We start from the raw sequence: 64,073 nt of genomic DNA, 5'->3' as shown, positions 1-64,073 counted from the left end.
ATGCATTCGCACGAGCGCGGACATCGCCGGTAGACGCAGGTTCAGGGTCGCTTAAGAAGTGCATTCGCACTTAAAAAAACTTTCTTGAAAGCCGTTACACGTGTAGCCTCTCCACAGAGGCATGTCTTAGATGATAAACCAAACCAGGTGGTTTCTAAGAGAAAATCTCTTCTCACAGGTCTCACATTTGAAGGGCTTCTCACCAGAGTGCAATCGTTAAGGAATAATCACACGACTTCTCTGAGCAAAGCTTTTTTGACAAATGCTTCATATATATGGTCTCTCGCCAGTATGTACACTCACGTGGGTCCCAGTTGCGCCTTTCATGGAATATGTTGCTGCAAACGGGGCAGGCATCGGACATCTTGGTGGTGTCCACTTTTCGATGTGCGGGCTGATGGTTTCTTTGTAGTCAGCAAGGGCAGGGGTGAGGCTTTTCTCCAAAGTGCATTCCCTCGCTGTTGTCGGAAACTCTCCTAAGCGGTCAGAATAAGAAAAGATTAAAAAGTACACGAAAATATTTCACGAGACAAACTAAATGCCAACTGCTTAAGCAAACAAACCACTTTTCTGTCTAAAACCATATTTCGTTCAATAATTTGCGCACCCTTAATATTCGGCAAAGCTTATAAGATGGTATTCACTGAAAAGTTTTGCCGTCAATTCCTTCTCTTGGCAACACTGAAAATGGCCACGGACATGGCGCGGCTTCTGCCACTGCGCCCGCATGCCGCAGAAAATAAAAACCGGCGTGCGTACTCTGCTCCGTTTTGACCCGATTCTCAACAGTGGTGTCAAAAGATAGGTTATTAATCGCACTCACATTGGAGTAGAGGCATTACTTCGCATTCCGGGGGGTATAGTTTGGAACGTCCAATACACATTATGTGCTTATATAGCATGGACAAGTACCGGCATCCCGCGGAGCCCGACGTAACGAGTGACGGCGCGCTCGCAGGGTTGCCAGCATGCGTGCCTTGCCAGTGAATACAACCTAAAGAAAAACATTTGACTCATTTGTCTTTTGCTCCCGGCCTCATGCGAGATAACCCGTCAGCACAAGCACAAACAAGCAGACTTTTGACGGCAGCGCGACCGCGTCGTCAGGCCAGTGCAGCGATACGAAACTGTGTGTGCATAGTCCCTTCATTCTTTCGCCATTTCTTTCCTCCTCCGTTCTTTGAATCACTTGAGCCAGCGTGCCTCGATCAACTCAACAACCCTGCCCCTTGGTTGCGAAATGGGGAACCACACGCCAACTAAATGCTGCTGAGTGTGGCCCAGTAGTTTTGTGCTGCGGGTGATTTTAGTGTTTGTGCCAGTGTACCAGGACTGCGGGCGGCATGCTCGGTACACCACACTCACGGACACAGGCGCAACTCCACGCTATCCACGCGGATCTATGTTGCGTAGCAGTGCGCTGCTTAACTGGTTTTCGTCCATTCTGAAGCTTGGAACACTTCATGTATTGCAACACTCCTCAAGGAGCTTTGCCCCAGAAGTACGCTTTTTCGCACAATAAGCAATTTATCGATTTCTGGTTACAAAAAGATGGTGAAGTAGACAAAACACGGAGAAATGCCGACTTTCACGGTGCTGTACCATTTATCCAGACCGTGTCCCATTTAGGCTTTTGGTCTTCTGAACATGTTACTGCTGCTTTGTTCTCAAAAAAGAAAATTTAACGATTACACCAACTTACAGTTCAACTGCTCTGATTAAAATTCAGTTCAGTTTTGGAGGCTTAACTTGCTGAACCTAGCACTGGGCTGCACGTCGCGCTGTAGTGGAGGGCTTCAGGTTAATTTTGACCACCTAGGGATCTTTAGCTTGCGCCGAAATCTTTACACACAGGCACTTTTGCTTTTTGCCTCCATTTGAAAAGCAGCCACCGTGGCCAGGACCAAACCTGGATCCTTGGACTCACCAACACCACGCTTTAGCCACTGATCCACCGCAGTGGGTTGCTCTCATTCCAAAGCGGGCTTGCTATTGTCAGACAAATTAAACACCCTCCTCCTCCATCAAGCCTCTGTCTGGGGCTTGTAGACATGATATCATACCCTTCACGTTTGCTGCCGGAGAACTTTTCATTAGATTCTCGGTTATAGTTAGACATGATGGCGGGAGCAGCCGAAATGGAGACATATTCACATGTGTGCGCTAAGACTGTGCGAATAACCAAAACATTGAAATATTGAAGCGAATAAGGCAAAATTTGATTTGGCTTCGAATTCAGTAGCACCATCAGAAAATTTCGCATAAATTTTCGAAATATTTCAAAGTTCAAAAACGTGCACCGGCATTCTCCACTCGCGGCGGCGTTCTTTTCAGCCCCGCTCCCGTAGTGTGCGGCCAAACGGCCAGAACTATGTGCTTTTGAAGAGCACCCTCAGGAAACGCAATATATCCCACGCCTTCGAGACATGGGAGACAGCTTTGACCAGCTAGTTACCTGAAGATCAGCGCGAGCTGATTGAGAGGGCAAGAGAAGGAGCTGCGACATCTGGCGCCCTACTCTTCAGGTTTCACGTGACCCTTGAGCTCCCTGTCATCTGTTTACCCCGATTTCCTAAACCACAACTGTTACTTCCGGAACAAAGGTGTGTGTGTGTGTGTGTGTGTGTGTGTGTGTGTGTGTGTGTGTGTGTGTGTGTGTGTGTGTGTGTGTGTGTGTGTGTGTGTGTGTGTGTGTGTGTGTGTGTGTGTGTGTGTGTGTGTGTTGGTAAAAAGAAAAATTGTTCAACCCGGCCTAGAAAGCACAGAATAAACATTTTGAAACACTGACACTGACGCCCCCTCGCTCAAACTGACCAACACCCCGCATCCGCAACCTTTCACGCGCACATTTTAATCCACAGAACAGCAGAGAGCTTTTGTCTTTTCTGGGCCACGGCGATTCAAAACCCTGGTTGCTAATCTTTCTCTCTTCGATGACCTTTAGTGCTCGTGAAGCGTAGATCGCAAATGCAGCAAATGCGTACGAAATCACTGAGTAGGAGTCGGAACACCGCTATCCCGCCTTACATCTTAGGATACAAAAGTAGATGTGTGCCAATTTGTTTTACAAGAAAGTGTTGACACTGCGGCAGTCTGGAAGCTCCCCACCGCACTTCACAACTTGTGATCAGGCACTTGCCTTAGTTTTACCCTGAAATGTTTCAACCGCACAGCTATTGAGGGCGAGCTTTTTGAGTCGGTCGCACCAACAAGCATCGAAGCACCACGAAATAAATGTGGTTATGGAGGTTTCTGGAATCGAACCAGGGACCTTTACGCTGTGAAACCGGCAACTTTACCATTGGGCCACGCCATAGTCACCGGAGGGACGGGGTTAGCAGCGGCGGGGGACATTATCCGCTGACTAGCAGAAGCAAGAGTGTGCCATGTCATGCAAATGTCGGTTTTGTCATTATCGTAGTCCCACAAATAGGCACTACCTGTTGCCGATACCGTCCGCAATGTTAGGGCCACAAAGAAATTTTAAAACACGCTTCCCGTGGTCGCAAACAAACCTGGGTCCCTCAAGTTATGAAACCGACACCTATCTGATTGAGCTCTCATCGCATTCCGAGCGCACACCATTTCCTTTGGCGTTGTAGCGCGGGAGCTTGTTTCGGACCTGTTCGCTGGTCCTAGCACGTGCTAACGTGGTCCACTTTGGGAGAGATGGGAAAGCCTGCGGAGGAAACGATCCGGGCCTGCCAGTCATGGAGAACTTTCAGCGGAAAGTTCGGAAATAAATATGAGGTACAACAGCCACGTTTCCGATGGAGGGAGAGGAGCCGCTAGCTCTTCTGTTTTTCCAGCCCTGCACCACTAGTGGAAGCTGCACTAATTTTTGATACGTTCATATAAATATTCACATTCTCTTTCCACAAAACTCGCCGCTTGAGGAACCCTTATTTAAGATTCTTGTAGTGCGCGTGCGTGACGACATTTGTTGTTTTTTTTTTGCATTTCTTAGAGCGATAGGATGGGATATATTTAATTAGTTAAATAGTTAATTAATTAACTAGTGATATTTAAGTCCCCTTACATAAAAAGAGTTTTTTAAATGGTCAAAATTATTGCATGGCTTATTGCCACCAGACCTTGAAAAATTATACATATTAGTTATTTTCCCCCAATTTTGTAACTAAGTTTTCGCACTTCATAATGTGAATCCCAACATTTTCTTTTTACTGAAATAAGAGACCGCTACACCGCTTATATTCACAATTTCAGCTTGGCTATAACCAACAAGCCATCCATATCAGGTTTATAAGCAGACATAATCCGCTGCCTAGCAGAAGCAAGAGTGTGCCATGTCATGCAAATGTCGGTTTTGTCATCATCTTAGTCGCACAAATAGGCACTACCTGTTGCCTGTACCGTCCGCAATGTTAGGGCCACAAAAGCAACACTCAGTTATTTTCAAAGGAAGAAGCATTAACTACCAAGAGCATCAGTAATTACTGTGCGACCAAGTTAAAGTTTCGAATAAACATAATAAATCTCTGCTTGGCAAAGCCAAGACCGCATTCATTTTCAAAGCAATGGCACAAGAAGTTTGAGAAGCTGAAAAAAAGAAGCATTCCCCAAAATATAACTCTAATTATAAGCTTGTAGGGGTACGACGTCACCCACACAACACTATAAATATCGAGTTACACTGCAGCAACGGAGATTTCCAGCTTCTCTTATTGCTGACACAGATCGATTGCTATTAAGGATTCCTAAACTGTGTGAAAAGCAGATCACAGCATTTCGGAGTAGCGTAATTTATTCACGAAAGTGAAAACAATTTCAGTTCCCCAAAATATCTACAACGTTGTTTGATTTTGGTTACGTCTTTTTAAAGAATATTGTATGCGGATAAAACTTCGACTCTTTGCCAATGTTTTTCTTTTAGAAGTCAGTACTGGAATCACTCTTCAGAGCAATAGCCGTTTTTATTACTTTTTATGATTTTTTTCTTACGCCGAAGGTGTGGCGAACAGTTTCAAGGTTGCACAGATTTGAGTGGGCGACGCAATATATGGCGCTACGCTTGCGTGGAATCCTTGTCTACACCGAAGGGGGGCGGGGCGCCTTCGAAGCAGTTTGTGCAGGGCGCCGGCTGGTCCTGTAAGTAGTCACTGTAGCAGACCAACTCATGCCGACAAGTGATCACCTCTGCCAGGCATCCTGTAGACCTACGTATTATACGCAAGTTGGTGTTGCAATAACACTTGTATTTTCATTTGTACAGGCACACACCCAAATAGACTTGTTGCAATACATTGCTCACACTGAAGTGCAAGCTTCCGGGAATTTTTTTTTTTTTTAATGCAGAGCATTTCAGTAACTCACGATGTCGCCCGCATTGTCCCGTCGTAGTCCGCACCGTCCTTGTCCGCACTCCACCCCCTACACTATGTAAAAGAAAATACTATCTGGCGCCAGGTTTCGATCCCTCGACCCTGCGGGCGAAACGCAATGTGCATGGTGCTGTACCCATGTTAAGCCACCTTACCCATGTGCACGGTGCTGTACTTCAACTGCGCCACAAAGCCGACACAGATTGGGACGCTACGAACGCGCCTTATATCGTTGACTCATTCAAATTACTGCTGACGAGCGCTCTCTCGTCAGCATTTGCCACAAATGCAACAACGTTAACGTAACGCAAACTACTTAACGTCGTGCGCCCCCGGAAATGCTCTGCATTTGATCGTGCCCCTAGCGAGGGGGACGTTTCTGCGTGTTTGGAGAGGCGCGAACGAGTTAAAAGCATTTCTGCCTCTAGGCGGCCGCGTGGCGCCATCTGCATGCTTCTCCGCGAGACTCGTAAAAGCGGCCTCAGGGCGGGAGATTCAAATCAACATTTGTGTTCCAGTCCTTCGCGAGCATTTACCTCAAGGCGTCGTCGGCAGCGAGCGAGACGCTGCCACGCAATCACGCGCCGCTGTCACCACGCTGGGGCGATTCTTTTTTTGTTCTTGTTCTTGGTTTTTGCTCGAGAAAAGTTTTCGCCGCGTTCCTGTGTCCTCCTTCGCATCGCTTCGTGCGTGATTTTTCTTACTGGCCTTACAATCCTGCGTACGGCCGTGTATTCGGTCGCACGGCGCCAAGGAGGATATGCGCAAGCGTGTTTGCGCAACGCGTGTACGTAGTTGGAAATGCGCTCGACAGAAAACTCGTTACGCCATCGAACGGTAATGCCCGGCTAAATAGCAATTAGCGTCCCCGGAACAGACGCTTGCGGCGCCCTCAAACGCCGCTCCCACGATGAAACGCTCAGGTAACGCACCGTTGGATGGGACCACGGTGTAGGAAGGAGAGGTGACTCAACGCGGCGGGCGAGCGCGGCGAAACTTGGTTCGGCGCGGACGTATGCGCTCGTAGGTGGCGCTACTCGAACGAGGGCCATGCGCTGCGGGTTTTCGGTAGCCACGGGCATGGAAACGCGCCTCGTACTGCGCCGTATAGAACGCGCGCTTGGATTTCAGTGGCATGAATTTATGGTCGCTTCAAACGAAAATACCCTTTCGAAAGAACACAGGTTCTTAGGGACGTCTCGGCTTAGTATGTGAATTTTAAGGCCGAAGCGCATGCACGCTATTTGGGGCACGACAGCGACCGTGGCTTCAACACTTCTTTGCGAAGACGCAGCCACCTCTGCGAGTAATTTAAACTGCAGTATGGGCAAAAAAATGTTGCGGTGCACCAGTGCTATCCACTACGGTCACGGTGACTACGGCACACGAAGGCAATTTGAATTTCGCTGAACTCGGGCACACATGAATCAAATATCTATTTTAGTTTTGCGTTGTTACTTTTTGCAACGTGTTTTTACAAGCTTAATAAGCTTTTTCGAACATATGCATGTCTATTGCACTGTTTTACACAAAAATGCCCCAACAAGAAATATTGAGGAAATCACACACCATCAAACAGCAAACTCTATTTAGGACGCTTGTGCCCATCAAACACCAAACTCTGTTTAGGGCGCTTCCAAATTTTCCAACTATTGATTAATAAACACAATAAACCCGCCGCAGTCTTTGCTAACTATACGAATAAATCGGGACGGAAGCGTGCAGCAAGATACAATACGTGCCTTCCATAATGCATTGCTAATAATGCATAAGTACTTGCGTTATCAGAAGAAAGCAACGCACACAAACACAGAATACCTAGAAATTGCAACGTCTTCGTCATTACTTTATAAAATCACAGGTTCCTTTCCCCGTGCGGTGGCACTCATTTACGCAGCCGTTATCGCAGGGACTCCGCAAAGTGATAAAAAAATTTCTGATCTCCCTGATTTTGGAAGAAAAAACAGGGGATAAAAAGTCGTCAAAAACGAGTGAAAAACACAATGATACTGTCACTGATTTGTTACATAAGATACTGGTGATAATAAGTCACTAAAAAACAAAATAATGAACAATTATGTTGTTTAAGTGCTACAAATATCTCAGCCAATATTTAATACATAAACAATGTTTTTTTTTCTAGCAAGGCTACAAAATCATCGCCTTGCCTAAAATAACGGAGAATCGCGAACAAGAACATCTGTAATAAATAGGTACGAATTGCGCGCTTGCAACCACCCCGTATAAACAACGCGCTCCGCCTAAGCGCTTGCCGAAATTCGTCTTTGTACCGAAACACCCGTATCCCGAAAGGTCCGTGTCCCGAAACGCCCGTGTCCCGAAAAGTCCGTGCACCGAAAAGACCGTACCGAAACGACCCGTACCGAAACGTCCTGTACCGAAAAGACCGGAGCCACCCTAGCACGCACCGTCCGCGGCTCGCATGGCCCCGATACTCCCAGCGCCCTCTGGTAAAAAGAAGGCGAACCCGAACAAGTTCTCCATGGAGCTGCTCTGCTGCGCCTCCGAGGCGATCAGTCACCTCTCCTTCCTACACCGTGGATGGGACTGTAGATACTGCGAATCTTGCGAATGTTGCAGGCATAACGTTAACGACGTTAACGTGACTTTCGTGTGCGAGAACGGGACGTAACGATTGCCAACGACGTCGCGGCTCGAACCGTTCGACTGAACGCTTTCTGGCTCGTAGTATTCCGTGTTTCTTGGTGTTTCTTCACAAAAGAGTACGAAGTGACTTCAACGGGAGTGAATCGCACGATGTGGCTCTGGTGTGTGTTCACTGCTTCGCATTCGTGTTTCGTACTTCTGCGCCGCGGTTCTGCGTGACCCTACTGTGCATCGGTGTTGTTTTGTGCGTGGTTTTTATGACAGTGAGCAGGCATGTGCGAAAGTCGTGACGCCTGCGCAAGACAGCGAAGTCCAGCGAAGTGGTTCGTGCTGGTGTCCAAACGCGCCTGAGCTCGGCGTCGTGTGTTCTCGTCAAAACGCTTGAGCATCTCGTTAGCTGCTTTTTCACGGCACCCCACAGCTGTTCCTGAGCAGGTACGTCTGCCCTGTTATGTGGTGTTCGTCGTGTATTCTACCATGCTGTGTGTACAGAACCTCTGTTGACGCATCGGGCGGCTTGTGTGCGCGGCTTCGGGCAGTCTGGTGGCCTTCGTTAAGTTGACGGAGATGTGTGAATTCCTCGCGCGGCCACCCATCGGCAGCAGTTGTGTTTTTCGTGCGGTTTGTGGCTGAGGTGATGCTGTTTTTATGGCATTTCCTGTGAGACAAGCAGATCACCCGCTTTGCAGCGAGTGCTGTGTGCGTGCCTCATTCGCCCTTCCGTCCCCTTCCCCGTCCCGGCAGGGTCCTCGGAGGCGTTGCCAAATCACCCCCCCTACCCGGCTGGGTAAAATCAAGACAGACTGGTCAGTTGCAGTTGCGAAACGACACTAGCGAGGATTGCTGTACTGGATGGGAGCAGTCTGTCTTGAAGCGGTTTGGCCGGCTAGGTAAAAATCAACAGACTGCTCCCATCTAGTACAGCAATCCTCGCTGGTGTCGTTTCGCAACTGCAACTGATCAGTCTGTCTTGATTTTACCTAACCGGACAAACCGCTTCCGCTCACTGACTAGCCAGCGTCGGACATGGGTCGCCGGGTAGGGGGGTGATTTGGCAACGCCTCCGAGGACCCCTCTAGACACTGATTATTATTACACCCTTGATGGTCGACGACCAGCGACGCTGTAGCACGTCACGCGTAGTTAGAAAAGGGTACATGTATGTATATTTCCATCATTTGGTAATGTTAGTGACGATAACTTCTTCGTTACTGCGATACTACTATACACCAATTGGTTCGGATGCAACCTTGGACAGATTCTTGGTCAAAATTAACCTGTACATGATAGTTGTTTAGTTGCGTGACTTGGATTCTTGTGGCAGTCCAAACCAAGTTCTTGTAGCAGAGGACAGTTGCTTCAGTAGTGTAGAAATGAAGTCTCTACAATGTTAACAAAGGTAGTGTAATCAGGCGTACGGACCGTTCTTCGAAAGACAATGCAAAATAGGGCATTTTATAACAAAAGAATTCATCGCAAGACAGTTTGTCATGTAGGGAAGTTTGTCGTAGGGCTATTCGTCGAAACAAAAATCTCTTGTCATTGCCTCTAAAAGAGTACTGACCTAAAATATAAAAGCTGAAAAACTATGTAAAAAGCTTCTTTTGTGTATGGCGACATGTACCAGCAAGTTTAAACAGTAACCGTTCACTATCACATATTTTAAATCTATTTTAATTTTCGGGTGCATGGGAAAGCCCAGAACGGATACGCTCTCACAATTGGCATCAGTATTACGCCATCTGCTCCTCCTGGCCGTCCTGGCTCCAAGCTGCCGACGTCGGCGCTCCTGCGACGTAGCCAGCATGCGGGCCGCAGTTAGCGCACGCTGCTCCGCCATGTGTATCACGTCGTGCTTTTGGGACTGGAGACCATGGCCAGTCTGAGCACTCACACACACATTCACAAAGGCAGTGGTGCAACGAGAACGGTGGCTTCACGAGCTCCCTCTTGTCATCGTGGCCGTCTCGGTGTTTATTTTGTCTAAACCCAAGTTGACACAAATAAACGAGTCTGTAAATAATTATTTACGCTGTGATCAACCATCCAATGTGCCATTCTATGATTAGCGAGCGCGTCTGGTAGGCACCCATAGCAGCAAAAAGCACTTAACACAAAAATTTTGTGTCAGCACTCCTTTAAAGCACAATGGACTATGGCACCGAACGTGTACGTGCTAAAGATAAAAGTTTAGACGTGCTCCTAAGAAACTAATTTCGCCTCTTATTGGGAGTCTGTGTATTCACCTAGCCAATCTTATCACTCAAGGCCAAGAATTAGCGCTTCATTGAGCCTGCACCTTCCAGGACACACTTTCAGGACTAGCAATGTAAAGTTCACCAGCTAAATTCTATAAATTAAAGGAGTACTGACACAAAGTTTTCTTGTTACATTTTTTTCGCTACTATGGGTGCCTGTTAGCCCACTAATCATAGACCGGCATATTACACGATCGATGGCACCGTAAACAATCACTTACGGCGTCGTTTATTAGTGTCAGTTTAGGTTTCGACAAAACGAACACCGAGCAGCCACCATGACAGGACGGTGCATCTGACGTCACCATTCTTGTCGCACCGCTGGCGGTCTGTACGCGCGCAAGCCAGCGTGCTCGTGCGCCCAGACCGGCCGACGTCTTCACCATCCCCACACGCCTGGACAGCAAGACGTCGGCCCTAAAACCATGACGTGATTGATACACACAGCGTTGCAGCGCGTGCCAACCGCAGCCGGCACGTCGGCTACATCACAGGAGCCGCGATGTCGGCAGTTTGGGGTAAAAGGCAGCTGTGCTAGGTAGCGTTGGCTGCCCTAGCATTGTGCGCAGTTCTTCTATGGTCACAGGTCGATTCAGAACTTCCATTGTCTACCTCACGATTCTTACTGCTACGCAACGAATATGCACTATTCAAGGGCAAATAGCTCATCCTGCAAGCTTATGATCTATGTTTAATTTGTTTTCAATTTTGTCGTCCTCAGCCGATCACACCAAGTAGCCTATCCTACATCATAAGTTCAGTGCGGAAACTTGGCGGGAGTCACATGCCTATTATCTGTTGGCCTCATTATATCGCCTATTTGAGTGTAGTTTTCATTAATAGTAGTGTAAAATTATTCTAGCGAGGTTATCTTTTGAATTAACCAAGCTTTACTTTGTCTTCATGCCCCTTTAAGACTTATGCCTGCCACCAGCCAGCTTGGCAATGCAAAACATACTGCACATGCAGAGCAACATAATATGGTCCATACTCCCGCCCTTCTAGAGCACAAGGCATGAACAGCGGATGTGGCTCAGTTTCTTATACGCCTCGAGCTTCACAATCGCTGCGCCGCCTGCCGCCGCTTCTCTGCGGTGTTGACGGGATTTGCAGTGCGTGGCTGATAGGGGCTCGTGCAGTGTTTTGGTTCTGTTTTGCTTCTTTTCGCCTTTCCGCGCCCCAAAAAAACTTGTTATGGTGACGTCTATAAGCAAAGAATACGTTTAGTTCACTTAAAAAGCAGCTGCGTCTTCGTAGAGTACGCGAGCGCCTGCAAGAGCTACCCGGGGACATGGTTCTGCGCACTTCGTCGCCACTCTTCCGGATGTCGGTGACGGTAGCAGCATATCACCACTGCCACCTCCAAATACGTGAAGCACAAATAAATTCTACTGTCGCCTCGTTTAGACCTGATACTGGCGCAGTGAAAGGTTAAATTCATTTTGCAGTGTGGACTAGAGGTGTGCACGGGCTCGGGCTTACCCGAAAGCCCGGCCCGCGGGGCCGGCTCGGGCCACGCGACTTACTTTTCACCCGGGCCCGGGCCGGACTTGGGCCGAAATGCAAATGCTTCGGACGGGGCGGGCCGTCGTGACAGCCTGGGCTGGCCCGGCACAGTGATGCAATACTAAGATTTTCTATGATATCAGGAACTGCATGTTGAAGACGCGGGCTGGCCCGGCACAGTGAAGCAATATTAAGGTTTTCTATGATATCAGAAACTACATGTTGCTCGTCCCGTGTCACTGTCTTTTCTTGTGTCCCCGTCTAGTGCGCTTTTTACCATGTTGAACGCGGTAAAAGCACGGATAAGGACTTGTTATGTTTAATTGGGGTTGTTTTGCCCGTTTAATGTTGGTTTTGCCTGTTATCATTTCCCTTACGATGAATTTTACCGCCTTGAGGTAGTTTTCGCTTCCAAACGTGCCCCAATCAGGCGCGGGCCCCTCTGGTATTTGGGTTGGAAACACGCAGCCAAGCCCGCCCAGGCCCGGGCCATAAGGTTAAGGTCTCAGGCCGGCCTTTTTCGTCAGGTTGGGCCGGGCCTATATACTGCGATAAGCACCGGGCCCGGGCTGGGCTCGGGCCCAAAGTTTTGGCCCGTGCACAGCTCTAGCGTGGACAACGAATGCGACTTCGTTTCGAATATATATGTAGCAGAAAAATATGTTTCAGGCATATGATTACCCAATCCTGGACAATAACTTATGCGCTTTATAAGACTATAAACCATGCGAAAATGTTAAGTACATTCCAAGCCTGTGCGTTGTTAAATATTTTACGCCTTATAGCAAGAACCAAAGCAAGTTAATGAAACCACGGAAAAATAACTGCTGTGCAAGTGCGGAAGAAACATAATAGCTCTAACGGATATCAAAAAAAAGAAAACAGTGCAGCTTTTGACATGCTAAAGACATTCGTCGAAACTTCAGCCAGGTAGGGTTCACCAGACTGACTACCTATACGCGAAATGCACTGCTATTTCGCGAAACATAGGTGGGGGAATCCCTAGGGAAGGGGGACACTGTGCATGCGGAGCGGAATCAAGCGATGAACGTATATCTCGCGTTCACTGTCCTTTTGTTCTTCGACTTCAACGAACAACTGATCGTACGGCGGACGCATTTTTGGAAGTATACCGGGTAGGTAGTTCAACGTTGTTCAACAAGTGATGAACTGGGTCGTTGGAAGAGTGTGGCATGTGATATGGGCCTCTGATTTCCATTTCTGCTTAATTCTACAGGCTCCCTGTGCATATGACGATATTTCGAAGAAGCATTTAGTCACGGATGCGGATTATATTCTAAGCTCGTCTCCGCGCTGCTCGCAGAGGATATAGGTAGCAGATGAATGTTTGCGGGCACTCACCTCACGACAAGACGACTCTGTCGTGTGCTGATCCCCGAGTATAATGCATTGTCCATCGTAATTTTGTTGTGGAATTAACACAGACTGGCTTGTAAACGGTGGTGATCAATATCAGAGGTATAATATTGGCAAATGTAACTGGCGTGCTGTCAGGTATGAGTGCTCCGCTGAATATGTAAGCGCACAAAATTTATTCACATCATAGGGTATACCTGTAGCATGAACATCTGAGGAACCGGTGGTTACGGAGACAGTGTTAGTAAATTCAGGGCAGTGGAACTACAATCGGCTCCATCATACGCCGGTTACGCGGCGCTGGCCTGTGACCAACACGTGGCACTTATACAGACCGAACATACCACACTAAAATCGCGTCAGACACATTTACACTTGTAAACACACTCCATTTGCGAACAGAATGACTGCTCTGCATAAACATGGATTTCAAACACCCGCAAACAGTAAATATTGGTCGTGAACGTGCCGCAAAAGCAGCGGCGACAGTGGGGAGCGGGACGCGGACTCCCGCGGCTGCTTTCGAAACGGGCCGCTAGGGAGATTTCAGTGGCGCCCCTACAGGCCGCGCTCGAGGCGTATAGCAAGGAGGTTGAACAGTTGAGACGTGTACCTGGTTACAGTAAAATTGCATCAATTGACTTTTCTCTGGAGGGAGTCAAATTGGCAATCAGCATAATGCCATCTCCATGGGGTTGTGTGTGATTGTTAGAATTTTCAGTGGTGCTACTGATTTTTTTTTTGCTTTCAGAGGACAATCTAAAACACAGTCGTGGAGAATGCCAGCTTCTTTAAGGTCACCGATGCCAACGAGCTGCATCATGGCAGTGTCTACGGATGTATCCTGCAGCCAAGAGATACAGGCAACCGTCAGTGCTTGTGCTATAGGTAATGCTCCTACTCTACATTAGTACTAGCTAGCGTGTGTTTCATCCTTTCTTTAGCTTTGTCCTGTGTAATGTTCGAATGCACCATGAATTCCTTAGTCAGCCACCAACCTGCCCAACTTTCTGCGTTAACTGTTTGCATTGCTCACTGCAAACTTTCTTTGCAGGCACCCAGTGTGCCCTTGTGTCACTCACCAGCGTGGGCTGCCAAACTGATGAGGACTTCCCAGGTTAGAATTTCAGAATTTTTTTCTTGTAAGCATTTCTTGTAAGGTACATGCAGTGTTCACAAAAAAAATCTGATTGTTGCACCCATTATGAACAATTTTGTTAATGTTCTTGTTGCACTGTGCATGGCTATATTTTCAAGCCTTGACAATTTAGCCTAAGTGCGGGATAACAGTTACACCAGGTGTGCTGCTTCTGGTATGTAGAGTGGACATACTCTGAAGTAGAGGTGTACTGGCACCAAAGTTAAATGCAATAGCATTATCAGGCTCATTTTCCTATCATTTGTGGAGGCTAGCTGTCTGCGATCAGCCGTGCTCGTCAAGTATCCTTCGAAACAGCATTGCTGCCAACTGGAAATACTACTGAGGCAGCCTCATACAAGGGATGTACTTTACATAAAACAAGGCACAGGGGCAACAGGAGTGTGAAAAGAGGACAATGAATTACGGTAGATACAAAAGAAAGGATACATGATTTCTGCAGGCGCTGTGCCCGTGCAGTAAAGTTCATTCTATACCCAGTGGGTAGTCACAATTTCCGCAGACGCTGTCGCCAGCCAATGTGCTAAGTCCGGGTTTGTATAGTGCAGCACATCACTCAGGGTTGTATACTGCTTATTTCTGGTGCTAGTAACTTGTATCATCTAGGCGTCAAATCAAAGGCTACTCAAAAACTGAAAACGCCACATGTCTACTCTCCAACAGCGAAAACTTTGCCTTGCCTGTCACAACTAATGAACACCGCTACATGGCTTTGTAACACACGTGGCCTTGATCTCACAGCTAAGATACACGACAATAACTGACACACAACTATTGAGGGAGATGTCAAGGACAGCCGTCACACAGGAGAGGCGTCTTGGAGGCAGTCGGCACAGCATGTTAATTCGGAGCAGAACCCAGAACTCCAGCACCAAGAATAATGGTGTGGATGGTTATGAAAAACAGATGAGGTACGACATGGTAATGATAATGGTCGTGGGAAGCAGGTGAAGAGCAAGGTGAATCAGCCACGACCGTACAAGGCTCTTGTCTATGTCCCCTCAAAATAGGCACTAGCACAGCACACAGATTGGTGCTCACAATTTGAATAGTTTGCTCGCGTTTTTACTGGTGGAAATAGACCAGCAAGCGTTGTCGAAGGCCAACACAGCCTCCTCGTTGACAGGCGCTGCTAGTGGCCAGCTTTGTCCCTGAATGAAACTTCGGCCAGAGTTTCGTCTTTTATAAAAGCACCGAAAGACACTGGTGGGACTAAGAACAGCCTTTGCTTTAAAAAAATATTCAGGACTGCACAGTGCAGGGGCCTTTGCTTGCTCATTGCTGGATTACAAGCTATGTAATGGTTTCTTTCAAGCACCTTTAATGCATTACTTTCCATGGCATTCTGATTCTTATGCTAGTTTTGGGCGGACAGTGACCCTTGCTACCCACTCTGGAGTGGTAGCGTGTAAAACAAATTGGTAGTGTTTCGTAAATAATTCTAAATACATTCAAGCCTCACTTAATAGTTTTAAATTATATTTTAACCTCAAGTTAACGTTGCTGTGATCACGACCATATTCAGAGTTGCAAATTATGTTAATCTTTTTGCACGCTTTGCTTCGGTTGAAGAGCCACGCTGTCTTTTCTAAATCCCAATCAGTGCAGTACATACAAGGATGGAGTAAGGAGCAAACAGCATAAGCAGTAGTAGTTGGCACTTCTATCACCCTATTTTTTTTCTTGTGTAACAAGCTTTACACTGTTGTAATAAATTACCAATAAGCCTAGAAGAAAGATATCTTGGTTTCATTCCGTGCACTGTGCTGTGCTTTTCTTGTGGTGACTTATGAGGTCGTGTTTGGTGATTTTTCAGAAATATAAAACCCTTGGCGCTATTTCTAATGGGGAAGCAGAGCGTAGGTTGCTCAAAAGGTGTGCTGCTAACAGCCAGCTGTCAAAGAGGTGCTGAAGTGAATTCATCAGACTTCTGTTTTTGTTTGCATTGCATAAACTGGCTCAAACAAACACGCCCATCATTGTCTGTCCTGTTGATAAAGCAGCATTTAATTTATAATGCCTGGAAGAAGAAAAATAAAGATGCCACATTGGTGGCGGCCACAACAACTAACTGCATATTCAAGTTGCGGTGTGATTAGACCATGTCCCATATTGAAATTCAAACCAGTTTTAGTTTCGGTTCTGTGGAACATGCTTGGCGTATGACGTCATCATCGGTTGGGCATTCTCGATACAAGAATCGGCTTACTGCTCTTCTGCCATGTTTGGGCTGCAGAATGGGTTAGATAAGCCTGCCAGCACTGCTTAAAATTCTAACATTCACTAGACGAGGCATACGTTGTGCCTGTGGCTAAATGGTCTCTGCGTCATCAGAGATGCTTAACTGCGAGGCACTTCGCCTCTACCTTTGGAACTTGCCTGGCTCGTTCTTGTGTCACAAGAGGCATGTTCACACCAGGCTGGGGGGTCAGGTGATTCAGCACTGTGCCTGCCAGAAGTTGGTGCTTATGTCAACGCCATGCCAATGGAAGCTCATCAGCTTTTCAGTGTCAGTCTGCACACAATCTGCGTACGCACTCTTGGGGCAATGAAGGTTGCATGCAAATTGGTACATTCAGTAAAGAAAACATTTCCTATAAGTGCAAGAAAATCAGTGCAAAAAAACCGAAGTCCTATTGGGGATTCAAACTTTCTAAACTGCGACACACTTCACACAGTACCTCAGACCACTCTGCCACAATGCTAGCAATGTTGGGGATGTAAATATAAATTATATATCGTGTAGCCTGTTTATTTTTTTACTTATGGCATTCCCAGCTGCTTAGGTGACTACTTCTTGACTAACGCTTGTGCAGTAAGTGTCCCTTAAATTCCTATGAATATATTCTCTAGCTGCTGTATTCCTTATGTAGGAAAAGTGATTGCAAATATGTGGTCGTGCTGCTGACCGCTGTGTTAGTTTACCCAGCGCAAAAAGTGCTTTTCATACCTTGGTTTTACGCTTTGAAAGTTTTTGTTGCTTTTAATTTCGTGGCACCTATATAAACTTTGCTGACTGTTCTCCCACCTTTAATTGGTATTAGGTTTTCTACTACAGAAGCAGTGAGTGAAGCGTTGCATCTGACAAACTAAAGGGGCATTCTACCAGGCATAAATCATGTCATAGCGTAGTTTTAACTAAGTGGTCGAATTGCTATGTCCTGCTGCCAGCCAGTCAGCTGACATTCTCAGAGGGTCAGCGAGCCGTGCAGTAGCGCAGTCAAGCTAAGCCTACCTTGAGTAAGTGTCTTACGGAACGTCATAGGAAATATGCTTTCAGGATGCAATGACGAGGACAGCTCTTTTGCATTGATTTTTCTCCAAAATAAAGTTGTGTAAATGCACTGAGTGGTCCGAACATGGCCTAGGGACATGAGACTACAATTCGCACAAATGATCGCGCAATGTTTACAAATCACTTCAGTGTCCCTTTAAGAACGTTAACTTCCAGTCTTCAATGAATAGCTTCCTGTATTCTTGCTGGCATATAAGAACACCTACAGAGGCCTATCCAATAGTGTACCATCATGACGTCTTTGTGCTTTAGAGGAGCTAGGCCTTCATATTAATAAAACATTTGTGGGCTATGCCTTTTTAGAACTGTGTGATAGCTCTTCTCAAAGCCACTTCCAGTTATGTGACACCAAACTGGCTTCCAGGGTCTTCAATTATTTCACCATACTGTATGAGAGGCATTGGGGAAAACATTCCGTTAGGCTGCTTGCTGTTTAGTGTTAATGTATCTACCGAACCACCCAGAAATGTTTTTCCTATGAATAGCTCCAGTTGTAACTTTTAAAGATTTTGATATGTTTACTATCAATTACTGTTCCAAATCAGGGCGCTCTTGTTCCAAAATGAAATTCCTAAATTAATCTGGAATTCCTGCACTTACCCCAGCGGATTTCCGTCTATCCCACTATGTATTTAGGCAGTGTTCATGCCTTATGCACTTTAACACTGGACGGCGATGTGCAAACACTTGTAGTCTGTAGTGATGACCCTGGTGCCACTAAGTACTAGGGGAAGACGAACACTTACATTTGGTGTTTCGGTGCATTCCTATATTTTATCTGACGCTGCATTTGTGTAAGAGTTGATGCCTTTAGCTGCTTTGACTATTTTTTTTCAGTTTTGGAGATGGATAACCTCATACCTGGAGCCTTGAAGAGATTCCCTGAAGGGGCTGTTCCTCAAACATGCTCCTGCCACCTACATTTAAGCAACGAAGGGTGGGTAATGTGCTGGTGCTAGCGATGCTGATTCTTGTAGTACATGAACACTGGAGAATTCCCAGGCTAAAACAGATTCATTTTTCTATGCTTGAGCATAAGGTATCTGATACACAAAAACTGTTGCAAGGTGTGATCGTAGAAATCAAATGCAAGTGGTACCTAATCTTAGGATGTACCGCAGCAAATCATTTACTAGGGAACTGCTACTATGGCAAGTCGGTAGTGAGCCAGTGTAACCTTCACCTGCCGCGTGGCACGACGCCAGTCAATGAACGGTGCAGCGGTGCAGCAACTTTGACATTTTTCCTGAAGTGAACATCGAAAAAATATTGCTGCAAACCATGCATTGGGTTTGTTTATGCTTTGTGCTGACCGGCTGTGCTGGACTGGGTTATCGGTGTTATCCGTGTGCCATGTGAAAGATTGTGTTCCATTCTTTATTTTTAGCCACTCGTGTTATCTCTTTTGATAGAGATAGCGTTTTGATAGAGAGAGAACTGCGTCGTCTTTGGCTTCGTGACAATATTATATAAGAATCGGATATGACGTTTTAGGAATTTATTTCAAACAAATGCTCAGTTTGTATTCCAAGTAGGGAAAATCTCACAATGCATGCCACTAGTGTGTTCATACCATTAAGTTTGTGAAAACAGACCCTGGTTGCCCATCATTATGGGAAAAACGAGTGCTATGACAGTGTGCAGCAAATCTTCCATGTTTAGAGGGTGGTGGCTTGGCCCGTTAGTGCATATTCATGTTACCAGGCTGCAAAAAACAAGTAAAAAGGCGGTGTTGGCTAAAGGCTACGGAGATTACAGGCACTTTAAAAACGTCTTCCTTTTTTCTCATAATACACAAACGTTGCGCTAAGTGCACAGCTATTGCTAAATGATAACATATTAACTGGAAATTAAAATAGTTTTCTTGTATTGCAGCTGCAGCTTGAATTTTACAAATGAGAAATGTTTTCTAGCGATAATGGCTATGGTGCAGTTACGCAAGAGAAATGGGCATGAGTCACTAAGTAACACAACACTTAGTTTTACGGGCTGAGTTGACACCACATCTTGAGTGGCCCTCCAAATGGTGCAGGAGCTTTTGAGGTCGAAGGGAATTACTAACAATCACACCCGATGTTCTCTCACATGACACTTTGGGCTCAGGGGAGCTCTGATCACCCAATTATACTCTTACATCAACCAGAGCAAGAACAAAGTACATGGCTACACTATTACGCAATGTAGGGTTATTGCACACTGTATGCCCTTCTGGTTTTTTAAGCTTTGATGTGCTATGCCAAATTTTCAGTGTTTTGACACAACTTCAACTGTTTGTTAATAAAGTAAAGTTGTAGGTGCTCCTTAATGTTCCTTTAAGTTAAAATGCAATTTATTATGGACATTTCAGAAGTAGACTGTTCAATAATAGCTGCATTGCATTTTATAGGCTCTCATTGGAAGCAAGGGCTATATTTTACAATAGGTGCACGTTTACTATATGCAGAGTTCCCATGTCTTCACCACAAGCATGCTCTTCCCTTTAAAAAAAAGCCTTTAAAATGAGATGACTGAATTTGCACACATTGAAGGGTATGAGACAACAGGTGTCACGTGCCAGACCCACCTGGTCTGAACGAGATGGATTCTTTGAATGAACCTACTGACATCTGTGTGGTAGGAGACCGTGAAGGCTAATAGGAATGATGCTAACCACATGTCGGTGCACTGCACTTCTCAAATTGTGAGTTCGCTGTTTATAGTGGGTCTTGAAAACACAAATGCAATATACGAATTGTGTCCCCTCCCTTGCTTGCAACTTTGGCCACATTCCTGCATATGGCAGCTTCATGCAAGCCCACAATTGGTGGCTTCACTACTCCAATCACAATTTGGGCTAATAGAAACAGATTGTAACTAGCTTTTTCATTTCTGGCTGAGTACAATGTGCACCACAATCGCTTGATAAGGACCTGTTTTAATTTTGGTTCTCTGTAGCCATGTTTTGTCGAACCACCAAAATGGTGTAATACTGTGTCATTTACTGAAATCCTGATAAATTATGACAGAGCAGTTGTGCACTTTTAGTTGCATTTATCACACGTTTGTATTTTATTGTAAATAAGTGGACAGTAGCACCCAGGTTATGCTACGATTTATATTGATTGGTCATCACACGTGTGCGTGGTGGCTGCGATTGCATTGTTGTGGAGAAACCTACTGTAACTTTTGGAAGGTACTTGCAGAGACGCATTACGTGGATAGGTTGGCAAAAGTGTGAACTTAGCTGGGTGCTGCAAAAGCTTTCGCAACACACCTAACACTCAATCCCCATTGGCTGCCTAGTTCGCATTCAGCTTCATGGGCTGTCAGCTTCGATGGAGGCAATGTCACAACAGCATAGATGGAGCATCTGCTATAAGTGCATGCAGTGAGTCCAATGACAGCATTGTAAGCTTAACGTCCACATCGGCAGAAAATTTGTTGGTAAACATAGGAACTGTGCAGATCTCCAGAAACTCGATGTGCAAAGTTATTCAAACATAAAACCTTTTGCTATGTAAAAACAAGATAGCACATATCAGGTTGTGTCATTGCTGTGCATTCTAAGTAAAACACTCCCAATTTCGGCTAACCTCCCAAAACATTTACACATTTTACCAATAAAAGGTGTCCGGATTGTAAATTGATCCAGCTTTAGCAATATATTTAAGAAGCTTCAATGCATTTTAAATGGCTCTGGTAGGGTATTTTTTGGTAAAAAATGTAACAGTAGACTTGCAGTATCTTCTGTGTATGTGTGAGCAAATGCCCTCCAATGCATTAACAGTTAAGAAATTTTAGAACAAAAGGCTCAGGCAAAATCTGGAATAGTAGGAATTTTACAGATGCCTTGGGCCTTCCCTACAGAGAGGACTGCAGTAGTGTTTGGACGAATGCTAGCACTTAATACAGAGGACCGCGGGAGTGTTTGCACAAATGCTGTGCACTTATTATCTAGAACATGGGTTTGTTGCATCTTTATTTTATTTTCATGCAGTATCTCTTGTCTCATTCCGTCCACTTAGGAGTTTTGCCAGCGAGAGTGACGGAGTGCAGTCCGGGGAGAAGCTTCATTTCTGCCTCTCCTGTCAACTAAGCGACCATAAGACCACACATGTGACGGTGGCTGCCAGTAATATGCCACACACCTGCTCTGTGTCCAACAAAGCCTTCCATAAAAAAAGCAACTGGGACAATCACATGGGAGTGCACAGCAGTGAGAGACCCTACGTGTGCAGCATTTGTCAGAAGAGGTTTACTCAAAAAAGGCACCTGACTTATCATTACAGAGAGCACTCACATGAAAAGCCTTTCAAGTGCAGCACATGTGAGATGACCTTTATTAGAAAATCCACCTTGGTTTCTCATGAAAGAGTGCACTCTGGAGAGAAGCCCTACACGTGTAGAACCTGTATGAAGGGCTTTTCTCAAAAATCCACCTTGGTTGTTCATGAAAGGTTGCACTCTGGAGAGAAGCCCTATGTGTGTAGCATCTGTCAAAGAAGCTTTGCTGGAAAAAGCAACCTGATTAAGCATGGAAGAGTGCACTCTGGTGAAAAACCCTATGTTTGCAATATTTGCACCAAAAGGTTTGCTATAAGACGTGACCTGACTGAGCATAAGTGGGTGCACTCTGGTGAGAGGCCATACGTGTGCGATATATGTGAGAAAAGCTTCACTGCAAGAAGGGGACTTCTGCGTCACAGGAGACTGCACTTTGGGGATAAGCCGCATATCTGCAGCACTTGCCAGAAGGGATTTAGGTCTAAAGGAGAGCTTATTGAGCACGAAACAACACACAACAACCAAAAGCCCTACTCATGCACTCTATGTCAGAAAGGCTTCGCACGGAGAGAGTACCTTGTCAAACACGAGGCTACGCATGCTACGAACAAGCCGTATTTCTGTGTGACATGTCAGAAAGGCCTAACTCGCAAAGAGAGTTTTCTATATCATAATAGATTGCACTCTGGCGAAAAACCTTACGTCTGCAGCACCTGTCCAAAAGGTTTTGCTTTGAAAGTGCACCTTACTAGGCATGAAAGAACGCACACTCATGATATGCCCTATGCTTGTAGTGTCTGTCAAAAAGGCTTTGCACAAAAAAGATCTCTCGTCACACATGAAAGTAAGCACACTTGCAAAAAGCCCCCTGTGTAGTGTATCATAACAGCGTTGTCCAGAAAGCTATCTTGGTAAGCCAGAGGAGATTGCGTGCTGACAAGCCCAATATCTACAAACATTGCTGAACGAGCTTTGCTATGCAAGGAAATCTCATTACTCAGGTAAAATTGCATATTGGCTTTTTGGAAGTATTTTGACATCCGTCGGTAGGAAAAACTTCACTCGAAAACATACCTTGGTGAAACAGGAGGCTGTGATGTGGCAGTACCTGCTAAGAAGTCTTCATGATATCTAGCATGAGAGAATGGACTGCAGTGATAGACACTGCATCTCATCGTGACATAAAAAAGCTCTGCTACAAGACGTGCGACTAGGTGTGAATAATGACTTCTACAATAAACGTTTGCTTGGAATAATTTTTGAGCAATCATTTCAATGGGTGAAAACAAAAGCAAATAAACTGCTGTCATTATCACTGCAATGAGAAGTCAACTGCTTATATACCGTATTTACTCGAATCTAACGCGCACCTTTTTTCTAGAAATGTAGGTCCTAAAATCACATGTGTGTTACATTAGACTACGACTCAAAACAGCAGCGCCGTATCACCATCGACATTTCAAGATGGCCGCCTTACTACTGAACGCGTATCCAGCGCTTTTGTAGTCGGCGCATGTTTGTGTCTGCGTAGCCTTTTTCTAGGTCCCTCTGTTCTTTCAACCATGTAATTTCCCACGGCGAAGACACGGTGGGTTCACCACGATGCTGCGTTTAAGAAGAAAGTAATCTTGTGCGCAGAAAGCGGTGGAAACAGGGCCGCGTCGCGTGCGTTCAGTGTTCCGGACACTTGCCTGCGGGACTGGCGCAAACAGAATGAGAAAATTTTCGCTAGCAAGGTGACACGGGAAGGGTTCAGCAGACCAAAGAGGGGGTGATATCCCCAAATAGAAGACCCGCTGGCGGAGTACGTGCAGCAGCAGCGAGTGGCTCGGAGACCCATAACGACAGAGCTGCCGGGGCACCGACGGCGCTGCTCTGGAACGTCATCGTGGTGACTGTCTTGGTGGCCATAAATAGTGCATTTTTGTATTAAATAATGAGTGTAGTGCGCGGAACAATCGAGAACATGGCGCTTTTTTTTCTTCAGATCGTGAAGAGCGGGTGCGCGTTACAACGGAGGGAACGTTAGATTCGAGTAAATATGGTATTTCCACTTTAACAAAGCCACCGGCTGATAAATGGATAAATTTCGACATCGATATCCTAAGCTATTCTTTCGACCACAGTTGATTATCGCTTCGCATTTTATACACTGAACGTTCATTGAAGGCAGCTGTTTTAGCAGCAGCTCCAGTTTGGATGCAGATGTACAGCATAATTAGTTTCATCATCGAGGACTCTTGTCTACTACGCCAGAAACAAGATGACTACTTGCAACTTCGCCAACCTCATGTGCAGAATTGAAATTTTCAATGCAGTTTTCTTTTTAATCCACCAACTGTTAGCACCTGTTTCTTTTAATGGTTGGGCTCACGTGGCTCTTGCAAGTACATGGCTCCGCAACTTGTGCACCAAACTCAAAACGATAGGATCCGCACTTTGTCAGCCCCTCGCCCAATTTTTCGCATGTCGGTGGTTTATGCGGAGTTAACAGAAGATGTGTAAGTGATGCCAACATTGGCTCATAATATTAGTTCGCAGAGTGATGTCTGCTCAAACATGTTCATATAATAAATCTGTGGCTTACACTGATAATGTGTATTTCTAATGTTTCTCCTGGCTACACAATAAACATCCCCTTTTCTAATAGAACCACCGCACAAAAAATGTGCCTAAATTATACTCAACACGCAGGTTCCCTTTTTAAAAATACTCGTAGGTAGTCCAGGTACCACAGCCCCTGGTGATCCTGTTATAGTTATACCCTTGAAAACTCAAAGCCTGATCTTCAGTTTGCACGAACATACCAGCGACAGTAAAAAGTGGGCAAAGAAGCTCCACCCGTGGGCGTGCCGCAAAACCTCGCTGTTCAACTGTATGGATATTCCGAGCTTTGCAATTTGATAAAATTCTATTTCGAAAATACCCCTGTCCATCACTTCTAGTTGTTGATCAATTCGCTGTCGGGCTACGAACGACTAGCCTCCTGGTTATCTCAGTTGATATAGCGACTGCTCCGGGTAAGCTGTGGTCCCGGGTTCGAATCCTGCACCAGGTAGAATTTTTCTTGAACCTCAAAGTTTCTGAGGAAGCTGTATAGCTTTCCTCTGTAGCCATACGGCTGCTTTGAGGTGGATGTCAAACTTGTCAAACTTTCCGTCGCTAAAATAGCCCATTTATTCAAACGCAAGCAGGTTCCGCCACAGATAATTTGCGCTATGCGCCACCATACCAATGGCTTGGTGCCTGACAAACACTCAGAGAAACGCAACCTCTGCTGCGATGCCTCCGCAATAGAGAGGGAAGCTACAAAGAGGTAAAAACATGTGAACCCCCTTGGTGAACATTTTGGAAGACATAGTCTTTGCAGATTACCTCGGTGTGCATGCGAGCGTAGGGGTGTGTGGTGCACTGATAGAATGGCACATCATCTCTCGCATCAAAAGTGCAGAATCTGTTGCTGCCATTGACAAGAACAATGGAGCACCAGTACTGGCACCCGCTCAGAAGTCACGGCGGGATGGAATGTGATTATGCCGCTAATCACTTAAGTTATGATGAAGTTGAAGATGAGGCTTTCTGCTACATTCACTTTTTAGAGCAAGAGCTGCTGGCTGTCACCTTTAGCGGCAAAAGGCTGGCAGCAATAAAGGACTTGTCCAAGCATTTTAAGCGCAGCTCCCTGTTGCAGTTCGAATTAACGAGCTTTTACTGTACCATCGCCTCCTGTATTTTTACAGGAGGCGATGACTGCACAGAGCTTTTGTTCTTGATACAGAAGTCGGCATATGCCCACTTGACTTCGATTTGTTCATGTTTGACATCGAAGCTCAGGCGCATGCTAGGGAATGCTGCTATTATGAATGAAAAACTAACGCAAGCATAAAAAACACCTCAAATTGGTGTCATTTTAGGAAGAAACCGTCCCTATTCATTACTGTCCAATACTTAGAAATTGTCAAATATCCAGACTGATCGACCTCAATCTGCAGTAATGTATTATTCATCTGAACATTGGATAACAATATTGTGCATGCCTACTTTTTACTCGTGAGCTGCATGAGATGTCGCTGAGGCAAAAGCATGTGCATCACATATATATGGCACAGTTTAATTGTATTTTATTGGCGAAGTATTGCTTGGAACAGACGAAATTTGCAGAAGTGAATATCAAAGTGACGGCTAAATGGCGGAATTTTCACCTCAACTCGGAGTTCTCGCACGCAAAAATAACCTTGTTCAATTTAAACAACTAGCGGTTGGTGTAAAAACTCCAATTTTGCACAACTTGATATCAACAGTCACGCAATGGAGGGCAATAATAAAAGCAGTTACGTGTTAACTGCACATTCGCGGTAAAGAGATAAGATCAGATAAAACTCGAGGCCCCACTATAATCACAGTCGTGTTCCTTGCCGCCAATCGCGTGAACATGATAGAGACCTGGCAATAAAAAGGCTTCGCGGTCGCTGCTGCATTTTTGTTTTCTGTAATATATTGAGGTAATTTTTTGACATTGGTGACAAAATTGGTATCACTGTTATGGGGACAAATTTGTCTTTTTAATAAACAAAATTTCTCTTTTGTCTTCACGGCCCCTATAAATATCCCTCACCGTATCTGCACTTTCTAAAAAGTTGTTTTCACTATTTTAAACCAAATACTTTTATTCTATCACTGAAGCCTCGAGTACACGAACAGCAGCCATCAGAGGGCCAAGCTGATCGGGCATTCTTTATGTGAGCTGTGTCGACTTTCTATTTTAAAGTGAAGCATTAGTGTCATGGAGGAAAGAAAAAGTTAGGAGAGGCCCTGACGTCACATTTGTGAAGCCGATTCCCGCCATTACTTGAGCCCACGGAGCCCAGCACTCTATCCCATCATCCTTTGCTGTCTCCGGTTTGATTTGACGAACATGGCGTGGCGTCGCCCTACCCTCCCGCTTCGAAGCGAAAACAGCTTCGTCGCTAATTCCTCGGGGTGATGTCATCTTCTAAGCTGTTGATTTTGGCCTTCAATTTGCCCATTCTAACCCTCACCCAATGTTTCAACCGAAAGATGGCCTTCGTTTTTGAGATAAAAGGACGATTTTTCAGCTCTTAAGCCTGGGAAAGTAGCGTTTGTCGTCGTCATAGCAACAGGCTGGAGGGATGGCGAACGCAGACGCCTCCGACGGCAGAGTTTTTAAACTGGCCTAATTTAAAAACGTTTTTCGTAGCGACTGCGCTGGTTTGCAAGCGTATCGAGGCAGCCACATACCAAACGCCTTAAAAATTTGTCCGTTCTATTCGCCCAAATTTGGCCGCCGCAGTTGTAAACAAGTAAGCAACATTGTCCATGGGCTCAAGAAAATTAACGTGACTTCCTCCACACTTTTCGCAATGTATTGGGGTGCTAGGGGTCTCTCCTGAGTATTCTTTCCTCCATGATTAGTGTTCTCTCTGATGTTATGCAAAAACGTCATGGAGGAAAGCCAACGTTCTCTGACAATGATGATGAATGATCGTGGGCGCGGTGTAGGAAGGAGAGGTGACTGATCGCCTCGGAGGCGCAGCAGAGCAGCTCCATAGAGAACTTATTCGGGTTCGCCTTCTTTCTACCAGAGGGCACTAGGAGTATCGGGGCCATGCGAGCCGCGGACGGTGCGTAAATCCAGTAAAGCTGCTAGGGGCCATTTCAGTTCGCTCCGCCACGAGGCTGTCGTCTCTGTTTTTTGTGAACTGTCCGCGATCTTTGAACGTTTTGGTTGACCTTGTGAGCTTCTACGACGTGCGTATGGCCATGTAAAAGCGATGGGGAAAAAGTGTTTCGCCCCACGCTGCAAGACAGGGTACAAGTCCTGTACCGAGAAACTTTCGCTGTTTTCTGCGCCGAAAGAAGAACAACGCCTTCGGGTGTGGAGGAATGCCATTCCGCGCAAGGATCGCATCCTACAGTCTACCGACCACCTCTGCGAACGGCACTTCGAGCCTCATTTGGTAAGCAAAACATGGGAAGCGGTGTACAACGGCAATGTTTTGTGTCGAGCACCGCGGAAAGCGTCCCTCTCCAAAGATGCAGTGCCCACTCTCTTTCCGGACTGCCCAAGCTATCTCTCAAAAGAGAAAAAACAACGCAAGGGGCCAACTGAGAGACCTGACATCAACGGGCCTTTCAAGAAGCGCCGTAAGCAAAGCCAGGAACTCGGTCACTCCCGAAAGTGGTGCTACTGCTTCGGACATGCTCTTGCTTGATTGTACCTCGGCACCCCTGGCAGCGGTGTCAACTTTTGATGAACTGTTTGGAAGCCCAGCATGCTTTCAGCTTCCGTCCACAACTTGGGGCTTTCACAGACTGCAGGTTGACGAGCTTCGCAATGTTGTGTTCTCAGAATTGCGGCGAGTTCGAGAACCGCAGTGCGCTGCTGACACAAGCCACATAGTGCCATGGAAACTTCTTGACATTGACCAAGACATGCAACTCAGCGTTGTTTTGATGGGAAAGCCGGTCTCCCACGAAGTACTGGGATTCAGCCTTGAGGTGTCAACCATCGACGACATCACAAGCGTACTGAAGAACCTTGAGAGCCTCCACCTTTGCGGTAGCGGTCCAACGGCAAAGGAATATCCCCATGCAGAACTGGAATGCGCATTTGTCGATGCTTGCGGACGGTGGAGGCACAGGAAGTGTGCGCAGGTTCTTTCTGCCAGCGGTGCCTGCCAGAGGTGTGCTGGCCTGTCGGACACTCTGCGGGTTCACCAAAGGAGGGCACTGCTCAGGAAGCAAGAAAAAGGAGCTCGCACAAATTTTCGGATGTTTAACTTCCGTAATCATGAGAAGGTAAGAGTTTTTCGGCGAGCGCAATATGCGCTAAAATGAGCCAAGGATCGCTTGACCAAGAGGGTGAAGGGGCTGCAGCAAGCGCTGAAGACAATGCAGGACCAGTTTGCTTCTATTTCTAGTGAATCCCTGCAAGAGAAGTTGGACAAACTGCATGTCCCAAACGCACAGCTGATGGTCATTCAAGAGTGCATCGCAGCTGCTAAGGCAACAGGCAAGAAAAACCGCCGATACACGGAGAGTTGGCTTCTGTTGTGCCTGCTTTTGCATATTCGGAGTCCATCTACATATGCCTTTTTAAGGAACAATGACATCCTGCCGTTGCCGTGCGTTTCCACCGTGCGAAAGTACTTGTCAGCCATCCGTGTGAAGTGTGGGTTCTACGCCAGCTTCCTTGCAGCGCTCAAAAAGAAACTGTTGTCTAAAGACGCATTCCAGCGGCACAGTGTGTTAGTCTTCGATGAGATGCAGGTGCGAAAAGAGATGCGTGTGAACTCAAAGACAATGACATACACTGGGTTTTCAGACTTCGGCGACATCCAACCGGCAGGTGAGGAACTTGCCGACCACGGACTTGTTTTTACGTTTCGTTCATTTGGAGATAAGTTCTCGCAACCAATCGCAGTTTTTGCGAGCAAAGGACCCACAACAGCAACCGTTGTTGCTCAGCTTGTCCTGAAAGCCATAACTCTTCTAGAAGAGGCGGGTGCGTATGTTGATGCTATTGTTTCCGATGGCGCAACTACGAACAGATCTGTGTGGAAACACTTTGGAGTGAGCGGTTCTCTAGAAAACCCTAGGAACTCGTTCGAGCACCCGTTGGACGAAAAAAGAAGGGTGTACGTTTTTTCGGATGCTCCACGAACCGCCTTCACGCCCAGAAGGTGTTAACCACTCCCAAGGGGAAAGTGCATTGGGCACATTATGACACCTTGTTTGTTGAAGACGAAAAAAACCCAGCTTATTTGAAGGTGTGCCCTAAACTGACGTATGCCCACGTCAACCCTACGAACACTTTGAAAATGAGAGTGAAGTTGGCTACACAGGTGTTCAGCCACAGCGTTGCTAAGGGCTTAGAGTTTTACTCAATTAGGGCTGTCCCGGGCCTACATGACGTCACAGCGACAGTGGACTTCACTCAGCGCATGAACAGCCTGTTCGATGCACTGAACAGGCACGTGCCAAAGGAAGGTCTTAAGCGTGGGTGCAAAGACTTCAGTGTCCTGGAATCGTCATTGAAATGGCTGAATGAGTGGGAGCAAATGGTTGTTGATGGCAAAATACCTAACACCAGTTTCCTGACACAGTCGACAGCTGACGGCTTTCGCGTAACGATCATGTCTGTTCTCGGTCTTTCGAACGACCTGCTAAATGAGTGCGGTTTTACATATGTGCTCACCGGAAAAATGAACCAAGATGTCCTTGAAAGATTTTTCGGCATCATTCGGCAAGCCGGAGGCCAAAATGAGCACCCCACGATGCCGACCTTTTTGCAGCTCTACAATATTCTCAGTGTGTACAGTCTGCTTAAACCACCAAAGTTCGGCAACTGTCAAACTGAGCTTGGGCAAGAGGCTCCATGCTTAACACTGGCAGAGCTCACTTCAGCCTTCAAAGATGAGTCTCCAGGGGAAAGCAAGCTCCGAGAACTTAGGAAGAGACTTGATGGGTATGTTAGTGAGGAGCTAGATCGAGTGGGAAGCTATTTATGACCACTCCTATGCCTTGGCTGAAGTTGTGGACTGCATAGCTTACTATGTTACAGGGTTTGTGTGCCGGAAGTTGCTGAACAGCACAACGTGCGAAACATGCAAACTTGGCCTTGCGAGACCTGTTGCTCACTCGCAGATACCTGAAGCAGCCCTCGTAAACTGTAAGACCCTTGGAAAGCTCATTCATCCCACAACTAACATATTTTTCTTACTTCGCGCAGCAGAAGTAGAGTTTCAGAAAAATTGTACTCAAAGGAATGCTTACGAGCTGACCATTGATCATATATTAGATAACAACTGGCTCTCATTTCCTTGCATCACCCACAGAGACGAAGTGATTGCTAAAATCCTGCATTATTATGTGGGCCTTCGGATGAGGCAATATTGTAAGCAGAGAAAAGAAAAGGAAAACAAGGCACAAGCTCAGAAAACTGTCAAAACTTGTGACTGCACAAGCGCCCTAAACAGAGTTTGGTGTTTGATGGGCACAAAAGTCCTAAACAGAGTTTGCTGTTTGATGGTGTGTGATTTCCTCAATATTTCTTGTTGGGGACATTTTTTTGTAAAACAGTGCAATAAACATGTATACGTTCGAACAAGCTTATTAGGCATGAATTACTGTAAAAACTTGTTGCAAAACGTAACAACGCAAAACTAAAGTAGATATCTGATTCATGTGTGCCGGAGTTCAGCGAAATTCAAACTGCTTTCGTATTTCGTATGCCGTAGTCACCGTGACCGTAGTGGATAGCACTGGTGCACCGCAACATTTTTTTGCCCATAGTGCTGTTTCAATTACTCGCAGAGCTGGCTGCGTCTTCGCGAATAAGTGTTGAAGCTACGGTCGCTGTCGCGTCCCAAATAGCGTGCATGCGCTTCGGCCTTAAAATTCACCTACTAACCCAAGACGTCCCTAAGAACCTCTGTTCTTTCGAAACGGTATTTTCGTTTGAAGTGACCCCAAATTCATGCCACTGAAATCCAAGCGCGCGCTCTACACGGCGCAGTACGAGGCGCGTTTCCATGCCCGTGGCTACCGAAAACCCGCAGTGCATGGTGATGATGATGATGATGATCGTTGTGGCCAGAAACCCTTTGTATCGAGCGGACACCGAAATCTCCAAGCGAGGTGAAAAAGTTAACAAAAGACATATAAAATACATGGCCCCCGTTCGACCAGCGCCACCTACGAGCGCATACGACCGCACCGAACCAAGTTTCGCCGCGCTCGCCCGCCGCGTTGAGTCACCTCTCCTTCCTACACCGTGATCGTGGGTGAACTGAAAGAAAAAAAAATGGCTGCGGCGAAGCTCAGCTTACCTTGGATATGCAAATCAAAAGTTTGGCTTAGTCTGGTTGCGTCTTGGTTTCGCTTGGTTAACCTTTCGTTTAGCTCCACGTCTCAAACCCGTTCGGTTCTGTGCAACGCTCTCAGAAGGAAGACGGGCGAACGCGGCGTTCATTCATGACGAACGCACGGTTCCTCTTCGCCGGGCGCGAGACGAGTCACGTTGCCCGAGAGAGAGGGGGAAAGGTGGTGACCGAGGGAGGAAGGCCCCCGGGTGACTTTGGCAGCCCTGGCGACGATGGCATCTTGGGGTGTCCCTATTCGCACGCCCCGTGGGAACAATTTTTAGTTTTAGTTCGCACGCCGCGTGGGAACAATTCTTCTTTTTAGTTCGCACGCCGCGTGCCAACAATTTTTATTTCTTGTTCGCACGCAACTGAAAAAGAGAGGAGGAACACACGTCCAGCACGTCCAGCCAGTTCACTGTTCGGTCAGCCGTCGAGCTGACGACTCTGTGGAAATGTGGGAGGCCTCGTGTTTGTGCTGCTACAGGTGCTGCAGAGAGGAAAAGAAGAATTATTGGTAGTTGGCCCTCAACGTGTAAGTATTAGTTAATTGTATCGGCGCCTTTGTGACTGTATTGCAACGCTACTTGTGATACATTCAAGCAGTGCTCAGAGATCTGTCTCAGTTTAGCGGGTGAATTTGTGACGACGGCGAACGGTACCGATGTTTGTTGTTCCGTGAAGGCTTGCGTCGTTTTCTCCGCGCATGTGCCAGCTTGACGCGGTGGGTAAATCGGCTGCCTACGCAAGTTATGTCAACGCCTCCTAAAAATGCGTCATTGGCATTGGAGGCAAGTGAGACAGTAAAAAAAAGGAAGTAAAGAAACAACTTAAAATGGCCACTTTCGAGCGTTTCGAGCATACTGATGTCTGGCCCAACGTTATAAACGTTGGTCTGGCCTTCATCATCCTCGTTGCACGTTCAAAAGTGCCTTTTCGACGCCAAGAAGTAACCAAGTGGTCCTGTTGCCTGGCCTGTTTCTTAACTAATGTGAAATGTGATCGCATCGTGGTTGTTGTGATCTGAAATGTTATTGTTTTTGTGTCGTGTTTTTTATCTGGCGATATGCACCATCTAGTCCAACAGCGTATATTACTGCAATGTGACATTAGTGCAAAATTTGTAAGATAATAGGAGTGGTTTTGCTGTAAGCTTTTTTTTTCATGTGTGGTGCAACCCTTTCATGTATGTTGCAGGGTGTTGCAACATATAAACTGTTCTCTGCAACACTCTGTATATTTCTCATTCGAGGGCAGTATTATAACTGTAGATCGTGGCGTGAAAACAGACTTTTTGATAGCACTGCAGGATGGGACCCTAGACAAGCGCCCTTCCCCTGTCCTCTCAAAACTGTACCTGCGGTCTGATCCGCAAATATGCGCATGAGCACAGCACTGAATGCTGTTTGTACTGATTAGCGTCCTCTATTATCACTCCTTTTAATTTTTGCTGTATCTAAAGGTACTCAGACATACCCGCAAAATTGCTCAGCGATACGGCGGATGTATTGGCAAAATTTTTAAAATTTGTGTTGGCACACTGGACTGCTCTCGACCTCTTCGATTATCAATCACTAATTGTTTGCCACCTTAGCGAGGTGATCCAGGAGCTTTAAGCCACTTGAGACACCGGCCTGGTCATGATTGTTCTAATGCCACGTGATCATCTTGTACAGTTCGATGCTTTCCATACAGTTCTGTCCAGACAGAATGCCAGCTGTCAGTAAAGTTCTGTCTAGGGGAAACGCAACTCATGTTAGGAGCATTCTTTCTTGCTTTTACTGAACTGGCCAAGCCCTTTCGGCGCACTCACAAGCCATAATCACTGCTAATTATTATTCAATACTAATAATTACAGTCGAACCTCATTATAACAAAGTAGTTTCGTGGCAGTGAATTAGTTTATTGTACCCGATAGGCGTTGTAATGGTAGAGGTAAAACTTGGCTCTAACGAATCGGTAATCTGGCTAGTGGAAAAATCCTAGCCACAAAAACGCATTATTCTAGACTTTGAACTTACTGTAAACGAGTTAATCATTAGCTGTCTCCTTGTGGCATTTCAAACTAAATGGACCCAAACATGAGAACGTGAAATTCCACAGGTCAAAGATCATTTGACAGAACAGGCCTGCATTATTATTTATTTGAAGAAGGACGTGATCTTTGTACAGTGGCTTTTCATAGCACCAACAGGATAAAGGTTTCCGCAGTGACCACGCACAAAAGGACCTTTTCTACTTCTACAGTTTTGGGCGTTGGGAGGTTTTTCTTCATTACAGCCGATATCACGTGCAGCTCTTGCAGTTCCACTTTCCGGCACTGAAATGATGCGTGACCAACCAAAGTTTGTATTTAGTTCGTTATAGCCGATAATTTGCTATATCAGTGTTCATTATAATGAGGTTCAACTGTAAAAATGATTGGACTAACTCTAGCTCAGTTCAAATGGAACTCCAAACCGCTACCCCATGCCCACTCCACAACATGCAGCAACAGCAGTTTTTCTTGATAATCACTCCAACTGCCAAAATGAATCTCCTCAATGACTAGCCAGAATCCCTGTTAATTATTAATAATTGTTATTACTGATGATTGGACTAACTCTGGCTTAATCCGGGTGGAACCCCAAGCTGCTACCCTAAGCCCATTTCACAATACAAAGCAAGAGCTGTCTGCCATGATTTTACCCAACTGGCCAAACCGCTTCCATTCACTGACTAGCCTGAGCCACTGTTATTAATAAAAACAAATGATTGGGCGTAACTCTTGCGACGGCTACGTCAACCTTAGCTTCAGTGAGCAATAGCGGTTTGGCCAGTTGTGTAAAAATCAAGACCCACTGCTCTCACTACGTGAATTGTAAAGTGGGCATTAAGTATAGCTATTACAAAACGCTATCCATGGGCATGCACACACTAAAGGAAAACTTGTGAAGATTCGAATCCATCCGAGTTCAACCTAGTGCTCCAAACTACCTTTAAAAAATTTTGCGTGCAGCTTTCCCGCTCATAGCAGTTCTTTCAACAGTGGTTACTCTGTAGTTTTGCGCAGCTAATATTGGGGGTGAAAACTTGCTTTGTGCACAGGTTCAAGTCTCGCACATTGCGCGACTAGGTTCCTAAGCCATGGAAACTATCCCATAGAAATGCATGGGGAGTAAGATTTGATAGCGAATTACACAAAAAATATTCAGAAACCTGGAAAATTATTTCACTGTTTTCATCTTCACGTTGACTTGCTTTATGCCCAATATCACTTTCTTGAAGTGGTTTTGCTAGGTTCCTGAGAGGTCGGAATTTTGAGCGAGAAAGCTGGGTATGTCTGACGTATCCTTAAGAAATTTTGCGGGCATGTCTGCTGTACCTTTAGAAAGTGTTTAATTTTCTGCCCCTCCCACCTACCGACACAAAGACATACCTGCCAGGTTTCCCGAATTTTCCGGGAGACTCCCAAATGTTCATGGTTTTGTACGATTGTACGACCGAAACAAAAATCTCCCGAAAATGCACCAATCTTCGGCTTAATCCTTTTCCCAGTATGGCCACAATGCGCCGGAGGTATACCTGACATTCCAACCCGACACCATTTGGCATCGTTATCAGTGAAGTGCTTAAAAAGCGAGTCGGCCATGCGCAGACGGTGAACCTGTTCGTCCCATTGTTAGTTTACTATATATAGAAACGCAGCGCCACCGCAACTTTCATTTACGCACGACTCACGAGCACGGCCATTCTGAAGGTTTAGCAAGTCTGCAGTGGTGTAGCTTGTTGTTAGTTTAGACGAAACAACAAAACAGTTCAGTTCCTGCTGTTTTGTATTGTGCTTGCAGTATGTACTATTTCCAGGACTTTCTGAAAAGGGCGGCGTTAGCAATGTCGAACATTTAAGTGGTGTACCTTGTTGGTAGTTTGGGCGAAGAAACAGTTCATTTCTTGCTATCTTGTAAGTAAATAAAAAAATGTGTGTAATGTTACCCATCCTGTTGTTGCATTCTGTTGTTGCCCCCCCCCCCCCTGGTAAGATCTCCCTAATGCCATCCCGGCAAATCTGGCAGGTATGCAAAGATAAACTTGCCAGAACTTTTCCACTAGTTGACCTGCTCACTTTCTTCCAATAAATACTCTTATTGTTCCCTGCATGCATGCACATTTTAGGTGAAAGATAGGTGTTTCTGACCCTGTTGCTCGGACACCTGAAGTGGTTTAGCTGAACATTTTGCGTTTGGGCGCTCGTATTTTTTTTCCCCTTTACAGAGTTTCGTTTTCTTGTGTAAGGCATATATATAAATTCATTAGACTGCTGTTCTTAGCCATGGTTGAATTTTCTTCATATGCATGGTGTGCCTGTCGATGTTTGCTTCAGCGAAGGCACGAGGGCCATCGTTGTGGCTGGTTTTTTGAAAAACAGCTAATTCGGCACCCTCAATTAATTCATTCACAAGAAGCTACTGAGTGTTTTAAAAATATCTTTGAGGTGAGATTTTTTCAGCAGAGGTGGAAATTCGTCCTTGGGGCATTCCATCCTCTCAACTTTGCATGCTGAAAAAGTGTGGTGTGCGCTATAAACAACTAGAGGGACCGCACAGCTGCTCAGAACAAGCTTCAGTTTCTCATTGCAGCATGGTGACCATCACTTTAGCTGGGACTTTAGAGATAAAGGGCAGCTATATATTTCTAGGGGGCAAAGATTAGACATACAGACGGGGTGTTGTAAACTTTTATTGAAGCAATACAGGAATGTGGTGTGGGAGAAGAAGCTATGGGCAACGAATGACCATCCTAGTTCGATTGACTGTACACTGCAGTTGCCAGAGTTCAGGGCCCTCTGGTCTTTGAGCGGGTAATAGGAGAGATTCTTTCAATTGGTGCATTTATGTTAAGCAGCTATCTGCCTCTGACTGTGGCTGAACTGACACCACATTCTCTAAAATAATGGTCGTCATTTTGAAGTGATGCGGTATTAGTGCACAAATGCATGTGTTCCTTGGTTGGGAGTCCCGCACAGAAGTGGAAGATTGTAGAAATCGCACCGTACGTCTTGCTACTGTGCACATCTACTCGACCTGAAAACGACAGGAAGAACAATGCACCCTGCTTCTCCTGCTCCTCCACAGGATTCCCTAACCAAGGAAAACGTGCACATTAATGCCACATTACTTAAAAATTACAGCCATAATTTTAGAGAATTCAGGCCCTGATGACTGGTGTTCCATTGCGGTGCCCTTTAAATGTGAAAGCACTGCTCGACTCGGTAGGCTGGAATCCAGCATCGCAACAGAGAAAGGGTGGGCGAAATGGATGACGGCCTGGTCACACAATCAATGCCCCCATGATCTTTCACAGATCTCCAAATACTATATTGTACATAGGCTCGCGCCGTCAGGCTCAATTGTTATAACCAATAATAAGAATAAGTGTAATTAATAAGCGGTTCATTTTGCCATACAACATATAGCGAAGTTGATGGTGCCGTGACTTCATTGTTATGTCCAATGATGTTATAAGTGGGTTGGACTTTATATATAATGTTTCTGTGGGTTCTTTTTATTGCTTCGAAATAATCTTTGGCTGCCACAACTCCCTTATTTTTTCTCTCCAAAACAGACTTATTGCTGCTCCCAAACCGTCCAAAATGACTGGGGCCAACCACATCCCTTCCAGTGGCTTCCAGTTGCTGTGAGGCCTCTGGACAGCTTGGAAGGTACCCCAGAGCTTGCGACGTGTGGGTAAACCTCCGAGCCAATGCACGACTCAGCTCATCCCTGCCTGCCAGCCAGTTAGCATGGCATCTGCAGGCAGCGCGGTGTGCTGGTAGGCCATCCATTCAGCAATGGGACTTGGAGCACTTTTCCCTACTTTCCACACTGCTGCCTTCAGCTGCAGTAGCCTGTGGTCCAGCTTGACATTGGTGACGTGGTACAGTGGACAAGATCCTGGAACAGCTCTACCCCCTTCACCAGCTCCACCATGGCAAGGCACTTGCAGAACTGGACCCCGTAGGCGACGTGGTGCTGTGTGGAACGCAGGGCTGGCTTCCTGAGCGGTGTAGTGTGCAGTGGTTAATAAAGTTCTCATAAACGCGAAGTCTCAGCTGCAGAAACTGACAACACGCTGTGGATGAATTCTCTGAGGCGCTGCTCTGTAACCAACATGGGCAATTGTAATGTAACCAACCACGTGCAATTTGCCCACAGTGAGGCAGCACATGTGACCTAACCCTTGTTGTAGCTATCTTGCAGCTGTCACTAGAAGCAGTTATAAGGAATAATTTTTAAAAATGTCATGAAAGTTAATCACGAGCCTCACTCGTTGCAGCCAATGCTGTGCTTCTCGGCACCAAAGGTGATTTTATGGTCAATAATCAGTTCTAGTACCAAGGGCCCTTCAGAACTTTGGAAAAAAACCTGTTTGGCAAATGTAACAAAAATGGTGTCAAACATGAGGAATGATGGTGGTGGCATTGTCTCTAGAAAAAAAAAGCAGTTTTTTGCAATACTTCGGGCAGCAACGTCTGCTTAACACCTCGAATTTGTCTCCGAGAGTGAGTTCCACTTTCTCTGTGACTGCACAATGGCTTCAGACAATGACAAGAACGACAATGATCATAATGATGCACTGGGTAATGCTTGTGATAAGTAATGCAAACTAGAGATGAGACTTCAGTGAGCGGCTCAGAACGGCTCAGTTCACTGAAGTGAACCGGTTCATGTGAACGGTTCAGCGGTTCATTTAGGTCTGTGACCTATGTTAAGCATACATACTCTAAATTATTGCTTAATTTTTATTGAGTCATTTATTTTGTAACAACATCCGGTGTATTTGTACTGAAAAGAATTGACCTCACTATAATTACAAGAGTTTTTGTGTCAGTAGTATGTATATCAGGATCACTCGGTCGATATAAAAAGAAAAAAAAGCAATTTTTGTCAACTTTATAACCTCACAAATATGATCACTACTAGTGATCTCTGACGGCAGAAAAAATGATTCTGGAAAACATGATACAAGAAACTAATTTTAGTATTGTGGTGGTGAACAACACTTTGTTCAGTTTATTCGAAGCGAGACGGGTCTGCATTTTGGCAGCGATAATAGATGACGCGAAAGTTGCACACAAGACCCAGCGGGGTTGGCCGATACGCCTCTAATAACTCTACCGGAACGTGCCGACACGACTCGTTCAGAGCCATGCTCAGCACGATTCTCTAATCGAGCGAGCAGCCACTGAACATCGGCTCTTCGGAGAGCCGCTCTGCCAAAGAACCGCCGGGAGCCGAGAATCGCCGCGGAACTGAGTGGTTGAGAATATCCGGCTCGTTCCTGACTCGGACAACAGCTGCACTCACAAATGTAACTGTGGTGAATCATATGGTTACAGGGGTTTATTTTCCTATTACTTTAAAAATACAGACGCAGTTCGTTCACTGCTGCCATTGCGGCCTCCCGATCTGTCATTCACCGCCGCCGCCGCCGCGGTTCCCAAATGGCGCCTCAGAAGATCCGCCTCGCAAAGAGCGGCTCTCGAAACGAGCGGGAGCCGTTCTTCGGTTCAGTAACTGAGCCGAAGAATGGGTCAAAACTGCATCCGGTTCTCCTGACTCGAATTGTCTGCTCCCACAACAGGGGGCGCTGGAGGAATTTGGAAAATTAGCCCCAGCTGGCCCCGCAGTGGAGTTGCTTTCTCGTGCCGGCAATAGCTGGCGCAGAGAGCTTTGACCCGGCTTTTGGGCTCCGTTGGCTCTTTCTCCATGGTTTGCTGTGCTGTGAAGCTGTGGCTCGCCCCGTTCGACACGGATCACTGAGGGGGTGAGAAGGGGTTCCCTCTCTCCAAAAGAACCGTTGCTCAATTTTACTGAGCCACGGCTCACTCGTTCTTCAAAAAGAGCGGCTCAAAAGATCCGGATCACTCCTGAGCGACGCATCTCTAATGCAAACCTACTGCTCCCTTTTTGTTTGGTGTCCGGCAGGCATTGAGGCAGAGCTGCCCTTCATAGCAGTTTTTTCTTCACATTTTTTAAGTTAATTCCAAGCGGAAACCCATCTTTTCAAATGATAATGCAAAAAAATTACGATTCGAGAAAATTTTGAGAATTGAATGTTTTTTTCTAGAAACAATGTGGAGGTGCAAGGTGCAAACTTTGGAATGGGGAATAGAGAAGTAATTTGGCTATATACCTAAAAGCATGTAACAATAGAAAGGTGAAGCCTTCTGAGATTTGGGTGCACCCATTGTGGTGAAGGAGAAGGTAAGGCTTGGAAGAGTTCGGGCGACGCAGTTGTCCCTAGTTGACAAGGTAGTGACAGTGCAGTGCAGCTGGTCAACGTCGTCAAGGAAGAATCATCCCGAATATGAAGCTTGAGCAAGGGCCAAATCTTCACTGGTTTGATAGACGCCTTGTAGTTGGGTCAACCCCTAATGACAGGTGCAGACATTGGGTAGGACACCGCAATGAGATATGGCTGCTGGTACCCTATGCCACTGCCCTTCCATGGTGTCGCCTAGAAGACACATGGAAGGTTGTGCAGCATCAGGTGCAACCCTGGGGCCTAACGTCGTAATTACGGTGGATTTGTTGCAGCACTTCCTGCCTTACCACTCATCACAAATGTGCATGTAGCACAAAAAAAACGCACTGTAGTGCAGTATTGCATCAAAATTCTGCGCCAGGCACTTGCAATACATGCAAATTAGGTAAAAACACTAGAGAAACCAAACTTAACTGTGCGCCTGCCCCTCTCAATTTCAAACATTTCAACAAAGACGGAAATAGAAAATGCATTTGCTCTCTGCTGCTAAAGACAATATACCATTTATTGTCCGTGTAGTTAAAGGGACACTGAAGTGAATTTGTCAAGCTCCCGTTTTTGCTTGCACTGCGTAGACTGGCTCAAATTAGCACACTTTTCATCGTTTATCCGGTTGACAAATCGGTAATTATTTTACAAAGCGCGAAAGAAGAAAAACTACCATGCGCGGTTTGCGGCGGCCGCACCAACTAAGGCTGTGACGTTGAGAGGAGGGGCGCCGTGATTGGACGATGCCCAAGGTTAGCAATCACACAAGTTTCGGTTTCGGTTTCGGTTCTGTAAAACATAACCAATGGCTTTGTTGGATGGGCATTCTCAATATCTCAGTAATCATCGTACCGCGCTTCTGCCATGTTGTCGGCTGTAAAATGCACAAGATAAGCCTCCCAGGACGGCTTGTAGTCGTAGCATTCACTAGCCGAGACCTACGCAGTGCATGAACGCCCTCCGCGTACCCGCAGACGCCCAAATGTCATGCGCTTTTCCCCCATATTTGGAGCTTGCCTCCCTCATGCCTGTATCGTAAAAAGCGTGTTCGCACCAGGCCAAGGGTCTGTTCATTCTGGCCTGTGCCCACTGCCTGCAAGCAGTCGGTGCTTATGGCAACAGCACGCCAACGAGAACTCGCTAGCGCGCCAGTGCCAGCCTGCGCGCGTTTTGTGAACTACTTCGTGTATCCATGAACGTTGCGGCCCCAAAAAAGGTGAACTCAATATAGAAAACATCGGCGGAAAACAAAAAAGTTAACTTACAAAAAAAAAAAAAAAAAAAAAAAAAAACACGTACCCGCGGGGATTCGAACTCGTGACTCGCAAAACATTTACGGTGAATTCCTAGCGCCCCAGACTGCTAGGCTACGGAGCGGGACGCGATAGCCTTGCTAATATAGGGTATATATTGTACAACGGGTTTACACTTTTATTTAGTTTTGGCATTTCAAGCCGCTTAGGTGACTATTTGTTGTACTGCGATCGTGCAGTAAGCGTCGCCCGAGTTTGCACAGTAGCTCACGTCTAGCAATTGCATTTCGTAGACGGAAAAGCGTTCGCAGATGCGTAGTCGTGCTGCTGACCGCTGTGCTTGTTCGCCCAGCGTAAAAAAGTGCTTCCCGCGCCCTAGTTTTACGCTGTACGGTAGAAATATCAGTTGATTTTATTTGCTTAGTACCTATATTGACTTCGCTGACTCTTCTCCCGCCTTCAAGAGGCCTTATATTTTCCTACTGGCGTACCAGTCAGCGAAGCGTCGCATGTGCAGCGCTTGTGTGAAGCGACCTTGACTTGGAGCTAGATACAGTGTACAAACAAACCAAGTAAAGAAAAGCACATTCTTCCATTCACAAACGTGTCCTGGCTTCGTTTCAACTAAGCGAACGAATTGCGACCAAGCAATTTTTTTTTAACCTCCTTGATTGCGACGACCCGCCGGCGGCCGGCGGACGAAACGCTGGGTCGGCCGGGGAGCCGTGCAGTAGCGCAGACGTGGCGCACCCAATTGCCAGCTCATCCCCTCCTGACGTCACACGAAAATGCCACAGAAAATGGGCGAGCGTAAAGAGAGGAGGACAGCGTTTTCGAATTAGTTTTTCTACTAAATAAAATCGCGTAAACGCGCCTAGAGTGGTCGAAACATGGCCTGGGGACTCCGGACTACAATTTGCGCTAGTAATCCCGCAATGTTTACATATCACTTCAGTGTCCCTTTAATACTGGTAGGGTACACTAAAATGTGTGCAGGTCCGCTCCCCCTTGCTGGTTTACAAGTTCCCCTATCCCTCTGTAGATATCCACAAATCTAATGGTCCTGCGCATAAAGGATTAGCTGTACATATATACATTAGCTCCAGTTTGTTCTACCATACAAGTGACCGGTAAAAAGCGCAAAGGCTCATGGGTACGTCGTCTGCTACCGCCACTTCCGGTTCGAGATATCTCCTGCCCTCCCGTACGCCTGCGTGCGCCGGCGGCTGTCAGGCGCGTGTGTGCGTATTGTTTATTTGTCACGGGGTGCTTACCTGTCAGATAAACCCATAGTATGGTCAATCGTTGTTATTTATGGAATTTCCGATGCATGAGCGTTTTTTTTCCTTGTGGAAACAGATAAACAACAAGCACACACGCGCGTGAAAGCCGATGGCCTACAGGAGGCCTGGAGAGCTCCCGAACCGGAAGTGGCGGCTCTCCGCGGGAGCAAACAATGCACCCATGAGCCTTTGCGCTTTTTACCGGTCACAATGAGACGACAGCGGTGCTTCCTTGGCGAAAACAACCTGCCAAATTCTAACCTCTATTACTAAAAATATTTCCTATCAACACAATACATATTTCGAGCAAGCTGACACCAAACCCACAAAATTTTGATACATCTTTCAAATTCCAAAGTTTCTTCTATTTAATGCTACCTAACTGTGGCTTTAAAACGTTGACAAGTTCATGTTCTGCAAAAATTTTCCGCCCCGCATTCCGTGTCTCTAAAAGACATATGGTAAACAAAACACTGTAAAATCAATATGTACCACTGCTTTTCCTCACCACAGTATCTTGCACGTGCCTGCTGTACTCACATATAGTATCAAGCGCTCTATTTCTAGAAATATGCATATTTGAATGAGCAGCACAACCGCTGAACACGATGGTTCTCCGAGAACTGCTCATCGGTCGCATATATGATAGAGCCCAGAAAAATTACGGGGTAGAGATTTTCCTGGTGGAACAACATCAGAATGCCTACCGGAATTACAAAATATAAAAAGTAAACGGCGGAGATAAGTCAGCTTCAATACTGAGCTCGTCGAAACACAATTCAAGCATTGAACCAAGAACAACTCGACGTGTGGCCCCGCGGATCCAACATGTTTACCAACGTGTTCATCAAATTTATTGCTGCAGCCTGCAACTAACACACTATTGAGCTACTTACTAACACAGATTAGCCAAGAGCTATGCGGGCAGCTTGACAATGCTAGGCTTGAGGTATGCCAACAGAGACCAGAGTGATTCCACAGAACTGATTCGAAAGGGACAGCGCAAGTCGCGCTGGTCGCGAAGCAGGCGATGGCGCAAACGGCGCAAAGGCGTGCGAACAATTTTTATTTTTTGTTGGCACGGGGCGTGCGAACTAAAAATAAAAATTGTTCCCACGCGGCGTGCGAACTAAAAATAAAAATTGTTCCCACGGGGCGTGCGAATAGGGACACCCGGCATCTTGCACCGCCGAATCCGAGCGGCCCAACGCCCTCACCCAGTGCTCACCGTCTCAATATGGGGGGAATGGGTTGTGACGGCATTGCCAGAGAAGGCATTCAGGGCATTGCCAGAGGGCATTGCCAGTGAGGGCATTGCCATTACGCCATCGGACGGTAACGCCCAGTTAAATAGCCATTGACGGCCCTGAAACAGACGCTTGCAGCGCCCTCGAACGCCGCTCCAACGTTTAAACGCCCAGGCAACGCACCGTCGGACGGGACTGTAGATACTACGAAATCTTTAGGAATGTTGCAGGCATAACGTTAACAAAGTTAACGTGTCTTTCGTGTGCTAGAAGGGGACGTGCGATTGCCAACGACATCGCGGCTCGAACCGCTCGACTGAACGCTTTCTGGCTCGTAGTATTCCGTGTTGCTTGGTGTTTCTTCACAAAAGTGTACGAAGTGACTTCAACGGGGAGTGAATCGCACGATGTGGCTGTGATTTGTGTTCACTGCTTCGCATTTGTGTTTTGTACTTCTGCACCGCGGTTCTGCCTGACTCTACTGTGCATCGGTGTTGTTTTGTGCGTGGTTTTTATGCCAGCGAGCAGGCGTGTGTGAAAGTCGTGACGCCAGCGCAAGACAGCGAAGTCCAGCGAACTGGGTTCGTGCTGGTGTACAACCGCACCTGAGCTCGTGTGTTGTCGTGAAAACGCGTGAGCATCTCGTTAGCGGCTTTTCCCCACACCCCACAGCTGTTCGCGAGCAGGTACGTCTGCCCGGGTATGTGGTGTGCATCGTGTATTCTATCATGCTGGGTGCGCAGAACCTTTGTTGACGCATCGGGCGGCTTGTGTGCGCGGCTTCGAGCAGTCTGGTGATCTTCGTTAAGTTGACGGAGATGTGCGCCTTCCTGACGGCCACCCTTCGGCAGCAGTTGTGTTTTTCGTACGGTGTGTGGCTGAAGTGATGATATTTTTATGGCATTTCTTGCCACACAGCGAGTGCTGTGTGCGTGCGAGTGCTGTGTGCGTGCCTCGTTCGCCCTTCCGGCCCCTTCCCCGTCCCTGTGCGTTGCATGACTGGCCTCTTGACACTGATTATTATTACACCCTTCATGGTCGGCGACCAACGAAGCTGTAGCACATCACGCGTAATTAGAAAAGGGTACATGTATGTATATTTCCATCATTTGGTAATGTTAGTGACGATAACTTAGGCGTTACTGCGATATACACCAATTGGTTCGGTTGCAACCTTGTACAGATTCTTGGTCAAAATTAACCTGTAGATGATAGTTGTTTAGTTTAGTGTCTTCGATTCTTGTGGCAGTGCAAACCAAGTTCTTGTAGCAGAGGTCCTTTGCTTCAGTAGTGTAGAAATGAAGTCTCTATAATGTTAACAAAGGTAGTGTAATCAGGCGTATGGACCGTTCTTCAAAAAACAACACAAAATAGGGCATGTCATAACAAAAGAATTCGTCGCAAGTCAGTAGGTCATGTAGGGAAGTTTGTCATAGGGCTATTCGTCGAAACAAAAATCTTTGAATTACCTCTAAAGGAGTACTGACACAAAATTTAAAGCTGAAAACTATGTAAAAAGCTTCCTTTGTATATGGAGATATGTACCAGCAAGTTTAAACAGTAACCGTTCACTATCACATATTTTAAATCTATTTTAATTTTGGGGTGCATCAGAAAGCCCAGAACGGATACTCTCTCACAATCCGCCTTTTTCAAGATGCCACTGTGCATGCGCGAAGCCCTAGCGGTGAACGCGAAAAACTGTTTGGAGGGCCACTGCACCATCCGTCTGCAGGGTCCACCGATACTCGGCTGAGGCCCATGCATCTTAGGCAACGCGAACTGCAAATATCTAGCCACTTTTGTGTCGTTTGAATGCAATGCCACTTTTGTGTGCTGCGTACAAGTGCACCTCTCGGGCCAAGGGTGACTGGAAGCGTTTTTTTCGCTTCCCATCAGCTACACGCGACAGGCAACTCCGAGAAGCCTGGATTAGGGCTGTGAGACGCCAGTCTGAAAATGGGAAGCGGAAGTAACCGCTGTTAAGTTTAACCGGGGTTACGAAACTTTAACCGCGGTTATCACAAACTGCGGTTTTGTCTGTTACACACGAAATTCCGATTGTAGTGACCGCGGTCATTTGGTTGTGAGCGTAACAAAAATAACTTACCACACTTATAACTTAACGAGAAAAAACAAAAGAGAAACAGTGTAGACAAAACGAAATATCGTTAAAGCAGTCGCTTCAGACCCAAACGCATCGTACTTGCGCGCGGCGAGGAGAGGGGCTTCCCCAACTGCTCGCAACCATCTTGGTTTGCGCAGGTCTGCTTGGTGTTGGGAACTTTAGGCTTAGCATCGCGGTGGATATTTGACCGCCGCTATCTCAAAAACTGCGAATTACAATCCATGGAACAATTTTTCACCACACTAACATCAACTTTCTCGCATGTGGAAGTTCTTTTCTGCGATCAGATTGATTTCGAAGAGCGGCGATAAGCTGTTGCTGCCGTCGTCTGGGCCAATTCGAGCCGCTTTCAGTTCCGTGCGGGCAGGCACGCTGGCGTGTTCACAGGCACGGCCGGCGTGCGTGCCGATCATTTGATAGTGCTGAAACGCTTCATGATTGCCTGGTTTATCCATTTTTTGTGGCGGACGACTAGCAGAATTTGCAAATTTATCACGGCTTTTGTCGTAGTTGATCGGGTGGATCGGGAAACAAGCCGCTGCTGACAGGCAGTCGCACTGCTTGCAAGAGAACGCAAGCGAGTCTACGTTTCGCAAGTTTACGTTTCGACAAAACGAACACCAAGCAGCCACCATGACAGGAGGGTGCATCAGACGTCACCATTCTTGTCGCACCGCTGGCGGTCTGGATGCGCACGAGCCAGCGTACACGTGTGCCCAGACCGGCCACCATCCTCACGCGCCTGGGCAGCATGACATCAGCCCCAAAACCATGAAATGATACACAGAGCGTTGCAGCGCGCGCCAACCGCAGTTGGCACGTCGGCTACGTCACAGGAGCCGCGACGTCTGCAGTTTGGGGCAAGGGGCAGCTGTGCTAAACAGCGTCGGCTGCCTTAGCATTGTGTGCAGTTCTTCCATGGTCACAGGTTCATTCGTAACTTCCATTGTCTACCTCACCATTCTTACTGCTACGCAACGAATATGCACTATTCAAGTGCATATAGCTCATCCTGCAAGCTTATGGTCCATGTTCAATTTGTTTTCAATTTTGTTGGCCTCAGCCGATCACACCAAGTGGCCTCATACATCATAGGTTCAGTGCGGAAACTTAGCCGAAATCACATGCCTATTATCTGTTTTCCTCATTATATAGCTTATTTGAGTGAAGTTTACATTAAAAGTAGTGTTAGAATTATTCTAGCGAGGTTATGTTTTGAATTAACCAAGCTTTACTTTGTCTTCATGCCCCTTTAAGACTTATGCCCGCCACAGCAAAACATACTGCACATGCAGAGCAACATGATATGGCCTGTACTCCTGCCCATGTAGAGCACAAGGCATGAACGGTGGATGTGGCTCAGTATCTCATAGCAAGAAGGTTGAACAGTTAAGACGTGTACCTGGTTACAGTAAAACTGCATCAATCGGCTTTTCTCTGGAGGGAGTCAAATTGGCAATCAGCATAATGCCATCTCCATAGGTTTTGTGTGATTGTTTGAATTTTCAGTGGTGCTATTGTTTTTTTGCTTTCAGGGGACAATGTTAAACAATCTTGGCGCATGCCAGCTTCTTTAAGGTGACCGATGCCGATGGGCTGCATCATGGCAGTGTCTACGGATGTATCCTGCAGCCAGGAGACACAGGCAACCGTCAGTGCTTGTGCTATTGGTAATACTCATATTCTACATTAGTACTAGCCAGCGTGTGTTTCATCCTTTCTTTAGCTTTGTCCTGTGTAATGTTCGGTAGCACCATGAATTCCTTAAGGGTATGCTGACGGGCCAGTTGGTACATTGTTAGACTAAGAAAAACAGCGCAAACGACGGGACGAAGAAAGGTGAGACGCTGACGAACAACTGACGAACACTACAGGCGCTGACGAACAACTGAGCACTTTATTGCAGCAGAAAACATCTATATAGAAAAAGGAAACCAACACAAGGACCGATAAAGACCTAGGAGATATCACATTGAAACAAAAACACGATGTCTCGTAAAAAGCATGATCCGCCACATGCCGATACAAAGTCTAATAAAAGATAGGTACAGCATTTCCTTTTCCAGAAGTGAAACTGATGGCTCACTAATACAAGCACCTCCTTTCTTCTTGATCTTGAATGCCTCAAAGATTTCCCGCTTTCTTCGTCCAGGATACCGCACAAGAATCACGCAGTCATGGAAGAGAGGGGTGCAGCCGCAGGAAGCGCAATGCGTTGCCAAGGTGGTACTTGGTGACGTCCTTACATTGTTGGCATGCTTCCTCAGGCGATCATTGAGGCAGCGGCCTGTCCGCCCAATGTAAGTGCGGCCACACGGTGACAATGGAATTTCGAATAAGTTTTTCACACATTCAACATAGCGTGTCAACATAGCGTGTCATGTGATTTTTCACGCATGTGCTTGCCTTCTTGTGCTTGTGCTTCTTATGCATGTGCTTGTGTGCGCTTTAGCGTCGAGGTTGTTGCGCGCATTTTCCTCAAGAGTTCCTGATAAGAACCCTCAGAAGGAGCGACAAAAAACAGCGGTGATTCCGTACGTCCACGGTGTCAGCCATGCCCTCAAGAAGATTGTAAGCAAGGCAGATGTTCGGCTCGTATTCTCTGCACCTAAAAAACTGGGCCGACTGTGCAAGCGGGTCAACGCTGAAACACCGAAGGCAAGCACATGCGTGAAAAATCACATGACACGCTATGTTGAATGTGTGAAAAACGTATACGAAATTCCATTGTCACCGTGTGGCCACACTTGCATCGGGCAGACAGGCCGCTGCCTCAATGATCGCCTGAGGGAGCATGCCAACAATGTAAGGACGTCATCAAGTACCCACCACCACCACCACCACCACCACCCTCTTCCATGACTGCGTGATTCTCACGCGGTATCCTGGACGAAGAGAGCGGAAAATCTTTGAGGCATTCAAGATCAAGAAGAAAGGAAGTGCTTGTATTAGTGAGCCATCAGTTTCACTTCTGGAAAAGGAAATGCTGTACCTATCTTTTATTAGACTTTGTATCGACACGTGGCGGATCATGCTTTTTACGAGACATCGTGTTTTTTCCAATGTGATATCTCCTAGGTCTTTATCAGTCCTTCTGTTGTTTTCCTTTTTCTGTATATATGTTTTCTGCTGCAATAAAGCGCTCAGTTGTTCGTCAGCGCCTGTGGTTTAGTCTTACCTTTCTTCGTCTCGCCGTTGTGCTGTTTTTTTCAGCCACCAACCTGCCCAACTTTCTGCGTTGACTGTTTGCATTGCTCACTAAAAATTTTCTTTGCAGGCACCCAGTGTGCCCTTGTGTCACTCACCTGCGTGGGCTGCCAAACATACGAGGACTTCCCAGGTTAGAATTTCAGAATTTTTTTCCTGTAGGCATTCAATGCACAGAGCTCCATGCAGTTTTCACAAAAAGTTCTGATTGTTGCACCCATTATGAACCATTTGTTAATGTTGCCGCACTGTGCATGGCTATATTTTCAAGCCTTGACAAAGGTGTGCTGCTTTTGGTATGTGGAATGGACATACTCTGAAGTAGAGGTGTACTGGCACCAAAGTTAAACGCAATAGCATTATCAGGCTCATTTTCCTATCATTTGTGGAGGCTAGCTGTCTGCTATCAGCCGTGCTCATCGAGTATCCTTCGAAACAGCATCACTGCCAACTGGAAATACTACTGAGGCAGACACATACATGGGCTGTACTTTGCATAAAATAAGGCATGGGGGCCACTGGAGTGGGAGGAGAGGACAATGAATTATGGTGGGGACAAAAGAAAGGATACATGATTTCTGTAGGCACTGTGCCCGCGCAGTAAAGTTCATTCTATGCCCAGTCGGTAGTCACAATTTCCACATGCTGTCGCCAGCCTATGTGCTGAGTCTGGGTTTGTGTACGTTTTTGCTCAGTGCAGCACGTCACTTAAGGTTGTAACTGCTTATTTCCGGCGCTAGTAACTTGTATCATCTAGGTGTCAAATCAAAGACTTCTCAAAAACTGAAAACACCAAATGTCTGCTCTCCAACAGCGAAAACTTGGCTATGCTCGTCACAACTAATGAACACCGCAACATGCCTTTGTAACACGCGTGGCCTTGATCTCACGGCTAAGCTACGTGACATTAACTGAAAAAAATATTGAGGGAGACGTCAGAGACAGCCATCACACAGGAGGGTCTTGGAGGCAGTCGGCACAGCGCGTTAATTTCGAGCAGAGCCCAGAACACCAGCACCAAGAATAATGGTGTGGATGGTTATGAGAAACAGATGAGGTACGACATGATAATGGTCGTGGGAAGCAGGTCAAGTGCAAGGCGAATCAGCAACAACAGTACAAGGCCCTTGTCTATGTCTCCTCAAAATGGGCACTAGTGCAGCACACAGATTGGTGCTCACAATAGGAATAGTTTGCTCGCATTTTTACTGGTGGAAATTAAGAGCAGAAGAATGTAGGCATGTCAACGATCGAGAAACAGTTGGCCAGCGAGCGTTGTCAAAGGCCAAAGGGCGGCACAGCCTCCTCATTGACAGGCACTTCTAGTGGCCAGCTTTGTCCCCGAATTAAACTTCGGCCAGAGTTTTGTCATAAAAGCATCGAAGTACACTGGTGGTGCTAAGAACAGCCTTTGCTTAAAAAAAATCTTCAGGACTGCACAGTGCAGGGACCTTTGCTTGCTCATTGCTGGATTACAAGCGATGTAATGTTTTCTTTCAAGCACATTTAATGCATTACTTTCCATGCTATTTTGATTCTGCTGCTAGTTTTGGGCAGAGACCCTTGGTGGTAACTCTGGAGAGGCAGCGTGTATAACGAATTGGTGGTGTTTCGTAAATAATTCTAAATGCATTCAAGCCTCACTTAGAGTTTTAAATTATATTTTAACCTCAAGTTAACGCTGCTGTGATCACAGCCTAATTCAGAATTGCAAATTATGCCGATCTTTTTGCATGCCGTTGCTTCGGTTGCAGAGCCATGTTGTCTTTTCTAAATCCCAAAGAGGGCAGCACATAGAAGGATGGAGTAGGGAGGAAACAGCATAAGCAGTAGTACTTGGTACTTCTATCACCCTATTTTCTTTCTGTGTTTGGCAAGCTCTTTAGCTCTTTAAACTTTTGAATTACCAATAAGCCCAACAAGATATGTGGGTTTATTTCATGCACTGTGCTTTTCTTGTGTTGACTCGTGAGGTCGTGTTTGGTGATTTTACAGAAATAATAAACCCTTGGTGCTATTCCTTATAGAGAAGCAGAGCACGGTTTGCTCTATCGTTGTGCTGCTAACAGCCAGCTGTTAAAGAGCCGCGGAAGTGAATTTATCAAACTTCTGTTTTTGTTTGCATTGCATAGACTGGCTGAAATAAACACACCTATTATCGTTTGTCCAGTTGATAAAGCAGTATCTCATTTAAAATGCTTGGAAGAAAAAAAATAAAGGTGCGACATTTGTGGCCGCCGCAACAGCTAACTGCGTATTCAAGTTGCCGTGTGATTAGACGATGTCCAATATTGGAATTCAAACCAATTTTAGTTTCGGTTCTGTGGAACATGCTTGGCGTATGGCGTTATCATTGGTTGGGAATTCTTGATATAAGAATCGGCTTACCGCTCTTCTGCCATGTTTTGGGCTACAGAATGGGTTAGATAAGCCTGCCAGCACTGCTTAGAATTCTAACTTTCACTAGACGAGGCATACGTTGTGCCTGTGGCTAAATGGTCTCTGCGTCATCACAGACGCTTAACTGTGAGGCACTTCACCGCAAACTTTGGAGCTTGCCTGGCTCGTTCTTGTGTCATAAGAGGCGTGTTCACAATAGACTGGAGGGTCAGCTGATTTGGCACTGTGCCTGCCAGCTGTTGGTGCTTATGTCAACACCACGCCAATGAGAGCTCATAAGCATTTCAGTGTCAGTCTGCACACAATCTGTGTACGCACTCTTGGAGCAATGAAGGTTGCATGTAAATTGGTACATTCAGTAAAGAAAACATTACCTATAAGTGCAAGAATATTAATGCAAAAAAACAAGTCCTATTGGGAATTCAAACTTTCTAATTTCTACACACTGCGCACAGTGCCTCAGACCACTCTGCCACAACCCTAGCACTGTTGGGAATGTAAATATAAAGTGTATATCGTATAACCTGTTAATTTTTTTCACTTCTGGCGTTCCCAGCTGCTTAGGTGACTATTTCTTGACTAACACTTGTGCAGTAAGTGTCCCTTAAATTCCTATGAATATATTCTCTAGTTACTGTATTCCTTATATAGGAAAAGTGATTGCAAATATGTGGTCGTGCAGCTGACCGCTGTGTTAGTTCACCCAGCGCAAAAAGTGCTTTTCATACCTTGGTTTTACGCTTTGAAAGTTTTGGTTGCTTTTAATTTCGTGGCACCTATATAAACTTTACTGACTGTTCTCCCACCTTTAATTAACTATAGGTTTTCTACTAGCGAACCAGTGAGTGAAGCGTTGCATCTGACAAACTAAAGGGACATTCTACCAGGCACAAATCATGTCATAGCGTAGTTTTAACTAAGTGGTCGAATTGCTATGTCCTGCCGCCGGCCAGTCCGCTGGCATTGTCAGAGGGCCAGCGAGCTGTGCAGTAGCGCAGTCAAGCTAAGCGTACCTTGAGTAAGTGTCTTACGAAATGTCATAGGAAATATGCAAGCAGGATGCACTGATGAGAACAGCACTTTTGCATTGATTTTTCTTCAAAATAAAGTGTAAATGCACCGAGTGGTCCAAACATGGCCTACGAACATCACAATTCGCGCAAATGATCGCGCAATGTTTACAAATCACTTCAGTGTCCCCTTAAGAGCATTAACTTCCAGTCTTCAATGAATAGCTTCCTGTATTCTTGCTGGCAGATAAGAACACCTACAAAGGCGTATCCAATAGTGTACCATCATGACCTCTTGTGCCTTAGTGGAGCTAGGCCTTCATACTAATAAAATATTTGTGGGCTATGCACTTTTAGAACTGTGTAATGGCTCTTCTCAAAGCCACTTCCAGTTATGTGATGCCAACTTGGCTTCAGTCTATTCAATTATTGTATTCAATTATTTCACCATACTGTATTATAGGCAGGGGGGAAACATTCAGTTTGGCTGCTTGCTGTTTAGTGTTAATATATCTACCGAACCACCAAAAAATGTTTTTCCTATGAATAGCTCCAGTTGTAACTTCTAAAAATTTTGATGTGTTTACTATCAAATACTGCTCCAAACCATGATGCTCTTGTTCCAAAATGAACTTCCTAAATTAATGTAGAATTCTTGCTCTTACCCCAGTGGATTTCCATATCTATCCCACTACGTATTTAGGCAGTGTTCATGCCTTGGGCACTTTAACACTGGACGGCGACATGCAAATACTTGTAGGTTGTATTGAAGATTCTGGTGCCACTAAGTACTAGGAGAAGACGAACACTTACATTTGGTGTTTTGGTGCATTCCTATATTGTCTGACCCTGGATTTGTGTACGAGTTGATGCCTTTATCTGCTCTATTTTTTTCAGTTCTGGAGGTGGGTAACCTCAAACCCGGTGCCTTGAAGAGATTCCCTGAAGGCGCTGTTCTTGACACATGCTCCTGCCACCTACATTTAAGCAACGAAGGGTGGGTAATGTGCTCGTGCTAGCGATGCTGATTCTTGTAGTACATGAACACTGGAGAAAGCCCAGGCTAAAACAGATTCATTTCTCTATGCTTGAGTGTAAGTTATCTGATACACCAAAACTGTTGGAAGATGTGATCTTAGAAATCAAATGCAAGTGGTACCTAACCTTAGGATGTACTGCAGCAAATCATTTACCAGGGAACTGCTACTCTGGCAAGTCGGTGGTGAGCAAGTGTAACCTTCACCTGCCGCGTGGCACGACACCAGTCAATGAACGGCGCACCGGTGCAGCAACTTCCTGAAGTGAATATCCAAAAAATATTGCCGCAAACCATGCATTGGGTTTGTTTATGCTTTGTTTGTGCCGACCGGCTGTGCTGGGCTGTGTTATATGTGTTATTCGTGTGCCTAGTGAAAGCCTGTGTTCTATTTATTTTTATGCCACACTTGTTATCTCTTTTGATAGAGAGAGCGTTTTGATAGAGAGAAAGAACTGCGTCGTCTTTGGCTTCGTGTCAATATCATAGAAGAATCAGATATGACATTTTAGAAATTTAGTTCAAACAAATGCTCAGTTTGTATTCCAAAAGGGGAAAATCTCACAATGCATGCCACTAGTGTGTTCGTACCCGTAAGGTTGTGAAAACAGACCCTGGTTGCTCATCATTGTGAGAAAAACGAGTGCTATGACAAAGTATGCAGCTAATCTTCCAAGTTTACCGGGTGGTGGCTTGGCCCGTTAGGTCATATTGATGTTACAAGGCTGCAAAAAACAAGTAAAAAGGCGGTGTTGGCTAAAGGATATCGAGATTACAGGCACTTTAAAAACGTCTTCCTTTTTTCTCATAATACACAAACGTTGCACTGAGTGCACAGCCGTTGCTAAATGGTGTTAACTAGATTAACTGCATATTGAAATAGTTTTCTAGTATTGCAGCTGCAGCTTGAATGGTTCAAGTGAGAAACGTTTTCAAGCGATAATGGCTATTGTGCAGTTTTGTAAGAGAAATGAGCATGAGTCACTAAGTAACACAACACTCAGTTTTACGGGCTGAATTGACACCACATCTTGAGTGGCCCTCCAATAGTGCAGGAGCTTTTGAGGTCAAAGGGAATTACTAAAAATCACACCCGATGCTCTCTCACATGGTACTTTGGGGTCAGGTGAGCTCTGGTCGCCCAGTTCTACTCTGTTACATCTACCAAAGCAAGAACAAAGTTCATGGCTACACTATTACACAGTGGAGGGTTATTGCACACAGATATGCCCTTCTGGTTTAAGCTTTGACGTGCTATGCCAAATTTTCAGTGTTTTGACACAACTTCAGCTGTTTCTTTTTGGCTGTATGCAAAGTGTTCCACAATACTAAGTGCACTGCAAAGTTGTTGAGTGATGGCTGCGAAAGTACAGTGCCGTTATACGGCATAGTAGTGCAGTATCAGTTCCACACTCTTTCAAATAAAGTAAAGCTGTATGTCATCCTTAATGTTCCTTTAAGTTAAAATACAATTTATTATGGACGTTTCAGAAGTAGACTGTTCATTAAGAGCTTATTGCATTTTATAGGCTCTCACTGGAAGCAAGGGCTATATTTTACATAGGTACATTTACTATATGCAGAGTTCCCATGTCTTCACCACAAGCTTGCTCTTCGCTTTAAAAAAAAGCTGATGAAACGAGATTAGTGAATATGCACACATCGAAGGGTACGAGACAACAGCTGTCATGTGCCAGACCCACCTGGTCTGAACGAGATGGATTCTTTGAATGGACCTGCTGACATCTGTGTGGTAGGAGACTGTGAAGAATAACAGGAATGATGCTAACCACAACATGTCGGTGCACTGCACTTTTCAAATTGTGAGTGCGCTGGTTAGTGGGTCTTGAAAACGCAAATGCAATATACGAATTGTGTCCCCTCCCTTGCTTTTTTGGCCACATTCGTGCATATGGCAGCTTCATGCAAGCCCACAATTGGTGGCTTCGCTACTCCAATCACAATTTGGGTTAATAGAAACAGATTGTAACTAGCTTTTTCATTTCTGACTGAGTTCAATATGCACCACAATCGCCTGATGAGGACCTGTCTTAATTTTGATTCTCTGTATGCCATTTTTTGTCAAACCACCAAAATGGTGTAATGCTGTGTCATTTATTGAAATCCTGATAAAGTACGACAGAGCAGTTGTGCACTTTTAGATGCATTTATCACACGTTTGTATTTTATTGTAAATAAGTGGACAGTAGCACCCACCTTATGCTACAATTTATATTGATTGGTCATCACACCTGTGCATGGTTGCTGCGATTGCATTGCTGTGGAGTTACCTACTGTAGCTTTTTGAAGGTACTTGAAGAAACGCATTACTTGGATAGGTTGGCAAAAGTGTGCACTTAGCTGGGTGCTGCAAAAGCTTTTGCAACACAACTAACACTCAATTCCCATTGGCTGCCTAGTTCGCATTCTGCTTCATTGGCTGTCAGCTTCGATGAAGGCAATGCCACAGCATATATTTAAGAAGCTTCTATACATTTTAAATGGCACTGGTAGGGTACTTTTTTGGTAAAAAAGTGTAACAGTAGACTTGCGGTATTGTCTATGTATGTGTGAGATAATGTCCTGCAATATGTAAATAAACAGTCAAGAAATTTTAGAACAAAAGGCTGAGGCAAAATCTGGAATAGTAGGAATTTTATAGATGCCCTGGGCTTTCCCTGCAGAGAGGACTGTGGGAGTGTTTGCACAAATGCTATGCACTCACTATCCGGAACATGGGTTTGTTGCATCTTTATTTTATTTTCATGCAGTCTCTCTTGTCTCATTCTGTCCACTTAGGAGTTTTGCCTGCGAGAGTGACAGAGTGCAGTCCAGGGGGAAGCTTCATTTCTGCCTCTCCTGTCAACAAGGCGACCATAAGACCACACATGTGAAAGTGGTTGCCAGTAAGATGCCCCACACCTGCTCTGTGTGCAACAAAGCCTTCCATAAAAAAAGCAACCGGGACAATCACATGGGAGTGCACAGCAGTGAGAGACCCTACGTGTGCAGCTTTTGCCAAAAGAGCTTTACTCAAAAAAGGCACTTGACGTATCATTACAGAGAGCACTCACATGAGAAGCCTTTCAAGTGCAGTACATGTGAGATGACCTTTATTAAACAATCCACCTTGGTTTCTCATGAAAGAGTGCACTCTGGAGAGAAGCCCTACACATGTAGAACCTGTATGAAGGGCTTTTCTCAAAAATCCACCTTGGTTGTTCATGAAAGGTTGCACTCTGGAGAGAAGCCCTATGTGTGTAGCATCTGTAAAAGAAGCTTTGCTGGAAAAAGCAACCTGATTAAGCATGAAAGAGTGCATTCTGGTGAAAAACCCCACATTTGCAATATTTGCCCCAAAAGGTTTGCTATAAGACGTGACTTGACTGAGCATAAGCGAGTGCACTCTGGTGAGAGGCCATACGTGTGCGATATATGTCAGAAAAGCTTCACTGCAAGAAAGGGACTTGTGGGTCACAGGAGACTGCACTTTGGGGATAAGCCGCATATCTGCAGCACTTGCCAGAAAGGATTTAGGTATAAAGGTGAACTTATTGAGCACGAAACAACACACAGCAACCAAAAGCCCTACTCTTGCACTCTATGTCAGAAAGGCTTCGCACGGAGAGAGTACCTTGTCAGACACGAGGCTACGCATGCTACAAACAAGCCGTATTTCTGTGTGACATGTCAGAAAGGCCTAACTGACAAAGTGAGTTTTCTATATCATAATAGATTGCACTCTGGCGAAAAACCTTACGTCTGCAGCACCTGTCCGAAAAGTTTTGCTTTGAAAGCGCACCTTACTAGGCATGAAAGAACACACACTCATGACAGGCCCTATGCTTGTAGTGTCTGTCAGAAAGGCTTTGCACAAAAAAGATCTCTCCTCACACATGAGAGTAAGCACACTTGCAAAAAGCCCCCTGTGTAGTGTATCATAACAACGTTGCCCAGAAAGCTACCTTGGTAAGCCAGAGGAGATTGCGTACTGACAAGCCCAATATCTACAATTAATGCTGAATGAGCTTTGCTATCCAAGGGAACCTCATTACTCAGGTGAAATTGCATATTGGCTTTTTGAAACTATTTTCACATCAATCGGTAGGAAAAACTTCACTCGAAAACATACCTTGGTGAAACAGAAGGTTGCGATGTAGCGGTACCTGGTGAGAAGTCTTCATGATATCTAGCATGAGAGATGAGACTGCAGTGATAGACACTGCATCTCATCATGACATAAAAAAGCTCTGCTACAAAACGTGCGACAAGGTGTGAATAATGACAACCTCTAAATGAATGTTTGCTTGGAATAATTTTTGAGCAATCATTTCAATGGGTGAAAACAAAAGCAAATAAGCTGCTGCCATTATCACTACAATGAGAACTCACTGCTTATATACCGTATTTACTCGAATCTAACGCGCACCTTTTTTCCGGTAATGTAGGTCCTGGAATCACATGCACGTTACAATAGAGTACGACTCAAAACAGCAGCGCCGTATCGCCATCGACGTTTCAAGATGGCCGCCTGACTACTGAACGCGTAGCCAGCGCTTTTGTAGTCGGCGCATGTTTGTGTCTGCGTAGCATTTTTCTAGGTTCTTCTGTTTCAACCATGTAATTTCCCACGGCGAAGACACGGTGGATTCATCACGATGCTGCGTTTAAGAAGAAAGTAATCTTGTGCGCAGAAGGCGGTGGAAATCGGGCCGCGTCACGTGCGTTCAGTGTTCCGGACACTTGCCTGCGGGACTGGCGCAAACAGAATGAGAAAATTTTCGCTAGCAAGGTGACACGGGAAGGGTTCAGCAGACCAAAGAGGGGGTGATAGCCCCAAATAGAAGACCCACTGGCGGAGTACGTGCAGCAGCAGCGAGTGGCTCAGAGACCCATAACGACAGAGCTGCCTGGGCACCGACGGCGCTGGCCCGGACGGTCATCGTGGTGACTGTCTTGCTGGCAATAAATAGTGCATTTTTGTATTAAATAATGAGTCCAGTGCACGGTACAGTCGAAAACATGGCGCTTTTTTTTTCTTCGAACCGTTAAAAGCGGGTGCGCATTACAACGGAGGGAACGTTAGATTCGAGTAAATATGGTATTTCCACTTTAACACAGCCACCGGCTGATAAATTTGGATAAATTTCGACATCGATATCCTACGCTAGTCTTTCGACCACAGTTGTTATCGCTTCGCATTTCACACACTTAACGTTCATTGAAGGCAGCTGTTTTAAGTGCGAATGCACTTCTTAAGCGACCCTGAACCTGCGTCCACCGGCGATGTCCGCGCACGTGGAGATGGGCGCGCGCAGCCTGGCCGTTGACATGGCACATACCCACGTGGGGGATAGGCCAGGAATTTCCTCGTCTTCCTTGGCAACGGGGGGAGATGGGCGCGCGCTGCCTGGCCGCTGACATGGCACATACCCACGTGGGGGATTGGCCAAGAATCGGGCGTGAGAAGGGCTAATGCACCTGCTTAAAGGAGTACTGACACGAAATTTCAAAGCTGAGATCCGCTCTAGCAATCAAGTACAACGACAACACAAATAGGTGTCTGTGAATAAATGCATCTTTCTTTCTTTGTAGTTGTGTGTGTGTGTGTGATCTCTCTTTCGCGAACATTACCGAACCGCGCAAATTCAACTCGTGCATTCGCACTTTCACATTCTTCCCCTCGGGGAAATGCGGGGAATTTTTAGCAGCAGCTCCAGTTTGTATGCAGATGAAGAGCATAATTAGTTTCATCATCGAGGACTCTTGTCTACTACGCCAGAAACAAGATGACTACTTGCAACTTCGCCAACCTCGTGTGCAGAATTGAAATTTTCGATGCAGTTTTCTTTTTAATCCACCAACTGTTAGCACCTGTTTCTTTTAATGGTTGGGCTCACGTGGCTCTTGCAAGTACATGGCTCCGCAACTTGTGCACCAAACTCAAAACGATAGGAACGGCACTTTGTCAGCTTCTCGCCCAATTTTTCGCATGTCAGTGGTTTATGCGGGGTTAACAGAAGATGTGTAAGTGATGCCAACATTGGCTCATAATATTAGTTCGCAGAGCGATGTCTGCTCAAACATGTTCATATAATAAATCTGTGGCTTACACTGATAATGTGTATTTCTAATGTTTCTCCTGTCTACACAATAAACATCCCCTTTTCCAATAGAACCACCGCACAAAAATGTGGTTAAATTATACTCAACACGCAGGTTCCCTTTTTAAAACCACTCGTAGGTAGTCCAGGCACCACAGCCCCTGGTGTTCCTGTTATAGTTATACCCTTGACAACTCAAAGCCTGATCTTCAGTTTGCACGAACATACCAGCGACAGTAAAAAGTGGGCAAAGAAGCTCCAGCCGTGGGCATGCCGCAAAACCTCGTTGTTCAACTGTATGAATATTTCGAGCTTTGCAATTTGATAAAATTCTATTTCGAAAATAGCCCTGTCCATCACTTCTAGTTGTTGATCAATTCGCTGTCGTGCTACGAACGACTAGCCACCTGGTTATCTCAGTTGTTATAGCGACGGCTCCGGGTAAGCTGTGGTCCCGGGTTCGAATCCTGGACCAGGTAGAATTTTTCTTGATCTGCAAAGTTTCTGAGGAAGCTGTATAGCTTTCCTCTGTAGCCATACGGCTGTTTTGAGGTGGGTGTCAAACTTTCCGTCACTAAAATAGCCCATTAATTCAAACGCAAGCAGGTTCCGCCACAGATAATTTGCGCTATGCGCCACCATACCAATGGCTTGGTGCCTGACAAACACTCAGAGAAACGCAACCTCTGCTGCGATGCCTCCGGAATAGAGAGGGAAGCTACAAAGAGGTAAAAACATGTGGAACCCCCTTGGGGAACATTTTGGAAGACATAGTCTTTGCAGATTACCTCGGTGTGCATGCGAGCGTAGGGGTGTGTGGTGCACTGATAGAATAGCACATCATCTCTCGCATCAAAAGTGCAGAATCTGTTGCTGCCATTGACAAGAAGAATGAAGCACCAGTGCTGGCACCCGCTCAGAAGTCACGGCAGGATGGAATGTGATTATGTCGCTAATCACTTAAGTTATGATGAAGTTGAAGATGAGGCTTTCTGCTACATTCACTTTTTAGAGCAAGAGCTGCTGGCTGCCACCTTTAGGGGCAAAAGGCTGGCAGCAGTCACGGACTTTTCCAAGCATTTCGAGCACAGCTCCCTGTTGCAGTTCGAATTAACGACCTTTTACTGTACCATCGCCTCCTGTATTTTTACAGGAGGCGATGACTGCACACAGCTTTTGTTCTTGATACAAAAGTCGGCATATGCCCACTTGACTTCCATTTGTTCATGTTTGACATCGAAGCTCAGGCGCATGCGAGGGAATTTCATGCTGCTATTATGAATGAAAAACTAACGCAAGCATAAGAGAGATAGAGAATCAACTTTAATAGAGCCCATTAAGTGGTTAGTGCACGCAGGCACCAGATGGGGTGGAACCTTCTTCGCTGGTCCCATATGCATCCAGCAGCTCCTGGTCCCTGACTGCCAGCGCGAGTTGGGTCGTCAGGTCGGGGCTGGACAACAACGTCGCCCATCGCTCTCGGGGATTGGGGTTGGGGAAGTTGGGGGAAAGGGGTGGCGGGAGGTTCTTGAGGTGAGTGCACTCGGCTATGAAGTGTGCGAGGGTGCCTTCCTTGCTCTTGCAGAACGGGCACTTGATATCGTGTTCCTCCGGGTACATTTTGTGTAAGAGGACGGGATGCGCCAGCGACCCCGCCTGTAGTCTGCGTACGATCGTCTGTTGGTTCCTGTTGAGGTGCCGGTGAGGTCCGGGGAATCTACACCTGCCTTCCCTGTATAGCTCGGTAATGTCTCTGTAGCTCGTGACGGGGCGTGGTAGTCCCGGCTCGTCCTCGGCCCGGTTGGTCAGTTCGCGGGCGTAGTGGTCGGCGAGTTCGTTGCCTTCCACCTGCGAGTGAGCCGGCACCCACACGAGCTCTATGGCTCGTCCCGGTGGCCTGCGTCTGGACAGAAGCGCTAGTGCGGCAGGAGAGACCCTTCCCTTGCGATAGCTTGCGTAGGTTATTTGGAGTCCGTGACCACTGTCTTCGCTCCCGGCTGTGTGAGGGCGAGGGCCACGGCCAGTTCTTCGGCTTCGGAGGGGTTCGTCGTTCTGATTGACGCGCTGGTGACCAGTCTGTCGATGGTGGTGACGACCGCCGTCGCTCTGGTTCCATGTTTGGGTAGCGAGGCGTCCGCGTATAAAATCTCCGGGTCCTCTTCCAGCTGCCGGGCTAGTGTTCTGGCCCTCGCGGAGCGTCTCTCGTCGTTTCTCCCCGGCTGCATGTTCCTGGGGAGCGGTTTAGTCTTTATTGCATCCCTCCATTCCTGGGGTAGCGTTTCCGTCGTCGGTTGCGGTTGGATATTCCATCCCACCTTGCGCATAACGGCCCGGCCGTGCTCGGTTCGGCTGAGCCGTATTCTTTGGTTGGAAAGGTGGCCTTCCACCAGTTCTTCCACCGTGTTATGCTTGCCCATGTCCAGCAACTTCTGCGTAGACGAGTGGACGGGCAAGCCTATGGCGAGCTTTACCGCTTTCCTGATCGTCGTGTTCAGCGTTTCTCGGTCCGCCTTTGTTAGCTGGATGTACGGGGCGGAATACGTGATGTGCGACACGACGAACGCCTGGACCAGGCGCAGGGCGTCGTCTTCTTTTATGCCTCGGTTCTTGTTGGTGACCCTGCGGATCATGCTTAAGATTTGTTCGGACGTTGTCATGATCTTGTTGACAGCTGCGTACGCCTTTCCGTCGTCCCTAAGCAGGAGTCCTAGGATCCGGATCTGCTGCGTGGGCTTGATTTCAGTTCCTTCGATGGTGACCACCACGTTCGGCGGCGGCTCTTTCTGCGGTCTGCCGGGTTGCACCATGAGTAGCTCCGACTTCTGCGGGGCGCAGCTCAGGCCGCATGTTTTTGCGTACTCGTGGATGGTCGTTGCCGCTCTCTGCAAGGCTTCCTCCACCCAGGCATCGGACCCCGCGCGGTTCGAACCGTCCACACCGTAATGTCGTCGGCGTAGAACGCGTGGTCGACGCCTTCGATTTTGTTTAGTAACTGGGGCAGGGGCAGGAGGGCCAGATTGAAGAGCAGAGGCGACAAGACCGATCCCTGAGGGGTGCCCCTATCTCCGAGCTCTATTGGCTCCGACTGTTCCTCTCCTATCCGGATGGTCGCCGTTCTCTTTGTCAGAAAGTCTTCGACGTAACTGTACAATCTGCAGCTGCAGCCCGTCTTGCGCAAGTTCTCAAGCACGCTGGAGTGTGACACGTTGTCGAAGGCCCCCTTGAGGTCCAGTGCCAGTATACCGCGTGGTGCGTGTCTGGATGCCTTCTTGATCACCAGTTCGTGCAGCTGAACGAGGACGTCTTGCGTGCTCAGGTGCTGACGGAACCCGTACATGGTCGCCGGCATCTGGCCCGTCTCGTCCAGGAATCCTTCGAGTCTTCTGAGGACCATGCGCTCCATGACCTTGCCCACGCAGGATGTTAGCGAGATCGGTCGCATGTTCTCGATCGTCAGAGGCTTGCCCGGTTTAGGTATGAACCTCACCTCGGCTTCTTTCCACTCTGCGGGCAGCTCCGAGCGTTCCCAGGTTCTGTTGATGTGCCTTAGGAGCTCGTGAGCTGCTGCATCGCTCATGTCGTTCAGTAATTTGTATGTTATGGCGTCCGTTCCGGGCGCGCTGTTCTTGTTGCTTTCGTCAATTGCCGTTAGCAGCTCCGTGATGATGAAGGGCTCGTCCATCTTCGCATTTTCCGGTCCCCCATACTCCTCAGGTATCGGGAACTGTCCCTTTTCCGTCTTCAGATACCTTGCTTCGAGATCCGCCATGAGTCTCTGACCGTCTCCTCCGTAGACGTTCAACACCTTGGTGAGGTTGCGATTGGTTGCAGACTTGCTGCTTAGCGGGTCGATCAGGTGTCTGAGCAGGCACCAGGTCCTTCGCGCCGACAGCTTGCCGTGCAGTCCGTCGCAGGTGCTCATCCAATTTTCGCGGCACAGCTTGGCGGCGTATTGGGAGATTTGCTTGTTGAGCAGCGCTATGCGTTTGACCAGCTTCTTGTTGCGTCTCTGGCGTTTCTACCTCCGCGTGAGGGAGTGTCGCGCCGCCCACATGTGGGCGAATTTGGCATTGACGAACGGTGTCTGTGCCGTTGTGGTCACTACCTGCGTGAACTTATCGAGCGCAGTTTTTTGCTCTTTCGCCCACTCCGTGTACGTCCTTTGGCTGGTGTCCTCCGCTTCTTCCTCGGGAGTCTCCTCCCCTTTTTCCGTCCACTTGCGCATGCGGTCCCAGTCGGTGATTCTGGCCTTGCCGAGGGCCGCCCGGACGCTGGGTCCCTTGATTGTTACGCTGAGGATGTTGTGATCCGATCCGAGGTCGACCTCCTCATTGCGCCAGGTAGCGTCTAAGGATCCCGCCAGCCATGACAGATCCGGTACGGTGTCGCGGCTCGCGC

The 64,073-nt window shown here is 46.5% G+C and overlaps 2 protein-coding genes across 11 annotated transcripts; both read left to right on the top strand.

The window, feature by feature from the left end:
* The first annotated feature begins 6,898 nt into the window (after positions 1-6,898).
* Positions 6,899-60,152, top strand: LOC144158566 (uncharacterized). Of its 10 annotated transcripts, XM_077689519.1 has the most exons (6): positions 6,899-8,311; positions 44,390-44,423; positions 47,454-47,588; positions 49,196-49,258; positions 53,433-53,532; positions 56,371-60,143. In XM_077689519.1, the coding sequence occupies exons 3-6, from the start codon at positions 47,504-47,506 to the stop codon at positions 57,503-57,505; spliced, it is 1,383 nt and encodes a 460-aa protein (XP_077545645.1). In that variant the 5' UTR covers positions 6,899-8,311; positions 44,390-44,423; positions 47,454-47,503; the 3' UTR covers positions 57,506-60,143. The 10 variants fall into 10 exon arrangements, with proteins under 10 accessions (XP_077545645.1, XP_077545646.1, XP_077545644.1 ...); XM_077689520.1 differs by lacking the exon at positions 6,899-8,311 and having other exon boundaries at positions 43,826-44,423; XM_077689518.1 differs by lacking the exon at positions 6,899-8,311 and having other exon boundaries at positions 43,827-44,476; positions 56,371-60,142.
* On the top strand, positions 8,268-26,961 carry LOC144158565 (uncharacterized). The gene is made up of 5 exons (XM_077689517.1): positions 8,268-8,405; positions 13,863-13,999; positions 14,166-14,228; positions 18,403-18,502; positions 21,570-26,961. The coding sequence occupies exons 2-5, from the start codon at positions 13,891-13,893 to the stop codon at positions 22,702-22,704; spliced, it is 1,407 nt and encodes a 468-aa protein (XP_077545643.1). The 5' UTR covers positions 8,268-8,405; positions 13,863-13,890; the 3' UTR covers positions 22,705-26,961.
* Positions 60,153-64,073: the final 3,921 nt, after the last annotated feature.

Source organism: Haemaphysalis longicornis, unplaced genomic scaffold (assembly GCF_048455015.1).
Source record: "Haemaphysalis longicornis isolate Haplotype H1 unplaced genomic scaffold, Haemaphysalis longicornis Haplotype H1 scaffold_10, whole genome shotgun sequence".
NCBI classification, from domain to species: Eukaryota; Metazoa; Arthropoda; class Arachnida; order Ixodida; family Ixodidae; genus Haemaphysalis; species Haemaphysalis longicornis.
Note: the sequence above shows the minus strand (reverse complement) of the source record. Positions and strands in the feature narration are given on the sequence as shown.

Coding starts and splice junctions, on each gene's coding strand:
- LOC144158565 (XM_077689517.1), top strand. CDS start 13,891: ATGCCAGCTTCTTTAAGGTCACCGATGCCAACGAGCTGCATCATGGCA. Junction 14,229..18,402: donor AACTGATGAGGACTTCCCAG/GTTAGAATTTCA, acceptor ATTTTTTTTCAG/TTTTGGAGATGGATAACCTC. Junction 18,503..21,569: donor CTACATTTAAGCAACGAAGG/GTGGGTAATGTG, acceptor CCGTCCACTTAG/GAGTTTTGCCAGCGAGAGTG.
- LOC144158566 (XM_077689519.1), top strand. CDS start 47,504: ATGCCGATGGGCTGCATCATGGCAGTGTCTACGGATGTATCCTGCAGC. Junction 47,589..49,195: donor CGTCAGTGCTTGTGCTATTG/GTAATACTCATA, acceptor TTTTCTTTGCAG/GCACCCAGTGTGCCCTTGTG. Junction 53,533..56,370: donor CTACATTTAAGCAACGAAGG/GTGGGTAATGTG, acceptor CTGTCCACTTAG/GAGTTTTGCCTGCGAGAGTG.